General features: G+C 34.5%; 1 protein-coding gene across 1 annotated transcript; it reads right to left on the bottom strand.

The window, feature by feature from the left end:
* Positions 1–4,612: 4,612 nt before the first annotated feature.
* On the bottom strand, positions 4,613–58,917 carry LOC146999568 (uncharacterized). The gene is made up of 5 exons (XM_085807825.1): positions 58,820–58,917; positions 39,099–39,248; positions 29,914–29,967; positions 24,683–24,766; positions 4,613–12,848 (listed from the first exon to the last, which is right to left on the bottom strand). Exon 5 carries the CDS (start codon positions 12,813–12,815, stop codon positions 7,083–7,085), a length of 5,733 nt encoding a protein of 1,910 aa, XP_085663951.1. The 5' UTR covers positions 12,816–12,848; positions 24,683–24,766; positions 29,914–29,967; positions 39,099–39,248; positions 58,820–58,917; the 3' UTR covers positions 4,613–7,082.
* Positions 58,918–72,089: the final 13,172 nt, after the last annotated feature.

Consider the following 72,089-nt stretch of genomic DNA (forward strand, 5'->3'; position numbering starts at 1 on the left):
GTGCAAATTATTTAAATTTACGGACACGCCAATCTTGATTTAAAACGTGTTTTCTCAGACCTTCGTTTTTGTAAAGGATGATTAATATATCTCAGTGCCTAGTGAGATAGTGGTTAGTGACTCTGATTGCCGTTCCGTAGGACTCGGGTTCGAATCCTGGTGAAAGCAACGGACATTTGTACTGCGCGGGTTGGGAGCATTCTAAAAATGAGGCGAGGCGAAAATGCTCACGAGAGTTGGTGGGTGAGGAAGAGGGGTGGGAGACCTTCTGACTCGGCCCCCCGAGGTGTTCTTCAACATTGGGGCGGGACGGAGCACAAAGTCGTATTGTCACCTGTATGGTGCACAAGGCTCTTTCCAACGACATGCACAATCTTGCTCTCCTTGCGACGATGAATTTCGTGGGCATGTTCTGATGCTGTTAAACAAGTGTGATAAGTCACAAAAAAGCAACAACAATAGTAGTTACCTGAATAATTAACAAAAATGTATACTTCAACAAAGGCTACATCGGTTCATAATTCTGCGCTACAGTGTCTCAAAACATTCCTAGCCCTTCCACCGAACTTGCGTATAACGAAACACTCAAATACAAACACAGTGAACAATACAGTGTGACCCCTATCTTAAGACTACCTCCTTGGAAAATGAAACATAAACAAGGGAACTGAATATCACTTCTTTCGCATGATAACGTCAAGAGAAGATTGAAATCATTTAAAATTGTGGGCGGACATATCAAAGAGAGCTATTCAATGCAGCTGCTGCAGGGGAAGAGAAAAAGGGAGAATCTCAGAAAACAATCCAATAATGAAGTAACAAATAAATGGAGTTTTTAACTGATTAAAAATTATGTTTAATAAAGAAACTATTTTTTCTTGTCACTACATTTTACCAGACTTCTATTTGGATGATAATTCAGATAAATATGCAAAATATTGTTATTCAATCATAAGTGAAATCCTCTCATGATGACCACCATTGAAAGTAACTAGTATTTATGACACTATATATAAAATCGGTACTTAACATCAGTTCTTTACAGGTGATCTCGTCACGGAAGACAAAATCAACTCAAGTCACAGATTTTTCTTTCTTTCTTTTTTTTTTTTTTTAAAGCAAGAGGTGAAAAATGAGTAATACCCTTGCTGCCTTGCTTTCGGACCTCACGAATTCGCCAGTTGCACCACGAAGACATGCGGAAAGGAGGAAGAAAATACCTTATATACTCCCCGTTTTAAAGAGCGGCTATTTACTGACGAATTACTGTCCACCAACGTTTTGATTAGGCGTCCTTTCCTACTGTCTTTGGAATTTTTGATGATGGAGACGTGAAAAATGTGCAGTGCTCTCGCTGGGAATCGAACGCTAGATCTCTCGAATAAGCGCTGAGTATACTTTTAATTATACCACGAAGCAGCATGCCGAAATTAAGGAGAAAATACCTTATATTGTTTCCATTTTTTTTTTCGCTTGAAATCTACAGGATGGCATTGCTCTCGCTGGGAATCGAACGCTGGATCTCTCGAATAAGCGCTGAGTATACTTTTAATTATACCACGAAGCAGCATGCCGAAATTAAGGAGAAAATACCTTATATTGTTTCTATTTTCTTTCGCTTGAAATCTACAGGATGGCATTCTATAGTAGAGACTGTCCTACAGTCCGCCACTGTATAGTCATCCTTATTAGTGCTTTATTTACACAGTTTCAAAGAGCATGTGTCAATTAAGTTCACGTATCTGAAAACCAGTCTAAATATTTAGTTCTTCCGCTAATTTCATTTTGTAAAAAATCCAGAATACGGTCGAAAAGCTTTTACTTATACGAATAATTTTAAATATGGTGGCAATAAAATTAACAATTTGTGTACCTACTTTCGCGTAGATATACTTAATTATGTACCGTGTATTCCAATAAAATGATATTTAACACTATTAACTGATTAAGCATTGGTTGAAATTTCATAAAAAAATTCTTAAAAACAGCTACAGCGGATTAGCACAGCTTAGATCAACTAAAAAATACTGTTACGAATTTTGCATGTATGTAAATAATTTTATTGAAATAATGTGCAAAATTATTGCATCTCTTGTTTTAATGTTACACGAAATGGCTCGAAATAAACAAATTTCCGACGGAAAAATAACGTTTACTTTTTGGCCACCATTTGGCTACATTTGGGTCCGGTCCCTGTATAACTTTAATTTATCAATTCCTATGTACCTGTAACTATGTCCGGCTCTAAATGGCACTGTAACCGTAATATGCCTTCCAGTAATTTCGAGAAATGGAATGTACTGGAAATACTTTAAAGTTTTACAAAATATGAAAAGCCTATAACGTCATTCTATGAACATACTGAATAGTTTAATTAGCTAGATTACGATTTAAATTAGCTTTTATTATTTAAATCAATTCGGTTCAAATGTGGGAAATGAAAATTCTTAAGAACTGCATCTATTGTTTTCAAATAGTTTGTTAATCCACAACAGGTCGATTCCGTTTTCTTACATTTTACAGAGAATAGCAACAGACTCGAATGAAAAGTGAAACAACGCACGCAAAATCCAATTTCGAGATTAGCATCAAAATAAAAATGCGTTTACAGCGCATTTAAGTCTAGGGTTTTTACGGTTTTAGACATGGTTAGAGTTTCTGACAGCGAAGCTTGAGGTTTACGTTCTATTGCCCAGCTCTGGTAAAGGTTACTTAAGACCTACATAAGACTTTGTTATGACCAGGAAGCTTGAAGGAAATTTTAATTAATTTACACAATTAGAAACCTATAAATGTTAGCACATGCAAATAGCCTTCTCGCGCTTTGCTAAAACAATTCCATAAGTGTACCTTACTACTGTGTAGATAAACTTAGTCATGTACCTTGTATCGATGAAAAGCAAAAATAAACAAGTAAAAAATCTGAAAGCGTTCAGATTTTACATTACGCCCAAAGGGGCTTTTTTTTTAACGTTTTAATGTACCTTCTATAGATGAAAAGCTAAATAAAAAAAACTCTAAAAGCGTTCAGATTTTACATTACGCCCAAAGAAGCTCTTTTTTTTTAACGTTTTGTCTGTTACTTTTATTGATTAAATATGGTGTTCTTCGCACTTAAAAAACACATAAAATTCAACTCAACAGCAATATCACAAAATATTTAAAAACAGCATACCTTTAGAATTTCCGATAGGCAGTCTTGGGAGTCTCTCGGTAAAACCGAGATGGCTGGCAGCTATGCCAATGGATACTTTGAAACTGCATTATTCTAATAAGTTAATAATTATTCTAATTATGATACATTTAAATCATCCTACTAAAATATAATTTTTTAATAATAAAAATTTCGAGTTTTTAGTTACCGATATTTATTTGGTAAGCAGAATGTGGAACAATCTTTGCTATTGTGACTTAAGATACAATGAAATTTCTCGTAGGAATAATTTCTCTTAAGACAACCACCACTTAAAAGTGTTTAGCATTTCCTAACTGCGAAAAGGAACACTTATCAATATCTCGAATTCTTTGAAAACTGCTTTTACAGAAAACAAAATCATCTAGGACACTGTGTGTATAGCAAAAGGAAACACTGATATTCAATATCTGGCATTTCTAGGAGCAAAAAGAAACACTGATATTCAATATCTTGCATTTCTAGGAGTAAAAATAAACACCGATATTCAATATATGGAATTCTTTGAAAACTACTTTTACAGAAGAGAAAAATCATCTAAGACACTGAGTGGTCGTCTTCGAGAGGATTCAATGTTTATAAAACTATTCTCCATTTACATTCCAGAAATTTGCGACGTCATTTTAAAAGAATACAAAGAAACCTAATTTCTTTTTATAATGCATGATTCAAGTTATTGAACTACTCATAATACGATTTTGGTGTAAAATACATTAGTGTTTAAGCCTTTGTATAAATTTTTACGTTCTTTGGCTGAAGCAGGAATCTAAACGTTTACATTCTTTAGCTAAAAATTACTAATCTTAACGGCTGCATTGTTTGGCTAGACTAGGTATGTAAATTTTACGTTCTTTAGCTGAACTAGGAATCTGAACGTTTACGTTCTTTGGCTAAACTATGAATATAAAGGTTTACGAATCTAAACTTTTATGTTCTTTGGCTAGACTAGGTATATAAATTTTAGGTTCTTTGGATAATTTTATTTTGTAATTTTCCTCCAATTTTTTTATTGAAAACAAATTCAGAGTAGCAAAAGAAACGTTTTCATTTATCAAAGTAATTTTACATACGAAAAAAGCAAAAATTAGAATCAATGTTCATACTATTAGGTAAATAAACACAGCAATGTATCATTTAACGATATACAACAAATTATATAAAAATAAAATGAATCTTTCTTTATACATGGTTTCACAATTGTCTACAACAGATTAAACAAATTTAGATAAAAGTTTAATACCAAAAATTACGCCCAAACTGAGTACGAGTACAGGGAATAGAATTAAGCACTATTTAAGAAATTCAGTACATTTGATTAGTTGCTGAAAAAAAAGCAAAGGTTAATCAGGAAAGTTAACAGCTATGCTTATAGATGCACTTTAATAATAAATTCCAGGCATGAAGATTCATTAAGCTAAGTTCAGTTACGCAAATTTTTATTCGATAAAAATATACATGTTGGGTTCCAATTTAATTCATTAAATGTTGCCTTGAAGTTCAGCTTTTAAGAAGGTCAAACAGGGGTCACAAGAAATTTCATAATATTGAATAAATTGAAACAAAGATAAATATTCAAAACGAAGATCTTTTTTTACATTTCAAAAACAGGTGTGATAAAAATTTTCATAATATTGAATAAATTGTAACAAAAGATAAATATTCAAAGCGAAGATCTTTTCTTACATTTCAAATACAATTACAAATGATCACAAAATATATAAAAATACGTTTAAAAGCTCTCACAATATTATATGAACGTCTAGAAGATCTAAATTCAAAAATATAAAAAAATATAATCACTTTCACAAATACAATTACAGAATTATACGCCATTAAATAAATCATATCGGCGACAGACGAAAACATGGCAATCGCAAAACGTCGCTGAGAAAACATCACAAGGCGAAAATGCCCTCGTACAAAACAAAGTGAGTAGAAAAGGTCATCAATTCTCCCTAAAACATCGTCATCGAAAATAAAGCGGTTCAAAAATTTCGCAGTTCAAAAACAGCGTCTTCGAAAAAACGAAGATAAAAAATACAGCACCTTCAAATCATCGCATAACGATCGGTAACGTCACAGACGTACTGTTCTCAGTCTTTGATATTTCGCCTATTCGCGAAATGATTTGTCAGTGCAAGAAAAAACAAGGAATGTTTTTACTTTTATATTATCGATTTAAAAAATAAATTTTTGCTGAAAAATAAGAAAGTAATAAAGCAATCAAAAACTGAAAATGAGCAAAAAAAAATAATTCAATAAATGTCACGTCTTAATGGTAATATTTCCAAAAACATAGTCTTAAAAAAATGAAAAACATTAACTAAAAGGATCAGAAAAAGGAAGATGAGTAGCTCCATGTGGTTTTACCTTTATTAATTTTGTTTATTAATTATAATATTAACTGTTATAAGGTAGCACTAATTTTCTACTCACTTTCTGAATGCTTACGTTTTCTTCTGAATTTTTCACAAAAAATATTAAATAAATTATTAAAAATGTTCCCCAGTCCTTTTTGCGCTCACATATTACGCGAATAAGGATTTACAACTTTCAGAGCTGAAAATCACATGTCAGCAAGTTATCGTCATGCGATAACTTGTTAGGCGCTTTATTTTTTGTATCATATTTTCGACGACCTTTTAAACTGCGAAGTTTTTCAATTGCTTTTCTCTCGACTACCATGTTTTTTGGCTTAGAACTGCGACGATTTGTTTGCTTTTCTCCCGTGATGTTTTTTTCTTAGGACGTTTTCGTCTTCCGTTGTTATTATGGAAGTTTATGCCAGCGATTGTTTTCGCCTGTAAACAATCATATGGACTAACATCTTAGCATTTAACATTTTGAATTCCAGCCTATCTTTCAATACTATTGCAAAGTGATGATGAGCTCCATTCTACATATAAGAGGCATGTAAAGTAAAACTCTACATAAAACACGCTAATAATTATTTAGTTATTTGTCACAAACTAAATAAGTTTAATATTCAAATTAAATACATTCAATACAAATTTAAGCATAAATATTTGTTGCACAAAAATAAATGATGCTTAAGGTATTTAAAATGAGGTGTACCTATGTAAGCTTAGCATGTTCAGTACAAATACATAAAATAATGAAGTGACATTTGTTTCGAAATTACGTATATCTTGACTATCCCAAAATTTTTAAGTTATCAAACTAGGAAAAAACTGAATAATCTTGAATATTATGAATAATGTTAAATACCAAAAATTTTGTATAGCGATCACTGTCGTAACATGACTCATCCGATTTTGCTTTTCTGTGGAAGTGGTGGTCGCTTCAAAGAGGTTAAATTTAAAAACGATGTTTTATTCGTGTTCTCAGAAATGCTGATCATTTTTAGGAGTTACAAAATGATGATCGCCATGACAGGGTTCACTGTATGCTGAAATCCCCACTGAAGCCATTCGCAATGACCACCACTTCTATAAAAGCAGCCGATATTTCTGAGAATATAACATCGATATTAAACGTTACCTCTTCAAGGCAACTATCTTTAGTTTATTTGATATGCTTTAACAAACCATTCTGCAATACAAATAACAGAAAATATACCTACTGTTATAAAAAATGTAATCATTTTAATAAATTTCAGAAAGAGAAAAGAAAGTTTGAAATCATGAACTGACACGTCGTAAAGTTTTAATACTGCAAGTAAATGAAGAATAATACTTACTGAATTAAAGCATTTATAAGTAAAAATGGCTCGGCGTGTTTTCTTTCCAGTTTTCAGTACGACCATTAAATTCTAATTTTCTGAAAATTCGTTATAGAATGCAATTCATTATTTTCATGACATACGACAGAAGCTTTTCAAATTTTATGAAAATTAAATTAATAACAGAGCCTTGCCATTTTATTTTTCTTACGAATGTGTTTGTTTCGAAGACTTACCTTTTTTTGGCCAGTTATACCACAAACCAGATACTTTACTACAAGGAGGAGGCACTCTGAAATATGGTGCACGATGATTAAATGAAGGCGTTGAGTGTCTAAACATTTCACTGCTTTGTGTTAACATAGGAGGTCTCACATTATCACTGCTTTGGGTTAACATAGGAAGTCTCACATTATCACTGTTTTGGGTTAACATAGGAAGTCTCACATTATCATTGCTTTGGGTTAACATAGGAAGTCTCACATTATCACTTTGGGTTAACATAGGAAGTCTCTCATTATCACTGCATTGGGTTAACATAGGAGGTCTCACATTATCACTGCTTTGGGTTAACATAGGAAGTCTCACATTATCACTGTTTTGGGTTAACATAGGAAGTATCACATTATTATTGCTTTGGGTTAACATAGGAAGTCTCACATTATCACTTTGGGTTAACATAGGAAGTCTCTCATTATCACTGCTTTGGGTTAACATAGGATTATCACTGCTTTGGGTTAACATAGGATTATCACTGCTGTGGGTTAACATAGGAAGTCTCACATTATCACTGCTGTGGGTTAACATAGAAAGTCTCACATTATCACTGCTGTGGGTTAACATAGGAAGTCTCACATTATCAGTGCTTTGGGTTAACATAGGAAGTCTCACATTATCACTGCTTTGGGTTAACATAGGAAGTCTCACATTATCACTGCTTTGGGTTACCATAGGAAGTCTCCCATTGTAAGGAAGACAGTGACCTCTTTCTGGAGTTAATTCAAAATTTATATCACTGTGAACTTCTCCTGCCGTTAAATCGAAATTTATATTACTGCTCTGTGTTAACATAGGAAGTCTCACATTATAAGGATGACAATGGCTTGCTTCTGCAGTTAAGTTTCCATATGTATATGGCCTTGCAGATGTATAATAATTATAATGCTCTGCGTTGGGCATTAAAAACGCATCTGATGTTTGATTACTATTATAAGGAAAATTGCTATTGTAAATGGCAGGTACACCTGGCATATTAATGTTGTAAGGAGAATAAAATGATTGCAAAGAATCATGATAGTGAGGATTTAGTAAATGATGGTGATGTATTAAATTGTTAACAGGAACAGAATTAAAATACGATTTTGTTTTGAAACTACTATTAAAAGACGGCAAGGTAGAACCTGAAACACATGCAGTCCTAACAGGATTTGGTATCTGTCCTGGAATATTTCTGCACATGTTACCTGTATGCATTAAAGCTTCATCTGGAACATGTGTAGCTCTAATACTACTATTTGGTACCTGTCCTGGAATATTTATGGACATGTTACCTGTATGCATTAAAGCTTCATCTGGAACATGTGTAGTTCTAATACGATTTGGTATCTGTCCTGGATTATTTATGGACATGTTACCTGCATGCATTAAAGTTTCATTCATATTATTTGTCATTAAAAAATTCAGATTATTTGGTAACGTATTGCGATTAGATGACGTTCTTTTTGTGAACTGACTCGAATTCACTTCACTATCGATATTCCGAGAAATACCTTGCGAATACAAATCATTCGAAAATGCAGGAACTCTTGCAGCATATTTAAACTCTTGCAGCATATTTAAAGGGATGTCGTTTAAGCACGTGGATGGCGGTAAAGATGAAACCGAATTTGGATTAGAACTTAGAGCACTTAACTGATGTTCTGATATTGATTGCTGCGGCGGTAAAAAGAACTCTTCATTACTTTTTAAGTTATTATTCTTTTCGATCAGCGAAGTGTCTGGTCCTAAACCTTCAGTCGAGAAATTTACACTTTCAGCTGCAGAATTACAGTCTTTTCTCAAGCTCCGAGTTTCAGGCACAGATGCACTGTCGAGATTCGTTGAATTGTTGAGTGGCATAGACATACAAACTTCACCTTCTTGTACGTTGTAACTTAATGTATTAACGTCAGCGCGTTTGTTATTGCGACAGGCAAATGTCTCGCTACGTAATTTACGCGTACAAGTAACATTTTTTGTTTTTTCATGCTCCCTCTGGTCATTTTCATAAATTCGCATAGTGACGTATTCTCTTCTAAATACTTTTTTAGCCTTTGCTTTAATAAGCGTTCTGGATACGTCAAGTTCTGGAACATATGTCCAATGTCCCGCTCTAGTGTGCCGTGTAGAAGGCGGTATGCGTTTGAAGCATATATTTGCAGATAGCGCTCCCGCCACACTTCTTTTCCAACTAACTCTTGTTGTGCATTCTGGAAAATACGCACCAATACAACTAACTACTTCCCTGGCTAAAAGCTTTTTCTCATTGGACCTTAAAAATACCTCTCTAATCATATCTTTATACGTAGGTGACTTCCTCTTTACGGAAGACCTTGAATTAGGAGTATTGTCTACAGCAGCATTTGTTCCAGATTCCATGTCACTTTCGTTACTCGTCGATGTACAGTACTGTGCAAGCCAAGCTTTCTTCGGTAGAGATGCTCTTAACTCTTTCGATGCTGATACGTAATTGCTTAGATCGTTGTTACTGCATACATCTGTAGTATGTTCGTCCGTTGCATTCACATCTGTGCCACAGCACATATTTGCTGATGCGTCTTCATTATTCAAAACTTGACTAGGTGAATGGTATTCCCCTGCAGGCAATAAAAGATTAGATTTAATATGCTGAGAAGAAGGTTTTCCCCCTGACTTTAACTCGTGCAAAGCATTAACTTTCATTTCGAGCCGCTCACCAGATTTTATACGTTTCCTTTTCTTGCTTGTTGGTCGGATGGAAAATGTTTTCTTTCCATTTGTATGATTACAGTCCTCAGACAACTGATCACGAATACTGTCAGATGGGGAACCTGTAATTTCTTTTAACAAACTGTTTTCAGTACTTTGATTCTTTTTACTAGCAAGCGTTGCTACTGAAATTTCAGATATGGTTCTTTCACTTGCTGACTGGTTTTTAACTCCTTGAAAGGCTGGAATGCTTCGATTTTCTTCATCTTCAATATTCTTGCCATTTATATCATTCGTATTAATGCTGGATGTATTTATAATATTTTGACTTGCTATGAACTTAATTACGGATACTGTACCAGGACTGCATTCATGAGAAGCTGAAATTACGTTTTCAGAACCATCTACTTCAGGATTACTGGAAAGCGATTCCTCAGAACAAGCTGAAATCTCGACCATGGCTTCCTCCACACCATAAAGTTGGTTTAGTATCAGAAAATCATCACACTGAGTGTTAAAGTAATTTGTTTGGTCCTCCATGAAAGAAAGGTTATCAAGCTGGATCCCTTCTCCGTGATTCTCACTCAATGCAATGGACATGCAGTCTTCCCTTGCCAAAGGTGTTACAGAACTGGCTAGCTGAGTGTTAAAGACATTTGTTTGGTCCTCCATGAAAGGAAGCTTATCACGTTGCACCTCTTCTCCGTGAGTCTCAGCTAATGAAATGGACATGGTGTCTTTCCTTTCAAACGGCGATATTGTTACAGAACTGATTTGAGCCGGAGAAGTAAAATAAAGATTCTGATCCGGTGAAATAGGCACGTTGTCTACCCCTGCAGATGTTGATACTGCTCCACCATTAATACTTTCTTGAGCTGTGGGAAGTGCTGGAAATATGCGACTTGCTGCATTGTTTTGCTCTTTCGTAGTATCCTCGCTCGATGAAATGGACATGCAGTCTTTCCTTGAAACTGATACTGCTGCTAAAGTATCCATATTTTTACATGTCTTTGGAGGTGAAAGAGTTTGGTGTGATTGTGCAGATTCATCATCAATCGGTCCACCATTAATACCTTCATGAACTGTGGGAAGTTCAGGAAATATACGATTTGCTGCATTGTTTTGCTCTTTCGTACTATCCTCGCTCGATGAAATGGACATGTAGTCTTTCCCTGAAGAACATGATACTACTGCAGAAGTATCCATACTTTCACATGTCTTTGGAGGTGAAAGATTTTTGTGTGATTGGGCAGATTCATCATCAATCAGACCACCATTAATAGCTTCTTGAAATGTGGGAAGTGCACGAAATATACGATTTGCTGCATTGTTTTGCTCTTTCATACTATCCTCGCTCGATGAAATAGACATGTAGTCTTTCCCTGAAGAAACTGATACTACTGCAGAAGTATCCATATTTTTACATGTCGCTTGAGGTGACAGATTTCGATGTGACTGTGCAGATTCATCATCAATCGGTCCACCATTAATACCTTCTTGAACCGTGGGAAGTGAAGGAAATATACGATTTGCTGCATTGTTTTGCTCTTTCGTACTATCCTCGCTCGATGAAATGGACATGTAGTCTTTCCCTGAAGAACATGATACTACTGCAGAAGTATCCATATTTTTACATGTCTTTGGAGGTGAAAAATTTTGGTGTGATTGTGCAGATTCATCATCAATCGGTCCACCATTAATAGCTTCTTGCACTGTGGGAAGTGCAGGAAATACACGATTTGCTGCATTGTTTTGCTCTTTCGTACTATCCTCGCTCGATGAAATGGACATGTAGTCTTTCCCTGAAGAAACTGATACTACTGCAGAAGTATCCATATTTTTACATGTTGTTTGAGGTGAAAGACTTCGATGTGACTGTGCAGATTCATCATCAATTGGTCCACCAGTAATGCCTTCTTGAACTCTGGGAAGTGCTAGAAATATACGATTTTCTGCATTGTTTTGCTCTTTCGTATTATCCTCGCTCGATGAAATGGACATGTAGTCTTTCCCTGAAGAAACTGATACTACTGTAGAAGTATTTTTAAATGTCGTTTGTGGTAAAAGACTTCGATGTGACTGTGCAAATTTATAATCAATCGGTTCATCTTTAATTTTCAGGAACGGATTAAAAGTGGCTTTCTCTGGGGCTTCTTCTAGTATTTTAATTTTTCTATTTGGTAATTCAGATTCGTCTGCTGAAGAATCATCCTCATGATATTCTTCTACATATTTACCATACTCAATTGTGTATTTTTCGTATACAATTTTGATTTCATTTGAAGTACGATGTAATAAAAACGGTCTAATACGTCTTCTAGCAGTACGCGAAATTGAAGAACTACTTGCATACGAAGTATAATTTCCTGTAGCAGATTGCGAAGTGGAGGAATCATTTGACGAAATATTATTACCTGCGTTTCTTTGACCTGAGTTAGCATTCAAACATGAAGGGTTCGGTGAAAGCGGCTCTTCTTTAATTTCTATATCGGCAAACGCTGGACTTCCTGTTTCCACAGTATGATCCACATAATTTTCTATCAAAATAGGGTTATTAGCCTTCTTGCTTTCCATTCCTGTAGCAGATTGCGAAGTGGAGGTATCATTTGACGAAATATCATTACCTGCGTTTCTTTGACCTGAGTTAGCATTCAAACATGAAGGGCTCGGTGAAAGCGGCTCTTCTTTAATTTCTATATCGGCAAACGCTGGACTTCCTGTTTCCACAGTATGATACACATCATTTTCTATCAAAATAGGGTCATTAGCCTTCTTGCCTTCCATTCCTGTAGTAGATTGCGAAGTGGAGGAATCATTTGACGAAATATCATTACCTGCGTTTCTTTGACATGAGTTAGCATTCAAACATGAAGGGTTCGGTGAAAGCGGCTCTTCTTTAATTTCTATATCGGCAAACGCTGGACTTTCTCTTTCCACAGTATGATCCACATCATTTTCTATCAAAATAGGGTCATTAGCCTTCTTGCCTTCCATTCTCTAGTCTATGCTGTTGGTGGTCTGTATTTTCTATTAAAAAATAATAAAGATAAAATGAGATATATTCAGCTACGCCTGCATCTATTTATAGCACGACACTCATGAAATAAAAAGTTATGTTTCAAACACTCAGGGCATACCTTCGATATTACTCAAACGAAAATCAAAGAAATGACACCATAAATTAAAAATTTTCACTCAGAGCTAAATGAAGCTATTTCATAAAGGAAATTTTGTCATTCGAAAGGATCATCACTGATTCTTCGCCATATTTAAATATGGCGAAGAAAAATGAAGGACGAAGATAAAAAAGAATGTGGGGCGTGTAGTTACTAATTTCGTTTCCATCAGAGAGCATTTCATTCCAGAGGTAAGTGATAATCCGCTTCGTTCTTAATACACACACGTTTTGTTTACAATATAAAACAATGGTTACGCATTATTATTAGGCACACGCCTTTATCGTTATTAGGCTTAACACCTTCGTTCTTCCATCAAACTAAAACGTACAGAATATCAACAGAGACAAGACGTCCGGAGCGCCACTTAACGTCGCAAACTATCAATTTATAACATCCTGCCCACCCCTGAACTGCATGTTCATGAATTAAATCTAACTAATCAATATTATACAATACTTACTTATCATTACAATAATAATTAATTATCAATACTACAATTAATGTTAAAAACATAATGAAAAACTACATTAATACTACAATAATACATAACAAAACAATAAATAATAATAAGAACATATAGAATTTTACATGAAATTTTAAAGTTTAAATTGTCTTATTTTATTAGCATATAGTCTATTCTGAAAGTTCCAACCGATACAAAAGTTGTATTGGTCGTTTCACTAGACCAGATTAAAATTTTACACTACAGGATCGTATCTTACCGTCGCGTCCAGTATACGTTTCCACAATTTTGCCTATATTCCACATATTTCTAGGCAACCGGTTGTCTCTAATCAAAGACTATATCATTCACCTTAAAGTATCCTTTGACCTTTGTTGGTGTTATACAGTTTGCAGATTTTAAAGTTTAGCAAATATTCGTTTTCCATCGTTTCCAATAATGATCTAACAAATTTTGTCGATAGTTGTATAGCTTTATCATATTATTTCTATCTGCATTAACATTTCCATCATATTTTACCAGTGGTAAAGAAATCAAACGTTTCCATAGAAGAAAATGCGAAGGACTTAAAGAAGGTAACTCTTGTGAATTACTGTACACATAAGTAATCGGTCTTGCATTTATCACTGCCTCTATTTCTGTTAAGACAATTCTCAATTCCTCGGTTGAAAGAGACGACTTCTCAATTATTTTCTTGAGGCATGTTTTCACTGTTCTCACTATACGTTCATAAAAGCCGCCCCACCAGGCTCCCTTTTCAATGATAAATTTCCAGTGAATTCCAGTTTTCCCGAAAAATCCTCTAACTTCTTGGTGGTTAATTTTCTTCCATATTTCCTATATTAGCTCTTTTGAAATTTTTCGCATTATCGGAGTTGAAAGTAGAACATATTCAGCTCCGTGAAAAGAATCTTCGAAATGCAAGTAAGAAAGTTTCTGTACTTAAATTAGGAACTAGTTCTAAATGAATGGCTCATGTAACTGCACACGTACATAATAAAATATAGTGCTTTTCTTTGTTTTCCCTTGTAAACAACGGGCCAACAAAGACAATGCCAATCACATCGAATGGAGGAGATTCTAGAACACGATCTGCTGGAAACGGAGCTACAAAATTTGCTCCGTAGTTCAGCCAGTGTGTCAGATATTCCTAAATGTAGTACCTGAGCCTCCATAATTAAGAGTTCTGCATATTTGTTTCCTCCAGGAATTAACCATGGGTGTTTTTCTTTCATTTCACATTTTGAAAATTCTAGTCTTCCCTTTATGTATATCAGTTTGTTTTTCATCTAATTTTGGATCGAACTCAATAAGTTTCCATACCCCTGCTATTTAGCTGATCATTAAGCAGTTGATTTCTTTCTCCTTTAAAATACTTTGATTGGATAGTTTTCACCCAATACATTTCTGCTTCTGACAGTTCTAAAGCTGCTAAGGGACCTTCTTTCTTGTCACCAAATTTTCTCGTTATGTATAAAGCGTTTTATCCAAGCTGTAATTCTATACAATCTTGACAGTTTGCTATATTTTTCTATATTGAGAACTGGTTCTGATGTCGGTGTGACATTACATGCAAACTGCACTGTAGTTTTCATTTCATTTTTCTTCAGAATTAACTTCACTCAAATTTCTTCGGAGGCCATGAACAATCTGGTAACATTAACCATGGAGGATCTTGTCACCATTTACCGTCTTTCATTACATTTGAAACATTTTTTTCGTTTCGTGAGTATATTGGCTGGGTTGTTCGTACCCTTTACAATGATGCCAGTTTTGAGGATCGGTACAGTATAGTTCTTTATTTCAGCTACCCTATTGGATATAAATTGTTTCCAATCCTTCACCGTTCCTTTTATCCAATGCAATGTAATGGAAGAGTCTGACCAAAGTAAAATATTGCTCACTTCGAATAGATCTTTCAGGTAATCGGCAATTCTGGCTGCAACCACCGCAATCATTAATTCTAATCTCGGTAGTGTTAGTTTCTTTAAAGGAGAAACTCCAGTTTTAGCCATCACAAAACTAGTGCTGATGCTCTCTCCTTAAAATCTGAGATACGCTACAGTACCGTAAGATCTAGGGTTGGCATCGCAAAATATGAGTAACTGCAATGTATCTGCAATGATCTCCACATTGGTCGGAAAGCATTTCCTTGCCATTGAAAATTCCTTCAGGAGTTCTACTTCAGAGCACCAGTTTTTCCAGGTTTAATTATTGAGGTAATTCTTCATCCCAATTTATTCCTCGTTCCCACAATTCTTGGAAAATTATTTTTAGCCTGACAGTAAAGGGGAAAAGAAAGCCCACTGGGTCAATATTCTTTCCGCAGTTCTTATTATTGTACGTTTAGTATCATCAGAATTCAAAACAAAATTTAATAGGTTTTTGACGTCAAATTTAAAAACATACTTTTGAGTATCCCATAACATTCCCAATGCCCTTTGAGGAAATAACTGTATCGTCTGATGTACTAGTTTCAAATTCATAATCAGACCACAGGTTTCCAAGGTCTACAGAATTACCTTTCCTTTTTCGAAGTTTCATTCTCGATTCCTTTGATTATGTACTCTGCTTCTTTAGATCATTATATGGCAAATCATCTATCCACAGAAATCGTATGGCAAATTATCTATCCACACAAATCGTACAACATCAGGATCAGTCTCTGGAGCATGAGGAGGATGCGATGAAGCATCAAAAACCAATTCTTAATTTCGTTGTATTCTTATCCTTTCGAATTACAAGGTGATGTGGTAAATAACATATCGGATTCTGACCTGCATCATTTTGTTCAGTTACTGATTCTACGATTCCCAGCTTACAGTATTCTTCTATCACAGATTTATAGTCAGCATACAAGAATGGATCCTTATAAAATCTTCGAACCAACGAAATAAGTCTTTTCTTAGCATTACCGTAATTATTTTCAAAATTATCACAGTTATGTTTCCAATGAAGTTGTACTTCATAACGGCCTTCTTTAAAAGTGAAACTTGATTCGAAAAGAGCTTCTTCATCAGAAGCGGACACTTTTAAGTCATTATGGATACCTAGGGATTCTAATTCCCAAAACGCTTTTAACTCAGACGACGTTAACTCACCCTCATCCAAATCCTTTATAAGAACTGTGTTTAAAACTCCAACGGATGATGGTTTTATGCTTAGAGAGGAATGTGGAACTAGTCCTTGAGTTGACCATCCCATCAATGTATCATCACCGATGAACTTCAACGTTTTGTTTTACCAGAAACTATTTCCCCTAAATAGTCTGATCCAATTAGAAATCAATTTTATGATGATTACTTTGACCATCTTCATAATCAGATAATTTAATATTGAAAGATTGGATCTGTTCATTCAATTCTTGCCTAGGATTCTCTATTAAAGCATTACAAATTTCTGGGGATTCTAATTCTTCAAGCATTACAAATTTCTGGGGATTCTATTGCTTCAAAGCATTACAAATTTCTGGAGATTCTAATGCTTCAATAGTCAAACTTTTACTTTCGTTTTCGATATTACGTAACTGGAATTTAACCCTACATCTTGTAGTTTTCACTGCAGCATTATTACCAGAAGTGTGTAAATTTATTTTTTCTTACCGACGACTGGCAAATTTAATTTCTTCGATAAAATTTCATGATTAAATAAATGTTCGTTGACTTCCTGACTTCCTGAATCAAGTAAACAATGAACTTTTAATTCCTGTGCCACAAAAACAATGGCTCGAAATGTTTTGTTTGTTTACCATTTGTAATTTCTTTCTTTTCTGGCATTACTGACGTCAATACTGTTTCAGAGTTTTTAACAGAACATGAAGTTCACATGAAGAATCATTTACAACTGGATAGGCCTTTTCACATAAACCCTTTCTGTATTGTTGCCTTTTGTGACATACATTAAACATTCAACCTTAATTCTGCATAATTTTTTAGTATGGAACTTTTTATAACACAAGAAACATCTAAAATTTCTTTTCAGAATATCCTTCTTTTGTGCTATGTTAAGTTTATTACAATCGTCTGATAAATGATCTGTTACTTTATCACAAAAACACAAATTACCAACAAATGTGTTTAAAGCCGCAGCTGTTGACTGTTTTCTTGGATTTTTATTTTCGTATGATAACTAACTACTATTTCATATGATGATGATTCGTTCCACCCAACAGACTACGAAGATCAGCCTAAAAAGTACTTTCATCACCCAGCTTTTACTCTTCAAAACATGCACTGCATTTTCGACAATCCACCCAGACACAACAGAATACACGGCTTTCACTAACGGCTCAAAGATCGAACAAGAAGGTTGGCAGCGGTGCAACCATTCAATGCAACCTTAGCTCACACACAGAATGGCAAGTGCACCTTTAGAGATCTAAACAGCGTGCACCAAGCTGAACTGACAGCAATCATCTACAGTATGCAAGCGCTCCACAAACTACCAACGGACACAGTCCATATCGTCAGTGTCAGCCAATCATCTATCTATGCTATTAAAAAACCCTGCACAAATTCACCAATAGCCCGACAGATACACACAATTATCAATTCCAGTCAAAAGAACTTAGTTCTTACATGGACGAAAAGTCACAGCAGTTGCGCTGGGAATGAAAGACCGGACTTCCTGGCAAAGCAGGTAGCCCTCGAACAGTCAGGCACTACCATACACATGCCATGGCCACGCTCCACACTGAAGTTTACTCTAAAAGTGATGGCCAAAGAAGACTGGCAGAGACAATGGGACCAACGACCGCAAGGCAGAAGGACGCATTCACTTCTCCCATGTGTCGATACTGAGCGCACCATTTATAATTATTCTCTCTCTCAACATACATGGACCGTACCGAAAGTAATTCTATGAACGAAACATTTCAGAGACTGAAATATGCGTTTGTGCTAATCCGGGTGATCCAGACCATTATTTATTCCAATACCCAATAACAGCAGACTATCATCCCACAGCACCAGGAACACACTTCAAACGCTTAATGATAAAACACCGAATCCACATTAGTATCAACAACATAATTGACACACTCCTTCGTAACGGATTGGAACTGTGTGCCGCATATCTCTTATAAGTGCTTCTTCCTCTCTGGCACAAACTCCAGTTTTCCAATGGATGTGCCTTCATAGTCATTGCAATAGATTATCTTAGTCTATGAAGGTTAGTAATGACCAAGACAATACGCCCACAGCTATGCACATCAAAAATGGCATAACTGGAACTGGTGAACTCTATATGCATGAACTATGACTCAATCCATAAACTTTTCATGAACTGACAATGAAATGTGAACCGTCTATGAACTGCTACACTGTCCCAAAACATCGCATTAGTAGCACAATAACTTAACCAATATAAATAATATTTAATGTCTTTCCCTTCAATTCTATTTATTTGTGTAACTATGCTTATATTTATATTTCCCCATCAACTGTAATGTATTGTATTGTAATGTCATTGTCATCAGCAACTGTATCTCCCGGCCATACTCTGTACCCCAAGTTCTCTATGCCCTAATGATAACGTTTCAATTAACACCGATGCGTGGCGTGAGTACAAACTGTAGAGGTGTTGTTCTCAAGAAGGTTAGTGTGAAGGAGTAACACCAGTTCTGCCAATGGCGATGATGTGTTGGTTCTTCTCACACTTAGTCCTGTCCTGGCGATTAAAGGGACCCAATCGCCAAATCCTAGTGGTAGGAATATCGTCACCCTGCAACGTTTTTAGTTCGAGCGCCACTGTAGGGACATTAGGTACTTTTTGAAAGCACGATAGATGAAAACGGAGCAATGCTCTCGCCGGGAATCGACCCACGGACCTCTCAAATACGCGCCGAGCGTGCACGCTACTACCTCACGCTAAGAAGAAGGGGGGAAGAAATACCTTATGTATGTTTTATAGCAACAACACTCAACAGAACATTTTAAAAACAAGCATAAATGTCATTAAAATACGCTTATTTTGGCTAATCTATATAGAGTTTCTTTTTCTTTAAGCATCTTTTCTAACAATTAGAAATTTGTTTCAATACGCAAATCGATGTTCTTGCTTTCTTCTGCGTGCTTTGTCTCCTAAATCGTCAACCTCTCCACAATGTACCTACCTATAAGGGTTTACCTGATCTGCTAAAAGTTCAGTAGTCCTAAACATCCCATAGACGAGGAGCAAATTATTGCTTTGTCTAAAAGTAACTAACTACAAAGCCAGACAAAGGTTTAAATATGCTTTTTATTTTATTATTTTTTCTTAATCCTCTTGTTTGGAACATAAAAGCATATTCTTACGCTAAGAAAATCAATTACAGCTTGTGGTGATGTAATTAAATAAGAAGCGTCAAATTCAAACTAAAAATGTGGACTAGTGGTCAAAGACTATACAATTTTAATTTAAGCTGGCTCAGGAACACTGTCGTCATAACAAACTCAAATGCGAACAGCGATAATGCAAAGACGAATAATTACAAATTATCAGAGCTGGGAGGAACTAATGAAGCGAGCAAGCGGAGGTCAGAAACACACAACTGTCTTACACTCCAAAAGCTTTAGCTTAAAAACTGTCTAAGTGATTTACATTCTGGTGAGGAAATAGAAATGGGAAATTATAGTAATGGCTGAAATTATGAAATTATAAACAACTGGGTAATTTACACAATAATAATTGTACATATCTTTGAAGTATAGTTTTCTCTCTCTTTATGTATTTAGTTCCTTTATACGTTTCATTTTAATTTTAGAATTTTCGGATTTAAATAAAGATTTCTGTTATCCTATAATAATAATAAAAACACTAGACGCATTTAGAAAATACAAAAGAAATTTACAGAAAAGCCTGCTAATTTTATTTCTTTAGTAACATGAATATTCAGAAGAAATATGAAATATATATGGTAAAGGTCGGTTACGGAGCCGGCGTGGCAGAATTTTTAGAATTTAATAACACACAGAGCAACAAAATCTAGAAATGGCAAAACTATTAGAATTTAGAGCAGGCATTGGAAGCAGAATTTAGAAAGGCACTAGGCAGCAGGATTTAGGATTCACAGAGGTTGCAGCAGCTGGGAATATGCCTACCGTCAGGCCTGTGTATGATCCATTAAGACCCATTTATCAGGACTGGTTGATCGTCTCATCTGTTTAGGGAACATATGTCCTGAATGGGAACAGGGAGCGTACTCAAGCTTATATTCGAGTATGTGTGGAATGGACAACACAAGCAGGAACGGTTAACTTTACCCTTTATTCTCCACGATATTACAGGCGCTCCCATACTTCGAGATACAAAGACCAAACACTTGTGGTCTGAACGTAAAAATATAAGTACTACTAACTAACTATATTTAAATAAGAGCTAAACTTTGAATATTTTAAACAGATGACTAACACTGAGGTTGGCCTTTCAGATTATTACGTATGTAGAACGCAAACTGCTGAAAACTACAGTGGATGGACAAAAATATGGAAACACCTTGTGAAATGCACGTTTGAAAAGAAAGATTGATTTTAATGAAATATGTAGGTGGCGCTGACGTTTTTGACTACTGACGCCACCTATACAACTTCGTAAATGTGTTAAACAGTTCAGTTGTTGTCGGAGTACTGTTATGTGAAGTTGTCATTGCATTATGTCAGAGTTAACAGACTTCGAACGTGGGCAAATTGTTGGAGCACGTATGGTAGGTGCTTCCGTAAGCAAGATAGCCGAGGTGTTTAGTGTTTCAAGAGGTACTGTATCGAAGATTTATTCCGCGTATTTGAAAAGCGTAAAAACATCATCTGCTAAATCACAGCGCGGACGAAAGTGTGTCCTGAGTAATCGTGACAGACGATAATTAAGGGCAATTGTGACGAAAAATAAGAAGACCACAGCTGTAAAAGTTACTGCTGAAATGAATGTTGTGTTACCGAACCCTGTGAGTACCAAAACAATTAGAAGGGAGCTTCATAAATAGGGAATTGCTGGCCGTGCTGTGCAATTGAGAAGCCACTCATCAGTGATGCTAATGCCCGTAACAGGAAAAGGTGGTGTTTAAGTCATAAAGCCTGGACTATAAAACAGTCGAAGCGAGTAATATGGTCTGACGAGTCTTCTTTCACATTGTTTCCCACTTCTGGCCGAGTTTACGTCTGGAGAACGCCATCTCAAGCCTATAATACAGACTGCTTGTTGCCAAGAGTGAAATATGGCCGGGGGTTCTGTTATGGTTTGGGCAGATATCGTGGTTTTCTGCTAGCCCCATGATAACTGTGTCAGGGCACATGACTGCCAAGACTTATGTGAACATTTTGGCCGATCAAGTTCATCCCATGGTACAAACTTTGTTCCCCGATGGTGATGGTGTCTTCCAAGACGACAAAGTCCCTGTTCACACAGCTCACATTGTCCAGGACTGGTTTTCTGAGCACGAGGATGAGTTGCCCCATCTCCCCCGGCCACCACAGTCACCAGACCTGAATATTATCGAACCTTTGTGATCTACATTGGAACGGAAAGTGCGTTCTCGTTATCCACCGCCAACATCGTTATCTGAACTTTCCACTGTTTTGCAGGAAGAATGGTATAATATTCCCTTGGCAAACATACAGGAACTGTATTTATCAATTTCGAGAAGACTGCAAGCTGTTTTGGATGCCAACGGGTTTCCAACACCATATTAAGCACAGAAACATGTTTTTTTAAAGGTGTTTCCATATTTTTGTCCAACCCCTGTACAATACGTCTTAGATATCAAGAGGACTAAATCTCTGGCCTTAAAGACGGACAGTAACTGATTGAAAGCTCGCGTGAAGTACAGTGGCAAGAAAGCTCTCTCTATCTCCATATAACTCTGTTCTTGGCGAAAAGCCACTCTTTAAATACTTAAGCGTTAGCAGATACTATTTGCATAAACAATTTAACGAGTTTATTCTGGACGGAAGTGGAAAATAAGAGAGGACAGTGAAGTTTTAAAGCAAAATAAAGGGTGGTCAAACTTATGATTCTTACAACATTAGATGAATCTTTGAACTTGTCAGTTTTCAACTTCTTTAATAATCAAAAAATTACTTTCTATATTGCCTGTCCATGTGATAAGATTAGAAGCATTTCTGGTATTTTCCATGTTAGTGTTTAGTGAAAAGTAGCAGAAATAAAGGGAAGATGTTCAGAAGGGATGTTAAGAAAATGATTCGAGTATCACAAGTAAAACATTCAAATATTATGGTTTCATTGTTCTTCCAGATGTTCTCCAAAAAGTAAGAAATTCATCGCAAACGATTTGTAAAATAAATCCATTACATGTTAATACCATGAAAAAATTTTTCATTTTGCCACATTTTTTCGGAATCTTCTAGAATCGTGGGTCTATAAAATCTTGCCTTCAAATTCTTTTAAACTTTGCAAGCTGCAATGTGTAAAATCCTAAAAAAAAAAAATCACCCCAGCTAATTCTGTAACAGGAAAAAGGAAAAAATCTTTTGGGAGAAAACAAAAATCAGAGTGTGTAAAATTAATTTTATAGAGAAAATTGATGTATATTCTGACAATTCTGAATAGGCTGAGACAATTACATGGGTAAAAAACTCTTACCATGAAGAAAGTAAAAAGAAGACATTTTTAATTAATTAAACAGCTTTTTTGCTTTTGCTATTTCGTAAATTGCGCTTTATTATACCTTGTTTATTTTTCAGCGCCCGTGACTTATGGACTGACCCGATTATTCATGTTGTTTTCTAAGTAGTTAAGCATATTTATTTGGTTTTTAATTTTTTTAAATAGCTTCTTCATAGTTCGTGTTTCCATCCGCGGGAATGTTAAATCCCTTTGCAACGGATGGTGCTGCCATCGCTACTATAAGAGAAAAAATGCTTACTTTGCAAACGAAGCTGTGTATGTGTGGACCACAGAATGCCTTTCACAAATATGTGAATGAAGTCTAATTACTTAGTTAATCAGTTACAGTCGACTAACTAATAATTAGACTGACCATTGGTCATTTGGATGTAAATAAGGATGTTGAATGTGCTTTTAGAATTTTATTGCCTTGTAAATTTCAATTTTGAAAAGCATATTTTAATTTTTTTCCTAGTCAATTTGTTATTTGTGCTTTTGCTTTGGTATATATACCTCCAAACCGTTAAAGTAAATTAATACTACTCAATAAAGCAAAGGTACATACCCTACTTAGTCTACGTTCAAAGAAGTTACAATGACTACTTCATAGGTAATGCCAGTCAGAAGTGACTGAGCAGCTTCCTCGAGAAGAGGACTGAACTACTCCAACTATAAATTTTACGAGAGGTTTCTCCCACTTCCCTAGCGTGGCTTCGTGGTGTAACGGTAGCACGCTGGGCCGGTATTCCAGAGGTCTGTGGTTCGATTCCCGGCGAAGGCGGTTGCATATTTTTCATCTCTCCTGCATCCAAAAATATACCTAATGACTCTACAAGTGGCGCTCGAACTAAAAGGGTTGTGGATGATGATTCTCCGCACCCAGGATTTGGCGACTAGGTCCCCTAAACCCATAGTCGCCCTTTAAAAAGGGGAGTATATAAGGTATTTCTCCCAATTCCCTAGCGTGCCTTCGTGGTGAAACGGTAAGCACGCTGGGCCGGTATTCCAAGATTTTGGTAACCACTTCCAATTTATCATTTCTTAATAATATAATCTGAAACGCGTTCTAAATATATTTCGTATTGGGTAATTATTGAGGTCCACAATAGATTAATTTTACTTTACATTGTCTCTTATGCCAATAAATTTAAATCAAAAGCAGAAGCGTTTTTTAAAAGCATTTAACTCTTTCGGATGCAGCATCACGTATATCCCCTAGCCACTGTTTTTATTATTTTAGCGAGTCAAACAATACCGATTTTGCGTTGCGACTTCATATAGTAGTGTTTCAAGAAAACTGCTCATATACGTATACACATAAAATTACAATGAACATTTTCTATGACCGAATTATTTTCATCGTAAAACTTCCAAAATGGCTGGAAATCCTAGAAAGTTGTGACTTTACATAGTAGTTTTTCAAGAACATTGCTCATATACCCATATACATAAAATTACAATGAAAATTTTCTACGGCCAAATTATTTTCATCGTAAAACTTACAAAATGGCTAAAAATTATTCATCATACATCAAATATTCTTAAAGGAAAAAATAAAATTGAATGTATTATAAGGGAAACAACAACAACAAAAAAAAGTGAAAACAAAATCTAGTACTCACTAATCAAAGAAAGCTTTAAAGATGGCAGTCAATATCGGAATGAAATCTGGAAATCGATTGTACAGGATACTTTTATTGAAGACCCTAAAATTGAGAAATAATACTCGATCAATAATAGTATTTTTAAAAATAAAAGTAAAATTCAAGCACTAATACAGCCACTGAAAATTCTAAGCCTTACTGCCAGAATTTCTTCAGCATAGGTATGTATGCATGTATGTATGTATGTATGTATCAGATAACTGGTTAGGTACTTAAACAACTTATCACCTACTCACTTTACTGAAGAAATTAATAAAAATGAATTAATAATTGAAAAGAAAAACTGATAAGAATAAATTCATATGAAATAATTGATTCATGAGAAAAACTTATAAGGATAACTGATAAAGGTCAATAAAATTGATTCATGAGGAAAACTTATAGGATAACTGATAAAGGTCAATAAAAAGATATTTCCAATTGCTACAGAATGCATTAAATACTGCCTTGTATGTGTAGGCTTATTTAATTATGGCAAAGCACACTAGGGCTACCTAAGGGGAGGGATGCCTTCATGAAGGACTTTCTAAGAGAAACTGGCTCGTATACACGTTACACATGGAGAAAACCACGAACACACCCATGCAGCCAGCCCGTTCGCGGGATTGGAACCTCGGACCGAACTACCAGTGTTCAGCGACTTTATCGCTCGGCCGCTGGTGGGCTCCTAGAAACTTCAGACTCCCATTGTTCAGTTTTTAATCCTTCAACGTTTTATTTCGAAGCGAATGGAACCAGCTGAGCTCGTTTCCAGATCGGCAGTTTGGTTTCTCCAAATGGTTATCCATCATCATGCACCTAGTGAGGATTGTAGAAATTGTGAGCTCCGTTATATATAAGCAACAAACCACTGCTTTTCCTATGCTACACTTGGCAAAGATATCTGCATCTGTCATGAAGATTTAATTTAGAAGCTCACCAAGCTCAAACGTAGCAGAGAGCTGGTGCTTATTATTTATTACAAATAGAATCTTCAGCGTCATGCATAGCAAACATTATTCTGTAGCTACTAAGATCGAGACCGATGTCCTACAAAATGAATTCTCGACCGAATCCTCTATTTTAGGGATGGGTAAACTTTGGGATCAGGCTGCAGAGTATTCAGATTGCATGAAATAAAAAAATTCTCGAAACTGATTAAAGTTCACGAGATGGAATAGTATTTATAACCTTCACGATTACTTTATTCACAGGTTTCATATTCAATGCAGATTTAAAAACAGCATCTTGTAGAATAAGACAACCTTGTTCCCTACATAATTTTTATCAAAGAATCCTATAAATCCAGATATTTCCTGTCATATTGGGTGCTCTATCGGTCGTAACGCTACGGATGTTTGCTATTGGTTTTTTCAAAGTTCAAAGGACTTCCAGAAATTAACGAAAAGTTCGACGTTCCTTTATAGTTCCCTTTTACGACCGCATGCATACCACTTCTTCGGTAATTTCAAAGTTCTCATCAATACTTCTCATAGTAACTAGTTTACGCAGCATCATTTATATGAGTGCTTTCATCCATAGCTACAAAGAAGAATTTAAACTGGAAAATGTGTGACTAACGTGACGTTTATTGATCGCGTCGACATTAGAAGTCATCGTTTTTCGAGAAAAGCTTAAAGTTTCAAAATCCTTTTTTCTTGTCTGGACAGCATAACGAACTGCCCTACCACTGAGAGCTTTATTAATTTTATTAATAGCATATAGCTACAGTTTAGCTCTAAGGTAACCTGCTTCCTGGATAACGTATACTTTCCTTAAACATCTGTCTATCCGTTAATTCTTTTGATCACAGATTCTTAAACTGGGAGTCGGGGGATCTGCAGCAGGGGGCCGCCAAAACTTTTTGCAATTTTAATATTCCTTTTAACTTATTATAATAATTTTCCAATTACCAAACATTTTTACACAATGTATCAGAAAATAGATAAAGGTAAGACAATACCGAGAAAGCAAAAAACGATAACGTTTCGACGCATTTTTTTTATAATATAAACGTTCATTTTACTTGCTTTGCACGTAATTGTCTGTTACTTACTTAAAATTTTCACAGTTTTATGTCTTAAAATTATAAATTTTTGAAGTTAATGACCTAAAACTGCAATAGTGTATTACAGTATAAGTGAAAAAAAATTGCCAGTTTAACTCACGGATTCACACTGTGTCGGATTTGTGCAATGCTAAAATTTCGTAAATATTATGGCGTCGCGAAAAAATCTGTGATAAAAGGGGTCACGACTGAAAAGTTTAAGAAGCCCTGCCTTAGATAGTTCCCCCCCCCGTTTTCTTTCATATTCGGACTTTGCTTCGTAATTGGAATTCTTATGCCTCGATGTGAAGTAACGAGAAAGTTTATATACTTTGAAGACTGTTACAGCTTGCTCGCAGATGACACACACACAAACTGTGTCTTTAAGATGAAGGACAAATATTAATGGTTCGATATCCAAATTGTTTCCCATCAGCCGACATGGGAAGAAGAAAAATGGCCAAGAAAGCACACGATACATGTGAAAAACCACCAGAGCGATGTACCTAGCTTTTAATACCGTTTTCATCTGGAAACCATGTTTCGCGGTTGCTATTAGCAAAGCCACTGGAACTGGCAAATAATTAAATTGTACCGTCGAAACATCTCCTCTTTTTGACGACCTTGTGATAAAAAAAACGCGTTTACACTTTTAACGAGCCAGTGCCCGAAATACCAAGAACTGAGGTTCAATACCACACACTCAGTGGAAACGACACGTCCCGACTGATATTGGCAAAGCCACTAGATTCCCAGAACATTAAATTGCTTCCTCGAAATATCATCTCTCCCTGACGCTGCGTGGAAAAAAGCGCATTTATACTGCTATAATAAGGTCCATTCTGACATACTCCTTCGTCTGCCTCAAACGTTGATTCTAACATAGATTTTAATACTTTGCAAACATATAAGAATAATTTTCCCTGCAAAATTATAGGGGCATCCTAGTTTGCTCGTAACAAACAAGTACGATATTACTTCAAAACGGATGATTTCAAGACATTTATCAACTAACGTTACGCATACTTCTTTCTCCAAGTTTGCTTTCCATCTACCTCCTCCATAAAATTTTGCTTTATCTTCCATTCGTTTTAACTACATCTGGCATTCACAAATCCTGCTAATATTGCATTCACAAATCCTGCTAATATTAAGTTCCTGCATCGCTACCCGCATATTCGGAGCACCGCAGAAGCGTTACACATTCATAAGCGTTATCAAGTAGCACTCGCCGGGGTAATTATATTTCTGTACATGACCACCCACGTGACGGGCAACCGCGAATAGCGCTCGCAAGGATTTATTCTTCGTCAAATTCTTTCAATGCTTAGATGTAGATCCATGTTCTTCTCTAACATACTAAAACACATCCTTTTACAGTACACAGCTCGTAACCATACCCACGGATAATTTACAATCGCATGCGTTTCCAGATAAGCCATTATCATTATATTACTGAATGACACTTCAGTGCACACGAAGTAATCCATAGGGTAAGGACAGTTCTGCCCATAAGGTTTTGTATGTGAGATCTCTCCTCATGAAGATATATTTAAGGTCCTAGTAATAGCGACTAATTATAGTTCAGTGAAACTAGCATACAAAAAAAGTATCAACGTATAAGCAAAATGGGTGGTGCTACATCTTGGCGAAACAAGACCTGCAACCATGGCGTCTCGCTCAAGCTCGATTAAAAAGGAACAAGCTCCGTAGCATAACCAAATGTACTCTGAAGCCAATATTTGTTTCAGGAAAGTATGATTTAAATCTTTTTATTCTTTAAAACCGTATTAGAATGTACCTAAGAAGAATTTTGAATGTGTTCTTATGTCGCAAGCAGCTGCCCTTCCCCGCTGCTTTATAAAACATGCATTCTTTTTGAACGATAGATATCAAACGACATTATATACTTTAGTAAACTTTCATAAAATCTCATCGTACATTTCCAAGGCCTGAATTTGAGAGTATCACACAATACTGTTGGAATTTTTTAGTTGATATCTTCCTCTCAGTGGAAGTGGTTTTTGATCCTCTTCTGTCTAACTAAGCACAAGTCCGCCAACACTGTCTCCAGAAGTAAACTTCAGTTCACTTTGGCGGACAATTAATGGAAGCCGATCCCTCGATGTTGCAAAAATTTAGATAGCCCTGTTGCCGTAATAAAAATTTGTGAGAAAAGTACCTTTAAAAATTTTTATTCAGAATAAAATTCTAAAATTCAGTGTCCCAGAAATGTTATTTTATTAAAATTCTGAAAACATTTGCGACTTAAATATAAGATTTAAATTAGATAAAACGTAAGATGCTAATGTCAAGAGCAACTACGTTATAAAAATCGTTACAAGGATATTAGACTTCATTAGCAAGATCAACTGTTTCGCGAAAATCTCACTATACACATATTTTACGCAAGAAAATCGCACATACTACAGTTAGTAACACGGAAATAAAAGATATTTATGATCTAAAAATGTTAACGAGATGAAAATGCGAATTGAAATTACTCGTTTTAGAATGAGTGGAAAAGTTTTAAGATGTGACAATGGTTTCATATGCTGGATCAGGAGGATAGCTGAATTTTAATCTCACTTCAGTATTACTTTGGAGAGTTTAAAAACACCAAGTGTATATAAAGTTTTGATGCATCCAACAGTAATATTATCATTCTAGCCGAGTAAATTGCATGTAGAAATCCTACTACAGAGCCGGAGCAGATTACCAGCACAATGCCAGCCACGTTCTCTGATTTCTTGCACATTTTGACATTTCTAAAAGCACCCTTTAAAATTCAGAGCATTTACCCACCCATATGAAGACAGCCCTGGACTATACTTTTGAGTCTTCAGTTGAAGGTCTCTGGTAAAGGTGCTAACGCACTCTGGTAAAGCTAAATTTCTAACGTACCAGTGGAACCAGCAGTGAAGATGGAAAGGAATTCAAAACCACATAAATGGAACCTGATTCCCTTTTGCAACTCTCTCAACTTGAAAGTAAGGTCCTGCATCTTTCAATATCTTTGAAAGTCTCTTCTCCTGATTTTAGCCTACGAAAAGGGGGCATGACTAACAAATGATGAAAAACATGAAAATGTTTACTTCTGCCTATGGACGCATGATAGCTTTTAATAATCAAGCCATAAATAAGTGAAACTTATGACACTTACCCATCAAGCACGGGAAATTGCAAAATAAAAATCTTCTTATTTTCACAGTAGAACCTGCAAAATAGGAGAAAAGTATTCATCCTCTATCACATGTTCTTTTAAAGAAGCAGTTAAATATAACTAAAACGCATTACACAAGGGGGGGTGAAAAACAGATTTTCAAATCTAGTACTTACTTAACAAAGAAACTTAAAAGATGGCAGCGACCGTCAGAACGAAATCGAAAAATTGATCACAGAGATTCTCTAACTGCAGAAAGCCTTAAAAAAATTGGGGGGGGGGGTAACAGGGAAGCGCAAAATATTATTAAAAACCCCTCAGTGACGTCTTTCTCACGCTTTAGTGACAGACAGCATTTCATCAGCATGCATATGCATCAAATAATGAACCTTTCACCTTCTCGTCGTCCTGAATGTAGGCAATGGTCCTGTAACTAAATTATATAAATACGTAAAAGACGAGCACTCGACTCGAGTAAGCGACGATGAGGAATGAAGATGGAGTGATGATGTGATAATTACTCTCCTTTTTTTATAGTATGTAAATAAATTGTAGGTTAATAGTAACACGATGAGCACTTTATGCCACTAGTGCTGTTTTTCCCATAAGAATAAATTAATAAAGTGATCAGGAAAATTAATAAGGATAAACTAATATGGGTAACTGATTAATAAAGATAGTTCTTGATAAAAAAGGATGTGTTCGTGAAGAAATTTCTAACACATGGAAAACGTCTTGCATTTAACCACCTGATCTCCTGAAATATTCGATGAGATCCTGCCAAGCATTTCACACTTTCCTTAATTTGGCGATATATCTAGTCGTTCCAGAGGCTCTCGATAGGGTTCACGTGTGGGATTTGGGCAGAACAGCCCTTCAGGTAACCCCACTGTCACCAATCCATTATGGACCTCGCAACATGGCAGATGACGTTGTAATCCTTAAAGTAACATAGGTCCAACCCGTAAAACTGCCACAGCATAAGAAGCGCTGTCATCCAAAATAATGCAGTACGCATCGTTGGACTAAGGGTCCCAGTCCATACTAGAACATCCCCAGACCATGAATTCCACCTCAACTAAACTCTTCCGTGGGCACAATGCTTTTTGGCAAAACGGACGTTTAGTCATACTGCTGCCTTGTAAACTTGCTTAGAGAGTCCTTATTAGTTTAAATTTAGTATAGAAACATATATGTCTCATGAAAGAAAGATATTCAAAACGGCATTGCGTATTTTTTAGGTAATTCACTCAAAACATCCCTAATACATAAAATTAAAAAACATCTATAATACATAAAATTTTAATTTTATAGCCATTATTATTATTAATGAGAGGTGGTTTACACCTTACATTATACACTTTGATACTCGTTTGTGCGCTGCCTAAAGTTTCTTGTCGCAAAGTCGAAATGCGCCTCTCAGTAAAGATTTAGTCTATTTCAGGCTGTTGGAAAAAGTAAGAAAAGGAACGGTAAAGAATTACTTCGGCCATTTTTATCATCAGAAAGTGTTGAAAATATTAGAAAACAAACTTTTCTCTGGTTCTGCACATGGGTTTCAAAAAAGTTGGGACTTTTATTGCAAAAATTTCAGTTTTTGTATATTGATCTCGAGAATGAATGGCGGGATTTCATGGGGTGACTGTGAAATACATTGAAAAAGTGTTACTCAATTCACTTATAAGGTATTTCTCCCACCTTCCTGGCGTGGCTTCGACAGCACACTGAGCCGGTATTTCAGAGGTCCGTGGTTCGATTCTCGGCGAAGGCGATTGCTCATTTTTCATCCTGACCGCTTCCCCCCCCCCAAAATCCTAATATCTCCACACACTTATACGATGTCTAAAACGTAATATGTTTGAGTTCAATTTCCATCTTTATGAGCTGCTAAGGACGAAAATGAAGGGATACCGATATCCACTTACGGTCTACACATTTGACAACAACGTGTAATTAACGTTCGTTATTGGTTTGCATCATTTTTTCCTTCAGCCGGTCAAGATTTTTATATTACAGTTAGTCACAAAAGTCTGCGTACAGACTAAATTTTAAATTAAAAAAACACTTAAAGCAGAGAAAAATGCATTGCATTTTTTTTCTTCTATTAGCTAAAATTGTAAGCTTAATTAAAAAGTAAATAATATCAGTGTAATACTCTTTACATATTTTCAAAAATATATTTTGTCAAAAAAAACTCAGAAATTCCCTCCAATAAGTCTGCGTACACTTTCAAAAAAAAAAAAAAATATAAGTTTTTTACATTACTTCAATACTTTGTAGGATATCCTTTATTCTTCAAAACAGCTTGCAGACGTTTGGGAATTGACTGAACTAGTTTTTCAGTGTCATCCGACGTCAATTTCGCCCATTCTTTCCAATTTTGCCCACAAATGTTCGATTGGATTGAGGTCTGGTGACTGTGGAGGAGTACGCAACTGTCTTGGGAGTGTGATAAAGGAGATATTCCTTCACAATTTTAGCTTCACAATTTTCGGGTCGTTGTCTTGTTGGAAAATAAAGGTATTAGAAAGGTTTAAATTTCAGGCACTGTCTCGTAGATTTTTCTTCAGAATATCCAGATAAACATCCTTATCTATAATGTGAAAATTTCCAACTCCTTTCGACGCGACATACACCCCCATACCATCACACCGCCAACTCCATGTTTCTCAGTTGGATTTAAATTTCTCAGATTCAGTTCTGTTCCTGGTTTTCTCCATACAATAGGGTGGCCATTAACTTTAATATTGTTAATTTACTTTCATCTGACCAAATTGCATTGTTCCAGAATTTCTGCGAAGAGTTTAAATATGTTTTGGCAAAAGCAATTATTTTTTTTCTATTTGTCTCGGAAATGTATGGCTTAGACCTAGGTTTGCGTCCATGATAATCGGACTTTCGCAGCACTTTTCGTACAGTTTCAGGAGAAATTTCGTTGTTGCTAGTTAAAAAAATGTCTTTTGCAATGCTTGCAGCAGAAAGTTTAGGATTTTGTTTAATTCATAAAGGAATTTTTCTTTCTTCTCTCTGCGTTAGCTTCTTCGGTCTCCCACATCTTGGTTTTACAGCAAGACTACCAGTGTCAAGATAGTTTTGAATAACTCTTTGCACATTAGAAAATGGTTTTCCGATGGTTTTATCAATATAACGAAGAGTTTTACCTTCATCTCTCAATTTGATAATTAGTTGTCTCGTAACTTATTTCTTTATTGGTTGTCATTTTCGTCAAAGAAAATAGAAATAGCAACTTCCAATCAACGTGAAATTTGCTTCGGAAGTCAATGACCTTGAAAGTGTAACCTTCTTTGCATTCTCAAGTTTGAAGTTTAAAAGTTAGATAAGAAATCCCCCGCCTTCTTCGCTTTGTACGCAAACTTTATTGGCTTTGATTTCTGGCCACTTATCTTTCAAAAATTAGTGTGCATAAATTATTAGATATGAAAATATTACAGTTAAAAAATTTTAAAGTCCCTTATTGAAACTAAATATTTAAAAAATAAAACTTTAAGAAACTACCCTTTTCCCACCTTAAAATTTGGATTTGATATTACTTTTCTTGATGTACGCACATTTTATTCACTAACTGTACGTCCCTGTAACCTCATTTCTTAAGCTCAGAGTGTAACAGTAATTGTAAGATTATGTAAAGATAAGTAGTTATGTAATGTAAGATAGTGTGTAAGATTGTTATGTTATGTAATCTCTAGTGTATTATTTCTTAAAAAAAAAAAAAAAAAAAGTTCATTTTGCTGCCAATCCACTGCTCCGGAATCAGTAACACAATTACAGCCGCAAATGATGCGCAAAGTAGAAGAGGCTCAAACATGAAAAAAAAAAAGCATGCAACACGTTTTTAAGACACATTCGCTCAACTGCATAGGAGGAAACAAGAAGCTCTTTCATAACGAAGTCGAGATTAATAATATCTAATTTCAGAAAAATAAGACTAAAAATCCTGTACTCTTTAAAGCCATACAATAACAAAAAGACATTATAAGAATTTAGAATGTGTTCATCCGTCGTAATATGTCACTTGCCACCAAAAAGAAAATCGCATATAATTTTTCTTCAGCGGTCGACGTGCTTCAAAGAACCTTCGTAAAATCTCATACATCCTCAGCTAAGCTGCATTTGACAGTGTCATAAACGTATTAAGTTTTGTGACTTTTGTTCCTCGAAATTTTCTTTCCTTTTTAAAATTTATCTCTTCTCGAAAAAAATTAGTTTTTAGCTTGAATAAAAATGGTTTTTATCATTATTATTCTACGTACTGTCGAACTTCTCTACTTTTGCAGACAGTTAATGAACTCGATATTGCAAACCCTTGATATTGCAAAATTCAGATAACTTCTTATACCATTAATAAACTTATCAAGAATATCTATAACAATTATTAAGTTTATTCAAAATAAAATTATAAATTTCAGGGTCCGAAGGATATATTATTTTATTTAAATCCTGAAAACATAACTAAAATTCGATAGAAACTAAAGTTATAAAGTTCACTACCTGAATATTTAGACTTAATACAGTAAATTCAATTGTTCATGAAAATCTCATTGTCCACATATTTTACGCGATAAAATACCGCAGACTACAATCAGAATGTAGGGAAAACAGGGAAGCATTTTAGACGTGAGAATAACGGTTTTATTTGGCGCATCTGGAGCTAGCCCAAGTTTTGAGACTCACTTGAGTATTATTTTGGAGAGAGAAAAAACACTATATGCTCAGTTTTGAAGCAAGTTGCACTTCATTAGTGATCCTTTTATTCGAGCCCAATAACAGGATGTAGAAATTCTAGCGCAGACACTGAACAGATGACTAAGCACAATATGCCATTCTCTAGATTTCCAGAATGTTTTGACAATTCTGAAAATAGTCCTTCAACAATCTGATCATTTATCCACCCACACAAGGATAGAACGAGCCAAATTTACCAGCTGTCCCTCTGAAGATGATTAAATTTACCAGCTGTTCCTCTGAAGATGATTAAATTTACCAGCTGTTCCTCTGAAGATGATTTATTTTATAAATGGCGATTTATTTTACAAATGGCAAACATTAGCGCATAAGCCATTAGTTGACGGGCTCTCCAGTACTTTTTAATATAGTCCTCATACCGAGAAAGTGCAACACAATTATTTAAATGTTCAAAAATCATAGGCTGATTGGAGTCATATAAAATACAGTTTGGGAATTCCCACTCCAAGTCTACAGAGGTGGTCTCGCAAAAAGTCATGTCCTGTCAGAAGTCTAAATAGAGCTACCGCTGTCTTTCTTGGAAAATTGGGAATGAAAGTTGTCTCTTCGTACAGTGTCCTCCAACTCCATAGCACATTGAATCATAATCCTGCTTAAGAATTTTCTTAAGAGTCAGGTTAACAAACAATTTAGTAGTATGAAAAGAAAATGGTCGATTATTGGGTTGCATTATCAAGTTCCTTTCTTAGCCAAACTATCAGCTTTTCCCACTTTCCATAATTCTACAGTGTGCTAGAATCCACAGGAAAGAAATTCTATTTGCCATGTCTTAAGCAAAGGGCCTACAGTCTAAAATTCTTTGGGAACTATTTTGGTTATTCAGAAGAGCTTGAAATGCACTTTTTGAATCTGATAATATGACTGCCTTTACAAAAGAGTGGCTACGAATCGACAGTTGTTGAACAGCCACAGTAATAGCTTCGACTCAATTCCAAAGCATCAGATTTTCTCTGAGTAGCCTGGATAAAAGAAACTTGAGGTTTTTGATTTCTAGAAGTTTCATTCTTCTTTTAAAAGTCGGGCAAACGCACCAGCTCCTGGTTTAATAAGATAGCTTTTCTCTTAACACAGTCATGAACAGGTTTCAAACCGGTTTATTGCTGTATTGCAAGAATAGGAGTAGATCCCACTATCCCGGTAATTATACGTAACACTTGGTTCTGGAAGACTTCGAGGATCTGGACTACATTCTCCGGAGCCGTGATAAGGATCTCGCTACAATGACCAATAATTGGTGAAATGTACAATTCTTGAGTAGTCGTTCAGTGTCTCTGTCACAGCCCCACCTTGAACTGGTCAGACGTTTTAAGAGAGTCTTCTCACAGCTCTCTCCCCCCAAATGTTCCGCATGTTTCCTCCAATTTGTGCGCGGCTCGAGGATGCAACCCAAATATTCTATCGAATCATTATTGTGTTGAACATCTACACACTATATGTCAACTTCGCGGTAAAAGGCTGTCTGTTCAGAGTGAAGAACTGGCACGTGCTCTTATCCTGATTTATTCTCATACCATTTTTTTGACACCAATATTCCAGTTCTTTCACGGCACTTCTAAGGGTCACATTTAAATCATTCTGCTTCTTTATATGCACTACTCCACATAACCAAATCGTCCGCAAAACCGGCAGAATCCATCCACGGTGCCAGAGTGTTCGGTATATGGTTATTAAAAACATTAAAAAGATTTGGGCTGATATTCAGTCTGTTTAAATCTAGAAATGTCACAGCCTATCTACCAGCAGATAAATGCTGTGATAAGAAATTCGTAATCCATAAAAACATCCTGCCACTTATTCGCATCCATAAAACACTCTGCCAGTTGTTCCGCATCCATAAAAACAGCCTTCCACTTACTCTCTAGTTCCGTAATTTCCGAATAGTACGTAGTCTCCATATTTCATCCTAAGCTGATTTAAAGCCTATAAATGTTGCCAGGACAGACAGGCGATTGTCTAAACAATCTTTAATGGCTCAACTAACATAAGATACCTGTTGGACAGTGGATTGCCTGAATTCAGCTTATTTAGGAGACAAAAGGCTGTTACTCACCAGAAAACTAGTCAGTCTAAAGACTATTATCTTTTCCATAATCTTCGACAAACCAATAGTCAGTGCAATAGGTCGATATATAATTTCAAGCTGTGTGTTATTAATTCATTAACGCATTTTCGCTCGTGTTTTGATTCTGTGTTTACGTTGCTGATAAGCCTTTTTTTATTTATTAGTGAGTAATATTCATTAATTTTCATAGGTATGGATAGATATTGGTACACATTAGGTATAGATATGGTAAATTAGGTATAAATATTGGTTACTATACTGTAAACGAATATGAAATTTTGATGTTAACCGTATCGACAATGCAAAAAGACATTCCCTGATTTTTCTTTAAAAAGGGTAGAAAAATTTTAAAAACTGCGAGAAAGCTAAAAAATGTAAATTCGAAAACATAAGAACGCATAGTTATAAACCAGGGTAATTTCAAGTTCACAAACTGATTTAAAGTAGGCATTCGAGTGTTCGAATTCTTTAAACGCGTTTGTCTCGTTTTTCATTTTTCGTGTTTTAATGCTAACAATAACACGATATCTTTAAAAATTATGATTGAAATCTTATACAATTTGGTACACAGGTTTAGAACACTTCTTGCAAGGAGGCAGACTATTTACTAATTGATGTCTAATTATGTCTTAAAGACGAATTTTAATGAGAAAATATGCTTTTTCTTTGTTATATTACACGTTCTGGCTCAAAAATATTTTAAATAACTTTCTAGCTTTAAAATAATAATCTACCTCCTCGAGAATATGTTTATGATGGGTTTGCATTTTACAAAATATGAAAATATACATTTTTAACACAGTGTTTCTATTTTATTGTAAATATTGCTTTTTTTTTTGCTTGTTTTCTTACTTTTACTCCAAAAATACACAATTAAGGGTGATTTAATAACTCAGATTCTTCATTATTTTCATCATTAATTGCTTTAAAGCCAAAATTAAATGCAAAAACTTAAAAATGAAAAAAAAGCGTTCGAAAGTATATGGCACCCTTAATATTATTTGCAGGTTTATCCTTTTTCAGAATAGGGATAATAACGGCGTTTTCCAGTGTGGGTACATTAAAGTTCCAACCATGATTAAGGAACAGGAAAGCAAAGTTACCATAATATGAATCAATCTTTTTCTAAACTGTCTGAACTTCATAGCACGCTAAGTATCTTTCAATAACTTGTTTATAAATTATTTTCATTTTTGGAAGTGTCGACAATGAATATTAGACAATAAGGAGGAAACGGGGGAGAGGGAGACATATCAATTACAAAAAATATGCAGATTGGTTACCTCTGCAACTACCGACGCATGATAGCTTTTAATATCATCTATAAATGAGTTAAAAATTATGACCCTTACCTATCAAAAACGAGAAAATTAAAATGATAAATTTTCTGTGAATTAATTATTTACACGATAAAATTTCCAAAACGACAGAAAATTATTCATTTTTTTATCATACGTGAACAGTTAAAAGCTGAAATGCATCACACGGGAAATGAAAGACAAGTGAAAAAAATCTAGTACTTAGTTATCAAATAACTTAAAAAATGACAATGAACATCAAAACAAAATTTGGGAATCAATTACAAAGCTATTCTAATAGGAATATCCTTAAAATAAAGAAATATTAACCGATCAAGAAGCATTTTTAAAGTTACAGTACAAACCACTTAATACTGTCATTGATAATAATAAAACTTAGTGAAAGGTAGCACTTCATCAGCATTCGGTTATGCATCATATAATGGTTAAGTTATATTGAAGAACTCAACAGGTGTTAAGTTTTCGTGAAGAAATTACTAAGTATAAATATTACTGAGGAACTTTCGGTTCTATATTACGCTTAACATTTCAGCGAAATACTTTGTGATAGACGTGTTATTATTTCCAAAAGGTCAAAAACAAATTGCGCCATAAATAACGTGCGCGCAGTTAAATAAACGTACCGTAAAGAATCCAAATTCTGGAAACATATTTAACACAGTTATTTTACTCCCAGATTGATATTAAACTGGATGGTGATTTTATAGATTGCAAGTAAAAGTCTCCTTCACCACGTAGCACTATTTAATAATAATAATTATAAAACTTTTTGTTATCGAAATTCTTTGTCAGTACCGAAAGGCAATACAATACAGAACGTTTTAATTTAAGTATTTAGACAAAATGATATTCTTTCGCAATCCAGAAGACCACTAAGAGTAAATAATTTAGAGAATTAATTTTCAGTGTACTTTGAGTAAATTTTATCGGATAGTAGTACAATAAAAATTACTAAACATAAAAAACAACAGTTATAACACATACTAAAAAATTCAAAATTTACACATTTATTTGACTTTAGTGGTAAATCTGATACTCACGAGGTTTTAAACAATCCCTTAAAATTTCTGAAACTTTCCGTCGCAATAATAGTGTTGGTAGAGGTAGGCGTTACTTAGGTCCTGAGAAATCCTTATAATGCTCCAAATGCATGGTATAAATAGCCCATTTTTTATTACAGGCCAAAAAATCTAAAACAAATAAAAGATTATTTTAATTACAATTCATTGATGTATAATAAACTGATGAACAGAACCTATAGAATGAATCAAGTATAAAAATAATGCATTGATGTAGAATCTCGATACATTGATAAAGCATGTCATGAAGTACAAAAACATTTTTTCTTATTCTTAAATATTAAAAGATTAAAACCGCTGTTTTAACCTATAAAATCCTCACGATTTACGAGGTTTTCTTTCAAAATTCATCATAGAAGTCTATTTTATAGCTGCCAACCCAGCCAAAAAAAAATTCAGGAGGTTCCAGCGCAAAATAACGCGAGATTTTTCATGCTGCATAATTCCGCGATTTCAAAGGAAATCCAGATTAACTTTAATTCACTTTGCACGATTCAGGGTATCCCCTTGATTTAGGCCCCTAAACCAATTCCAAAGGATCATTACGCATAAGTTGCTGCATAGAGACACCGATATATTCGATGATATGAGAGGAAGACGCGATGGGATGAGCAATGACAATAGGCATATGTCTTCTCATTAATCACTGAAGACTACTTCTCATTAATCACTGAAGACTACTTCTCATTAATCACTGAAGACTAAACTCTTAATTTGTCCAGCCTTAAGCCTCAATAAAGCCGTTTGAGGAGATCTGAGTCAGGACACTGCAGGGACAATCCAGGGCACTTTGTGGCGTTTCATACATCAAATGGCGGGATCTTGCAAGTGTTATTAAACATTGGACAAAAACAAGGAATGGACCTCGGAAGCTCGTAATTTGAGGAAGGCGGAGTGAGGAATTCACTACCCTCTCTAGCTAGGATTATCCGCAATTTTCTTCCATAAATTCTCACATGGATAGAATCCACTGTAAGCATACAAGGGCGGTCTGGTTCATAATGGTCAATTTGGAAAGGATATCCTGCCCAGCTTATCCTAAATTCCATGCCAATCTTTCAAGCATTTGATTGCACTTTTGATATCTGTCAATATCCATATGTCGGGTACGGCAGAGTAAGCAAGAATCGGAGTTCAATCAATGTTCAATTAAGAGTTAAATAAAAAAAAAGTATTCAAACTTCTTACCATTTAATCATTTTTTCAGACTAAAGCGCTAATTTGCTTTCATTTTAGTAGAGTCTGCAGAAGCTAAAGACATAGCAGAGTCCTATAAATAAAGGGTTACCAGGAAAATGTAGTATTGTTATTATATAGTGCACATTCTCATCTAAACGAGACCATTTTAAAAACCATGGACGCTGGCTAAATCTTTACCGCCAAATATTACTTTAATTCGGCTGATAAACAAGATGTCATATCATCAGTGCAACAAATTTACCTCTCATTACTCTTGCTGAAGAAAATGATATGAAGTTCTGTCGGACCTATAGTGGATGCCATACAGGAACACTGATTCGATCATGGCGAGAGATTCTTCCTAATACAGAAATCGGAGATATACTTTTTCAGTGCTTGAAGTGATGCGGAAATCGTTTCAAATGTCACAGCAACAGAAAAGGAACACAGTGATATAGAAAATACAAAAGAAGAAGATGTCGAGATAGTAGTAGTGATTTCTGTTGAAACGTTTTTTCTATCATCGACCACAGGGGACTTAGAATACAATGATGAAACAGCACTTACAAACACGCAGTGATATTCGACAAATATTTAAATGCTGTCCTAAACCTTAATCACATACAATATGCATGAAAATGCACAGTTTGGATTATCCGTGTTTTTAAAATTATTCGCGACTTTCTTCTTCCTGAATTAGCGCGGATAATTGAAAGTACACTGTACAGTAACCTGAAATGAAGTAAATTGAAGGGCAAAAATTGAGCGAATCCAGCTTTTCTCCGCAGCTGTTTTTCACATGGCTACCAGTCAAATTGCGCGGCAGAAAATAACCTTGGAGTTCCTATTTTAAAGTAACATAATATAGTAGACTCCTAATAATCAATTCCTGGCTTTGCGCTCCTCAACTACTATAAACCCGAGAGTCCCAGGACAGCTGCTATTTTTTCAGAATTTTTCGCAGACCGGCAATAAGACCTTCCAACTAGTTTCATTTTACCCTCATATGTCTAGAAAAATCCAGTAGTAATGAATCTGATATCCAATGACTCCATAAAATCAAAATTCACCTTTAGAAACTTCTACAGCAACTGAGGTTTGGATATCGGAAGTTGCCTCTAGAGCTTTTATGCGCAGTAAAGTAATTTGAATTTATCAGTTTTCAGAGGCAAAGATATCAATAAAAGTTAAACCACTAAATTAGTGGCATGCAATCGGTCTTGCCTTCACATGAGGAGTTTCTATTAAAAGCAAGCAGTTGAAATATCGTATGTAATAGAACTCCACATGTTCGTAGCATGAACTACTATACTCTATTAAAAAAAAGTGAAAGGTTTCACATTTTAAATTACGTCCAAAGGGCCGGTTTTCGTGCTACTTTTATTTATTAAATATCACGTTCTTTGTACTCAAACCATAAAATTCAGTTCAACAGCTACATCACAAAATAACTTTAAAATGAGCCTATCTAGAATTTCCGATACAGAGTCTCGCGCGCTGGAGATTTTTTTTCCACCGTACAGTGCTGCCATAGCTCGCTTTGAAATCCTTCAGTTTTAAATAAAAAAATTCGTTGAAGTGAAATCGATAGTAAAACAAATTTCAAATTCAAATTAGGGCTTAACAGATGCCATATTTGGTGAATTACGTTACTCAAATTTTGATGGCTCTGATGGCTGTTTTATCACAATGCGAGAAATATACATACATTCATGCAGATTCTTCATTATTTAATTCTTTAAATATAATAAAGGGCAACAATATTTGGTGGCAACAACTTTACAAGTGAAAATATTTTATTACATACCTTCAAAATTATGTGTCCTTTAGCTAAAACTTCATTTCGTGATTTCCTTATACTGAGAAAATCCTGATTAGAAAAGCAAAGCTTTAATTCATCAAAACATGATTGGTTGGTGTATTTAATTATGGCAAAGCACACGAGGGCTATCTGCCTGAGAGAAGGGATGCCTTCGTGGAGGACTTTCTATGGGGAACTGGCTCGTATACACGTTAGACACGGGGAAAATCACGAAAACTCCCATGCAGCCAGCCCGTTCGCGGATTCGAACCTCGGACCGACCTACCAGTGTTCAGCGACTTTACCGCTCGGCCGCTAGTCGGCTCAAAACATGATGAAAATAAACTTAAATAATTAATGAACTCATTACCCTGCGGATCGACATATAAATTTCTGCAAATGTATATTACGACTATTCAGATTAAATAAAATTTAATGAGAAAAATTATGCTAAAAAATACTACACGGCGGAGAATGAAATTTGCACAACTTCATTTTCATTATATCAATTACATTTCATTTATTTCTAAAAGCACTTTCCTTAGTAAAGGTTTAAAATTAAAAACGCGGAGATGTGATAAACACCACGAGATTTGGCGGCTATGTATACCGATTCAATATGGAGATACCGAGTGGCCAATGCTGACTAGGCAAGTGCCCGCCCGCTGGGGAAATAGTTAAATCTCTCTAAAATATAAATCTCTCTAAAACAAACTCCTTCGTGATTTCTTTCAATGAAGTGTTAATGTTGTTATGAGATACAAATGTCTTATTTTTATTCAACACTATAAATATTTCTGTTTTCACTTGAGGTGAATATTCGTGTTTTCACGATGTTCCTCCGTGAATATGCTTTCTGATACTTAGCAGATGACAAAACTTTTAATAAAAACTAGTTAATTATTGAAAATTATTTCAGCAGCCAGGATTGTAGGATAAAATTCACTCTGAATTATAAACTTTAATTGCCAGGAAATCAATCACGATAGATCTGGATTATCGATTTTAATATTTAAATATGACAACGCTATGAAATAAATTACAAAAACCGAATTACAGTGAACCCTCTCTAAGCAACCACATTCTAAGTGATCTTAGTCTTACGTGAAGTTGATTTAAGTGAGCTAATTACAATTCAATTACGATAATCGTTTACGTCTTCTAGAGGTGACTTTCAAAGGTGATCGCCAACAGAAGATGGTTGCAATGAGAGGATTTATAATATTTCCACTAAGTTAACAATTTCTTCTTATAAATGGTCTCTAAGATGACAGCCACCATTCCAGACGCATGCAGTCGTTTTTAAGGAAAGTGATTTCTGGTATATTTATTTGTGATTTCAAAAATACTGATGGTTTTCGGTGGCGACCATCACAGGAAGATGGTCACAAACTAAGGACCAGTAATAAATATGAATTTATCTCTGTCGATTTTACTTTCACATCTTGAATAGTTAACAAATGATAACTATTAGTTTGTCTTAATCAAAAGTTCAGGTTATGCTTGTAGAGGTAAAAGTTACAGCATAATCACGAACAATATAAAAATCAAGATGAATCAGACAGTACGTAAAAAACTTATAAGATAAATAATCGATATTATTAATCAACAAAAATATTACTAGCAATTTGCCAGTACTTTTTAATAGTATAATTTTTGATAAGTTCGCTTGACTATGTAAATTAAAACTATATTCTTGCGGTTTAACGGTTCGCGGATTTGGAGTAATTTAGGGCAACAACTGATAAAGAATCAAAACACAATTTATTTGCCAGCAAACATTATTACACAGGATAGTTTGAAAGACAAGTTTACAGTTCGTCGAAAAACTACGATAAACAGGCTGAAGTAATAAGCAACAACCTTCAGGCTATAATTGTGAAGACACTTCTTCACGGCTAAGCACTAAAATACAGCTCCCAACTCGATCGATAGCTCTCAGGCTAATCTCTGAACTCAAGACACTACTACTACACTACAACTCCGCGTACAGGTGGGGTATATATAGTTTTAACCTACCTTAGAGAATATTCCCGTGAGAACAGCGAGGAATGTGTTCTTGAATGTTTTTGCTCCGTTTATCGTATTTAAACATAACTTTTAAAGAAAGGATGAATAATGATTCGTGCGCATTACTTTTGTATTTCAACATGAGTTATAGGAAAACAAAAGATGATTGGCTGAAACAATTTATTTTGTAATTTAGCAGTTTATTTTCAATGGATGATTTAATTATGTTTATATATATCGCAATGAGTCTGCATGTGGATAAAAATAATTTCTAAATACCGTTGCATAAACTGCTACTTGTGCTGTTTTTCTCGCATTTTCTTCACCTTTTGGTACTTCCCGTAGAAATTTTGATTTATTCTGCTGATTTGTGGTAGTAACTTGTACACTGTTCTGCAACGTATTTTATACAAGGCTTGGTTAATGAACGTGTAATTTTAATCAAATGTTGACTGTATAATTATTTTAATTGAGTTAGCTTTAGAAAAAATAAATCACAAAAGAAGGTTTTTGTTCAGATCCAAATGCTACATAAAAAACAATATGCCGAATCAAACATAGATGAGTATTATTAAGAAAGAAACAGGAATTGTAATTACGAAAAGTAGGAGAGCTAAAATAAATAAATAATCAAGTTATATGCGGAAAGGAATTGGAATGTTCCGATGAATTATTACGTGAAAATCACTTGAGGATCATTTTTGCTGGCTTCCGCCCATAAATCTTCAGCAACTGTCCGAACAAGTTCTAATATGTTCGGAATATTGGACGTTTTGGATAGGCGAGTCTTTAGCAAAGACTTTTTAAATACAAAATCGGAGATTTACGTTATATTCTTAACTTTTTAAAAAAAGGTTTTCAATCAGCATTTCATTCAGACGGAACTGTCCGTGATTTGTTGAAATTATTCTCATTGAAAGAAGCCATATTCTTAAATGTCGCTTGCTTGGAAAGATGTAGAGAACACATTATGTTGCTGTTGGCGAAAATTGTACTAAATGATCACGTTCGTAGATTGAAGAGTCCAGTGACAAAGATTCTCTTGATTTTTGAAACACGGAGTTCTTGGCGACATCTCAGATTTAGTTATAAGTTCGTAGAATTTTATTATAAGTGAACCTTGGAGAGTGTAAATCTCTTCTTAAAAGAGCATGAATTGTGAATGTTCACGCTCTCTTAAGATAACCACGAAACAATCAGGCATGTACTGGGAGAGGAGATACAACGAGAAAGAGGAGGGAATGAAGATAAAGACGAAAGACACGCAGAGCAAGAAAATTTCATAGAACGAGGCTGAAAAAGGATTGTTCATTTTCTCATAAAGTCCATTTACGTCCATGTATGTCAAGAAATGTCCATTTACGTCCATGTATGTCAAGAAATGTCCATTTACGTCATTAGATGCTGATATAAACTTAATTATTTAACAAAGCAAACTACAGTATCGTTCTTCAAAGCAGGCAGACATTCGAAGTTAAACGCCCCCTTATTAAAAAATTCTTACCCTCAAGAGATAATATGCACGGTAATTTAAAAACACTGTTGATTGTTATTTTGAAATATAAAACTATAGATATGCGTTTTAAATTTAAATAATCTGTATGATTTTCGACACTTTTTGTTTGTTTGTTTGTTGTTGTTGTGGTCGAAAGATAAGAAAACAAGAACGGACTTCGTACGCTACAATTTGAACAGATGGTATGTCAAAATATGAATAGGTTGGTTACGTTCTAGCAATATTTATTGAATTAGCCAAGTAACGATTTTACTGTATATGCTTTCAAGGTCTTATAAAACGTGCAGAGTGCACATTTACTTTAAGCTGGCTTGTGAATTCTCTCGTGCTAAATCTAGGGAGATAGTTACAGTTAACTTCGAGCTCCCCGCATACACTTGTAAATCTTATGGTCCTAGGTAACAATGTGACAACTGTAAATGTGACTTATGTAAACAACGTAATCGAACAACAATATGGTGAGACATTACATTCTGTCTGAAACTGGCTGAAATAGTTAGAGCGAGCGTTCCCATCTAAAGCAAAACACAGTATTAAAGAAACACACATTTATAGATTACCCTTTTGATTAGCATGCACTTTTCTGAATTGTATTACTCCACATCTTGATTGAATAAATCATATATATGAATAAATTTGAATTAAACGCATTCCCGCTTAAGAGGATACGCTTTGCTACGCCACTCAGCATGGACTTGAACTGCAGCATGTCACTTCATACTAAAATTCCTCAAGGCAATTTATGTACGTTACTGGCAGTAAGAAATTTTTCGAATTCACTTCTGTGATTAGCATCCAAGTTTTCAGTTGTTTTGATTCTGGTTGAATGAGGCAGGCTAGGTATATTAGCACATATTTTGTTTGTTTCTTTAAGAACATTGAGTAAAAAGAGTGTCTCCTTAATACTATTAAGAATGTGCAAATTATTGAAGTTTACAGACACGCCAATCTTGATTTTAAACGTTTTTTCTCAGACCATCGTTTTTGTAAAGGATGATTAATATATCTCAGTGCCGCCCTAGTGAGATAGTGGTTAGCGACTCTGATTGCCGTTCCGTAGGACTCGGGTTCGAATCCTGGAGAAAGCAAAGGACGTTTCTACTGCGCGGGTTGGGAGCATTCTAAAAATGAGGTGAGTCGAAAATGCTCACGAGAGTTGGTGGGTGAGGAAGAGGGGTGGGAGACCTTCTGACTCGCCCCCCGGGGTGTTCTTCAACATTGGGGCGGGACGGAGCACAAAGTCGTATTGTCACCTGTATGGTACACAAGGCTCTTTCTAACGACATGCACAATCTTGCTCTCCTTGCGACGATGAATTTCGTGGGCATGTTCTGATGATGTTAAACAAGTGTGATAAGTCACAAAAAAGCAACAACAATAGTAGTTATCTGAATAATTAACAAAAATGTATACTTCAACAAAGGCTACATCGGTTCGTAATTCTGCGCTACAGTGTCTCAAAACATTCCTAGCCCTTCCACCGACCTTGCGTATAACGAAACACTCAAATACAAACACAGTGAACAATACAGTGTGACCCCTATCTTAAGACTACCTCCTTGGAAAATGGAACATAAACACGGGAACTGAATATCACTTCTTTCGCATGATAACGTCAAGAGAAGATTGAAATAATTTAAAATTGTGGGCGGACATATCAAAGAGAGCTATTCAATGCAGCTGCTGCAGGGGAAGAGAAAAAGGGAGAATCTCAGAAAACAATTCAATAATGAAGTAACAAATAAATGGAGGTTTTAACTGATTAAAAATTATGTTTAATAAAGAAACTATTTTTTCTTGTCACTACATTTTACCAGACTTTTATTTGGATGATAATTCAGATAAATATGCAAAATATTGTTATTCAATCATAAGTGAAATCCTCTCATGATGACCACCATTGATAGTAACTAGTATTTATGACACTATATATAAAATCGGTACTTAACATCAGTTCTTTACAGGTGATCTCGTCCACGGAAGACAAAATCAACTCAAGTCACAGATTTTTTAAAGCAAGAGATGTGAAAAATGAGTAATACCCTTGCTGCCTTGCCTTCGGACCTCACGAATACGCCAGTTTCACCACGAAGACATGCGGAAAGGAGGAAGAAAATACCTTATATACTCCCCGTTTTAAAGGGCGGCTAATTATTGACGAATTACTGTCCACCAACGTTTTGATTAGGCGTCCTTTCCTACTGTCTTTGGAATTTTTGATGATGGAGACGTGAAAAATGTGCAGTGCTCTCGCTGGGAATCGAACGCTAGATCTCTCGAATAAGCGCTGAGTATACTTTTAATTATACCACGAAGCAGCATGCGGAAATTAAGGAGAAAATACCTTATATTGTTTCTATGTTTTTTCGCTTGAAATCCACAGGATGGCATTCTATAGTGAAGACTGTCCTACAGTCCGCCACTGTATAGTCCTCCTTATTAGTGCTTTATTTACACAGTTTCAGATCTCTGAACTATTTATAATGTGATTCCACTGCAAAATATATTAATTAAATTTGAATTTAACGAATATTCTACATTCATATACAGCTAATATGAATTAAAAATTTAATTAAGAAATTTTAATTTCAAAAATAAAAAATAAGAAAAAAATTAATTATTGCTGTGAACTTTTTTACAATATCATTTAAATTCTAAGAGAGCATATGTCAATTAAGTTCACGTGTCTGAAAACCAGTCTAAATATTTAGTTCTTCCGTTAATTTCATTTTGTAAAAAATCCAGAATACGTTACTGGAAAAGCTTTTACTTATACGAATAATTTTAAATATGGTGGCAATAAAATTAACAATTTGTGTACCTACTTTCGCGAAATATACTTAATTATGTACCGTGTATTCCAATAAAATGAACTGATTAAGCATTGGTTGAAATTTCATAAAAAAATTCTAAAAACAGCTACAGCGGATTAGCACAGCTTAGATCAACTAAAAAATACTGTTACGAATTTTGTATGTATGTAAATAATTTTATTGAAATAATGCGCAAAATTATTGCATCTCTTATTTTAATGTTACACGAAATGGCTCGAAATAAACAAATTTCCGACGGAAAAATAACGTTTACTTGGCCACCATTTGGCTACATTTGGGTCCGGTCCCTGTATAACTTTAATTTATCTAATTCCTATGTACCTGTAACCATGTCCGGCTCTAAATGGCACTGTAACCGTAATATGCCTTCCAGTAATTTCGAGAAATGGAATGTACTGGAAATACTTTCCATTTCAGTCGGGGGAAAACCCACTTAGGGTCGGAGAAAGCAACATTTCTTCAGTTTTCAGTTCAAAGTTGGATTTCCGCGCTAGCTTCAGTTTTCATACGTGTTTCGCAATGCGTTGTGTTTAAGGTTCTTAGCAGTTCGAAGTGGTAAATACTGACTGTACTCTGTCATGCTGAGAAGAGCTGTACGAGTACTTTTGTGGAAGGTTCTAGAACTGTAAAGTATTTCTTTTGGTAAAATAATTTTATTAAGCTATCATCGGTTCTGTGTGCATTCAATCCATTACGAGCTAGTGCGCACGCAACAATACATACATACACTAAAATAAGCAGGTATGTCATTTTCCGCTGTTTTGCATTTATATTGGGCCCACCAGCGGCCGGGGAGTGTACAGTCCCTGAACACTGGTAGTTCGCTCCGAGGTTCGATTCCTGCAAACGAGCTGGCTGCATGGGCATTTTTGTGATTTTTTCCCAGTGCAGCCTGCTAATACAAGAAGTCCTCCACGAAAGCATCCCTCCCTTTCGTGTCGTGCCTTAGAGCGGAACACGTAAATAACAACATTTTCATTAATTGAATATACTACTAAGGAGACATTTTCCTTTGGCTTCTTTATTAAAAGCTACGAATTAAAATCCGGGAGGGGACGAAAAACCAAGCGCGGCGGCAGACTGAATTTAGGGCACAACGACAGCAAAACATCCGGTGCTTCCTAAACACTCAATTTACTCCAACCTCTTCACAACAAAAATGAGTTGACACATCGGACACCAAACTGGCACCTCGCTCCTACATGAGTGTTGAGAACGCAGTAAAACATTTAAGGCCTCTTTTCCTCACGAAATTCTTTATTACTCTAAGAATACCAATTAATCATTCCGTAAAAGATACGGCACTCACTTCGCACGTCATCAACCGCGGCGGTCCCTCAACACTGCGTATGTGTAACTAAATCACTACTGCGCACTCAGTCATCGCCTACTGCGATGCTACTTCAGTCAACGCGTCATTATCTTCTTGCCTATCTAGAAAATAAATTTCCAACTCTTCGCTCTTACCTAGGGTAAGAAACGATTTACATACGACAAACCGAAAGCCGTATAACCTAAGTTTATGTATGTTAGAAGGCCATCTTAAGCATATTTAATGGCTCTTGGAAGAGACAGACGTAAGATAGATAACATTTCACGAAATGGCGCCTGCCGCTCGCTAATAGGTAGAGGTTCTAAAATGTTTATATGCGAATATGCAGACAGAAAAATTATTTACAAATGTATTCAGAAGGGAGGAAATTCCCTTCAAGATGGAATTTATATTCAGTCGAATCCACCGAATTAAGGATAACGTATTTCAAATGAAGCCCAAAACAAAGTAATCTTTGGCATTTTCATTCACTCATTTATATTTATCTATTCTTAATTATTTAATTTTGTTCATCTTTCCTGATAACCTTCTTAAAACTCCATTTCTAATTTTAGACTGCTCTAAGATGGTAGCCATGTTTTCAAGATGTTTCTGGTCATTTGTGCAGGTTGTTTCATTACAGACAGGCTTAGTATTTCCTTTAACTACTTATCATTAATTTAATTAATTTTTTATTTACGTGTTTGTATTTAATTTTTTTATTAATTTTTTATTTACGTGTTTATATTTAATTTTTTTAAGTATTAATAATTTATTTATTTTTGGTTGTTTTCCTGGTGGCCTTCTCCTAATCTCTCCTCTCCTGATTTTTGGTTGTTTTCTTGATTTTGAAGATGTTTCTGGTCATCTGTGAAGGTTGTTTCATTACAGATAGGCTAGTATTTCCTTTAACTACTTATCATTAATTTAATTAATTTTTTATTTACGTGTTTATATTTAATTTTTTTAAGTATTAATTACTTATTTATTTTTGGTTGTTTTCCTGATGGCCTTCTCCTAATTTTTGGTTGTTTTTTTGATGGCCTTCTCCTAATACAATTTTTAAAAATTAAAGCCTTCCCCTCTATGATGGCTATTAGAAAGGTAGCATTCAGTACGATCTTTACATTCTTAGAAAGACTAATGTCACCACAAGAGACTTTATTTAAAATCAATGATTTTCCACCATTTTCAATATCATTCCTAATATTTCATCGTTTTAGTACCAATATTTACATAAACGTTTTCATGCAAATAAAATCTAATCACAAAAAATTACAATAATTCACGGCTGAAAATTTTTATTTTAACATGGTAAAAATTCTTGCTTAACATATTTACGTAAACCTAAAACCTAAAACTTGGTTTCTTGCTTAACACATTTATATAAAAATAAAACATAATAAAAGGCATTAACGCTCAATTTTCTGATGGTTTCTTGCTTAACACATTTATATAAAAATAAAACATAATAAAAGGCATTAACGCTCAATTTTCTGATGCTCAGTTTTGACAAACTAAGAAATTTCATCTTAGCTACTGGTATTTAACGGCTGTATAAAAACGCTGCAATAGCTTTTCTAAGGATATAATAATACAGTTTGGAAGACAAAGAACAGACACTCTCTCATTTTAAATAACTGCTTAATTACAGGGTATGAAAATTTTATACATTACAGTAGATTTGAGTTCAACAAGCATTCCGATTATGAGCAAACTTATTAACTAATGCGTGGATTATCCCGCTGAACAACTGCTAATATCCTCCCGTTTTAGGCCCTTCCAGCGCCAAAACATTTGGCAGGATTAAGAATGGAATCTTCCAAAAGCGGTGTAAATTTTCCAAAAAATGGGGAGAGCGACGGGTATAGAGAATCGTATCTAAGACGATCCCCACAGTTCCAGATGATTTGTCTTTTGCAGGAGGTCTTTCAAAATGCGATGAAATTCAATACTCATGTACATGATCGTATAAAGACGTCTCATACGTGAGGTATAATCACACGAGGTTTCTCTTACGCAAGAGTATTTAATTCACAATTGATTGACAGAGTAAGATCAAAGAAATTTCTCCTGCTAACACGCAAAACGATCCCAAGTTTACGGAATTTTTTAAGCAGGGTTTTAGGAGTACCACTAAAGCCATTCAAAATAATACAGCGCACCAGTTTCCGTCAGAATCTCCAACTCACAAAATATTTTTGAATTATTATTACAACTAAACAAACCTATCTACACAAGGGTGAAAAGGTATTTTTATAAAAATGGAACAAGCATGTGCTTTGTGTATTAAAAATTTGGACATCTTTGTTACTACAGTAAAAGAACCTCTTCACTACCGACGTCCAGCGATCAATGATTCTCCCTCCAACCCCGTTACTTTGGAACGCAGCGCTGAAGGTCACCGTTTGGCCAAGCGTATTTCCCAAATAAGGCTTAACATGCAAAAATAATCCCTATAAAACTTGCTACATTTGCATTCTTGCATATGTTAAATATTATGACATAAATCCAAAATTCTAATACTTAAAAAATAAAAATTCTGAACAAGATACAAAATTAGGGTACTATTCGGTTTCGAGGGCCGTAAAAAATCGCCAAACTATTGTCGATGCCAATGCTGCCAAAAATAATTGCGGCAACCCTAATAATTGCGGCAAGAAAGGAAGTATAATAGTAAATAACTATCTAAGATTGATATTTTAATTTAGATGAAAGGTTAATTTCATATAATACTTTTTTATTATTATAATTTATACGAAAAAGGCTAAATAACTATTTCAGATCATTAGTATAATTTATATAAAAATTGCTAAACATAACTGAATGGATGCCTGCATCGCTATTTCGCTACCGACTTATCGCTAAAGCATAGTTTCAGAATAATTTCATCTCGTTGGTTATTCAAACGTAATTTTCTATAATGAATGATGCCTTTTCTTTGAAAATAGTCTCGGTAAAATGCAGAATCGCTCACTTATTTGTTTGCCGCTTTTTACGAGGATAAAAACAATTGGATTTTTGTCAATTTTCTTTTTTTAAGTGAAAATAGGTCGATGTGTGCATAGATAAAGCCAAGGGTGTGCGCAGTGCCATTTTTTTGCAATTCTGGGATTTTTTTTAAGTGAAAATAGGTCGATGTGCACATGGATACAGAGTATGTGCAATTCTTAAAAACGCGTCAAACAGTGGGTGATTCTGCACTTCACCCAAAATTCTATTGTCGACTTTTCGTTATGGGGAAAATCCATAGGATATTAAAAAAGGAATTAAAATCAAAGAAAGGATTTAAAAATTAAACTAGTATTTCAATGGCGTCTTAAAAAATATAGAACTATATAAACTTACGCAATATGAAATCAGCGCGTATGCTAGATTTGGCGGCTATTAAATGGGCGCGTTTGCTACATTTGGCGCTTTTGCGCATACATTTTCGCTGCAATTTTTTACGGTCCTCAAAACGGAATAGTGCCCATAACTTGCTACATTTGCATTCTTGCATATGTTAAATATTTCTTATGACATAAATGAAAAATTCTAATACTTAAAAAATAAAATTTCTGAACAAGATACAAAATTAGTAATAATGATTATATTACCATTAATATTTCCATACAATAATGAAGTAAAAACTTTAAAATTTACATATAAGTGCTTATTATATCTTACTACCCTATTTACCTACAAAAGTTTAAAGCTGCTGGCACTGCGAAGAATTTTTCTATATTCTAAATGCGCACAGTTAGGCGTTGTGCATTTTTACTTCCATAGAATAAAATAGTACATAACGTCACAACAAAGTTAACATATTCCACAGCAAAGATCCTCAACTTCTTTGTCTCTAAGAGCACATTCTAGATTACCTGTTGGTCAGGGAGCACCATTTACTTTTCCAAGGTGATTTTTTAGTTGGACAGAGTTCATAATGCACATAATAAAAAAAAAAAAAAAAAAAAAGAAAGAAAGAAAGAAAGAAAGATCATCGGTCGCATTTCGCCTTGTGCTGGTCTGGTATCTGTGTGGACGCAATTTCCATGTCATTAGAAACAAGAAAACATTCACATAGAATTTTATTGAACTAAAACATTTTATTGTGATCGCACAGCGGTGGGCACACGTTAAACGATCGGAGGGCGCCATGATGTCCGCAGGCACAGTGTTGGAACCTCTAGAGCTTCTATAGTGAGTTTTCGCAGCAATCTTGACATAATTTATACGCATTTAAAACGAAACTTTCTGTTTAGTATGCTACGGTGAGTGGCCATCAGTGAGACTTCGCTCCAGCATCACATTTGGACGTGAGCCCAAGGAGGGAAACTGGACAAAGTGAGGAAGTTTTAACGCATAAAAAAATACAGACCTTCGAAGTCCGACCTTTATTGCGAGGTGTTCTTTTCCCTCTCACACGATACACTCTGAGGTATGACAGCACTGCAACAATTACCACTACAAATGCTTTTCACTGTATGGAAATAACCTCTCCATCTCTTGAGAAAAGATACAACCTGATCTACAACAGTTGCTGAATTCGTGGTTAATAAATATCATGTATCACAAAGTCAGGTATGTATAAGTTAGATAGCGCTATTCTACAAGAACTCTGTTAACCGATTTCAAAACGAACTAAACTACAATTGAGCAAAAAAAATTCTAAAAACCTGACACATACTATTCCTTTTTAATATATATAAACGATTCGTTTTTCCCTTTATCTAATCAAATCTCTTTTATTGTAAGGGGTATTTTTAGCGATTTTAAGTTATGAGATGCGCATTTCTATATTACAATACGGCGCTTTAATACGAGAGTGTGGGTTACAACAGCTTCATTTAAAGTCTTATTGATTTATTTTTGCCCATAAACAAATCGCCACTTCACAGAAAAATTAAATTTTAAGAATTATTATTCTTCAATAAAAACCCCTGGACCAAGTTCTTCCTCTAACAAATATGATATGAACTTTTTCCTATCAAATATGACGTCGTTCCTCCAACCAATAAGCGTTCATTTGCGCTCAAAGTTTTCCCATGCTATAAAAGGATAAAATGCGCATATTTTTACGTACATTTCATTATGTACTACAAACAAAAAATACAATTGTTTTTGAAATTCTCAAAGCACATTTCATTTGGTACTCTTCCGTTAACGGGGCCAGATTCATGTCATATAGATGGATTGATGGATGTTTATGTGTGTGAATGGATGGGTGTACGGATATGTACGTCTGTCTGTCTGTATGTATACACGCACATACATACATACATTGAGTTCCAATTTTGTACAAACTTTGTACAAACCAAAAGAAACTAATTGTGAACCTATGTTTAGTTTACGTACGATGACGTTTGGAACAAGTACATCATCCGAAACGTTACTGAAAATATAGGCACATCTCGGCATGAATTAATGCAAGTAATATAAAGGCAGAATGAAAACATATCACATCATATTGTTCAAATGATGTCACCGAGTTTAGAAACTTCTTTTGCTGAAGCCATCAGTAACAGTGGAAATTGCACAGAGTTAAGATTCAGTCAACCTGACTTGCTGCAAACCTGACACTGGACAAGAATTGACTGCTGAGCAACGAGCACTTGTTGGAACGGTCGTTATTGTATGGAAGTTGACGCCAATATTGAACGCAACCTTACAATTAGTAAACCGATAATCAGTGCCAGTGAAATTTACGATTTGGCAAGATTAAAAAAAGTGCAGTACTGCAGATTTTAGAAAACAAAACAAGAATTAAGATATCCATTTGCTCTTTAATTATATTTCTATGCGAGGTATTGCATTGTCTGTCGTTCCTTCAACAGCAATCAAATATTCCAGATTGGAAATCATTCCTTGTACAACAGTTTACTTATTCTCGATTGATGCGCAAATTTGGTGCACATAATATGTATGCATTTAAAATGCATAATAAATACTTTAAGAAGTGAAATGTTTCCTCTTCAGGAGCTTTAAATTTCTTTATCTTCTTTTTAATGAGACCTCTTACGCATAGTGTAAACGCTTTTCATAAAAAGGTCTACTTGACGCTGTCTGGAACGAGATTCAAATAAAAAAAAAGGCTCCTTCAACCTTTTTCTAATACTTTATATAGAATTAAATGGATATGAATAAAAAAAGGCTCCTGCAACCTTTTTCTAATACTTTATATAGAATTAAATGGATATGAAATTTTAAGGATAAACAATATGAAATTTTAAGGATAAACAAACTGACAGATTTTCGTACTTAAGATATGAAACTGGACAACGATGATAGGAATATTATATGTTACACATTCGAACTTCAAAGCCAGAAAAATATTTTTAACGTGCTTCACATTTATGTGACATATATGCAACTAGGAAAGTTACATATTCTACAATTATATAAAAAATAGTTACAATACTTAATAGATCGTTATAAAAAATTTTGTCTTTACAAATCACTCAGCTTACTAACGTTCCGCATAAGATAACATTTTTAATTCTTATCAGTCATTTATATTGCTGTAAGATAAAAAAAAGTATAAAAATTTCCGTAATTTTATTATGAAAAAGCAATGAGATGCATCAAGGAATCTTGAATATAATTCTCTAATAAACAGAATAACATTTAAAAATCTAAACATTTAAAAATCTTAACTCGAGGCGCTTTACTCCAATGGAGTTGTTGGTTCTGGAACTCCTAGCTGCGCTGTTTCTTGCATTTTAACGAGGCTAGCCATTGTTTTGTTCCGATGTCGTTCAGTAATTTATTTACATCCTGAAAATGATGAAAAACGGGTAAGTAACAATTTTAAAATATTTTTTCCTAAATCTGGACACTGAAATCGGAACGACTAGCCTAAAACACACTCTCTCTCTCTCTCTCTCTCTACCGTAATCTTGATTTTACACATCCTGAAAAATTTTCGGAAAACTAGTTATAGTTTTGAAATATTTTTTTCTAAATAGTTTAGAAATAATTTTTTCTAACTTTAAGCATTTAAATTTGCACGACTGGATTATGTTAAGATTATTTCAATACGGCTAAACTATAAGGGGGCAGTGAAATGCATTAAAGAACCTTGCATATTATTTATTCCCCAATACACATTAAGAATAATTTCACTTAATATCTATTGTGAGGCACTTTACTTCCATGGAGTTGGATGATTAACATCAAAAAATTTTTCCATTACAGAGATGAACGTGAAATATAGCATCTTTATGTATCTAGTTCTTAAGAAATGTACTTAAAACGTAGTTATGTACTTAAAGAGAGTATTCATTTGTGCGAAAGAAATAGAAATTCAAGCACATTTGGAGATTAATACAAATGATTTTAATATATTTTGTATACCACAACAAAGTACATTTATTTTTTTTTCAGAATATTATAATACTGTTCATTACAGGAATTTCAATAGATTCCACAATTATAAACATATCCTTACCTTTATACATGAATAAACGAACTACAATATTCCAGTAACGAATAATTCAAATTCAGAAATACAGAGACTAGATGTGGGGAAAAAACTATGCTTACCTTAACTTTAAAAACATAATCAAAACTTCGTTGTTACAATAATTCAATTATTCATACTGAATGGGAAAAACATCAAGAGAAAATACTAAATCTGCAAAATCTTTAATGCGATCAAAAACGTTTCGTTCTCCCTAACACCTGGATTTAACTAGTTCTTTCCCAAGCATCGTCTTTCTTTTCACTAACATAATTGTTAAAAAGTCCTGAAAATCCATGGAAAGAACACCCACCAAAACGCTGATGCTGCAAAATCTTAAAGGCGTTCACAAGCACTTTGTTTTCAAAACATCAGAGTTTGAACAGAGCGAAATAATTCATTAGCATGGCATTTTAACTCTAAAAACGTTTATGCGTATAAAAAAAACATGAAGACGCGTGCAAGGAAAATCAAGCCAAAAATGGAGATATCTGAGGTCCAGCCAGCTGCTGACATATCTTACCTTGCTCTTAGAACTGATTTGAACACCGAAAGGGTTCATAGACAAGACATTCTTCTAGTAAAACTGATTTCTGTCTTTAAAATGGTTAAAAATGTCAGCTGGTTATTCGATTCGTAGAAGAATGCAGAAGTGCCTTACCTAAATAAACGGATAGAACGACCTATCATACTTTATTCAAATTCCGAAATACACATAATAGCCAAGAAAATGACTACTTGCTCACTCTACCCATTTTAATGACAAAAACTCCTTTTTAATGGGAAGCATATATTTTTGTTACTGAATGAATTTTATTATAGCGTCTGCATCAGAGAAAAAACACGAATCAGCTGGATTATTGCTTTTAGCAGTTGGCATTCTGTACCTGCTCTCAGATTTCTTATCCAAGGGAACGAAACGGATCGATTTACCTTCTCTTGCATCCACAACACACTCAATTCGTTAAGCGTTACAGGCTTCATTGGGATTTATTTTATAATACAGAAACATAAATACTTAGGAACAGCATTCTGTGCACTGCCTTACGTTTCGATTTCACATTATGCACATCGCTATCGACGCCAATGAAAGTTGAAACGAAAGAAATTGAAATACTTACGTAAAAAACTTTTAAGCACATAATAGATAAAATTTATGCTAGAGATTTACTTTCAATATTCCAACTTTAAGATTCCAACAAGATTTCAAAATTCCAACTTTAACGATTTTTTAACGTATTCGCAAAACAGATAATACGCTTAAAATTCTTACCTTTTATCCACGGACAAAATAAAATGCATAACTTACTTCAAAATTATTCATATTTAGAAGCACACATGAAAATAAATTCAGGCTTACCGTATTCTGCTAACAACCAAGAAGCTCGAGACAAGCATCGAAACAAAACTTGGAAATGCATGACAGTCAAGCAAAATTGGCAATTCGCATTTCTAGCTTGATAACGGCATCCTCTTACTTTATACTGAATAGACAATAGCCGAACTCAGGAGGAAAAATGTTTGTTAATCTAGGCAGATTTACAGGACGGTTTCTTAAAATTCCTGCTTTGAAATAAGACTACACTTACCTCTTACTTCCGTTTTTGAAGACGATACAGCAAGAGTAAAAACCATTGCTGGAAGATCGGATGGTCTGTTTCCAGATGTGGACCTTAGGCCATATACCCTATCTTTTGATTTGAAACGAGCGAATCTACGTGAGCAGTTCAAATGCATCTCATTGGCTAACCTTCTGAAATCTACTTCATATTTTTATTCTGATGGGAACCAATCACAGATAACTAACTAGCTTAAGCTTTAAACAGCTAACGAGATGTTTATGAAAACGAAATCGTATCGTAAATCTGCCATCAATTTCTGTAGAGAGGCGAAAAAAAATATTTGGGCGCTGATGAATATGCGGAAACTTGAAGTTTCTCCTCCTCCCCTCCTCACTGCAGTCGGTTCTTGTGATTGAAATGTTTAGCTGCTTTCGCAAAATGAATCCATTATATGTCGGTCTGCAAGCAAGCTTCGTTTCGCAGCTGTTTCAGATGATAGTACAAAGCAAAAGTAACATAAAAATTGCGTATACATAATTTCTGTGTGGTTTTATAAAACAGTAAATATGGAATTATAAATATGTACATAATATTACTTTAATCTGCCCTTTCTTACTCTACCCTTATTATACTTTTTTTTTATAAAGGTTTTAATTTCAGCTAATCCATTGAGTAATCAATGCATTTAGCAAAATTATATTTTAAAAACTCTAAAAAAGATTCAGCAATTGAACACTTGTTTCTATTTGTACTAGTCTATCAGAAATAATTTTTAATAAATATTAACTTAAATTAATCTTAACAAAACACATAACTACAGTCCGTAACACTAATGTTATCATGTTCAGAATAATCACCTTATTGCGGGGGGAAAAATAGGCAATATTCGCAACGCACCTTTCGGTTAAATTATAAAATTTCCCAAGCTTCACCATTTTCCGGAAAAAAAATTCTTCTACTAAGAAGGATTGATAAATACATATGTAATATTTTTCTAATTAATACGTAACATAATTAACATTATGTAAAATTTTTGCTTTAGCGACTGAAATTTCAATAATGCAATCTACGCTATTGTTTAAACTGAAGGTTTCCTTTTAAGTGGACAGCAATTGAAGCAACCTCCTCTATTAGCAGATCATTTCAGATCCGAATCTCTGAAAACATAGTCTTCCACGAAGGCATCTTTCAACTTAGATAGATAGCTTTTGCGTTCTTTGCCATACTCAAATAACATAACCCAAGGTAACCGAAAGAAAAATTAGCCGTCTGAATGACTAGATTAGGAACAATTGGAGTTCGGTTGGGTAACACACATACACAAATTGTGATTGTCGGGTAAATCAGATGCGCTAGTTTGTAAAAAATTTTGTAACAATGAAAATTCTGATAACGCCCACTTGCCTATGACAAGTATCCATGAAAGTAATTAGTATTTCTGAGAAAACAAATAGATGTCGACAATGAAGTTCACCTATGTAAAGCGACCACCTGTATAAAAAATCAAGGTCATCTCGAATAGTAGGTGTTCGCCTTAGAGAGCGTTCGCTGCAATCTCAAATAGCTGTCGCTCTATGATGTGCTTTTTCCGCAGCCAATAGTATATATTTTAAAATTATATTATACGCGTATATCACACAATTAAGGATGACTGACATTTTCGCATCTATGGAAAAACAGCTGTAGATGAACGCAAACAAATATGGTCACGTGTTTATTTCCCGATAGCTAACGCAAGACGGTAACTTAATTATAATATTACGTTTATCGACTAGCCTACTGGAGGGAAAAAACAGAGTCGTTGTACTTTAATCGAAAACAAAGCATAGCAATTCTTTCGCTGCGTTTTGTTTGGATTCAGTTGTTGATGGATGGATAAAAAAATTAGGAGTTGATGGATGGATGAAAACTGATCGGTAAATAATGGATAAAAAATGCTTGCCAATCAATGCCCAGGTAATTTTACTTTATAGTAAGATGTAAATACTTGTATGTCCATCCTCAAAATGTGTTGGAACATTCATAATCCCAGGACACACTCATTATCAAACCATTTAGGAATTCCTGGAGCATTATTGCATTCATTTTATAGAATATGGGTTATGCTTTGTTTTTAAGCGAAGAACTGTGAATTGCAATATATCTCCATATAATGTCTTCTATATCTCTGCGAGATTGAGGTCTGAGGAGAATGCAGCATTCAATGTATATCTGCATTTTTCTGGAGCTTCTTCGCTATTCTATTCTGCCGACAAGTGGGCGATTTAAGCTTTAATGATGGGAGGTAGAGGCTTCTGTCCATCCGAACTTTAAAGGTTTTCATATCTTTATTAGTTTCCATATCTTTATAAGGCTTTGCCACTTCTCTTAGGTATTGTTCCGTGACTATAGCGCGCATAATGGGGTTATCACATCTTAACGAAGCGCGAGGCTAGGAGAAGTTTTTTCGAGAAATGAACTTCTTTTCCTACCATTGAACGTTTCCTAGCCGAAACAGTTTTTCTGTAAGATATGTCCTGGATAGCTACGCGGAACATAATTTTTCTGTCTCTTATAAATATAAGCAAAGTTTAATGAATGGATATATTTAACTATATTTATTTTTACTAGGCTTCCACTCAAAAGAATTCTTTGCATTTACGCTAAACGAAGTTAATGCGAAATCGGTGGGCGGTAAGGAGATTTTAATACCTGAAAGTGGGCTATTATTATAAAACGGTTGACTTCCCCTGATATAGTGGATAGGGAAGCCTACTGCGATACCGAAGGGTCGGGATCGAATCCCGGAGAAGGCATGGATTTTACAAATGAACAGTGTCTTTGCGGCATAGGACACTCTAAATATATGGCGAGCCGAAAGTCCTCTCGTGTGCTTTCATGTTATGGAAGAGAGGTGGAAGATCCTCGCATCAGCCCCCCGGGTGCTGTCCCTCAAAAGTGGAGTTAAAGTAGAAGTCCAACCTACTTGAGACTCTGGCAACCATTCTTCTATGAAATATATTCACAAGGAAACAATAACAAACAATAAATGCTGCCAGTCTAGTGCTGTTTTCCATCCAATACATGCATTGATCCTAGTGTTCCAATACATGCATCGATCATTATGCTGCCTCGCATTTCACCACTTTGGTGATTTGCTTCACTTTTTGGTGTGAACGTTCCGGATTATACACCTTACCCTTTTCACATAGCTCTCGGGGTCCTTTACTGCGCCAGCTGAAATCTAGATGTTCACAATTTGGAATGTAAAATAAACGAAACGGGTTTATACTTATGATCGGAGCGGGCAGATCAATAGCAGCAAGTATTTATATACCCGCAGGTTTTTTGTAATTATTTCTTTTATGCTTAGGGAGTTAAGAAGGCCAGAAACTCCAGGACTGGGATGAGGACAGCAAGGTTTCTTCAGCGAATTTATAAGTTATTTTCTGAATTGTTAACGAGTTTCTTAATAACTTGTTAATGAGTTACTTTCTTTGCCAGCCTGCTGATTGTACCTAGTAAGGAGTTGAGAAAAACGACTGGCAGTATTTTTAAGCATTGTGAGCTCAGGAGCTCGTATACAACTACCTTAGTTTACCCCTTTCACGTCAAATGAATTGAAGGTCTGAAATCCTATTGTGGACTGAATCGACTCTCAGAGAACAAGACATTAGCTTTGTATTGCTGATTTCGGTTGCTTTTACATCACTGCAAAAAACCTCCACAGTACTTTCTGAACAGTTCCACATCAAAAACATTTTAACATACCTCTACGTAATTCAAACGTCAGGCTACAGTTGGCGGGTCAATGTGCTGTGACGTTGCTTTGTTCCTCTGCTATGATAGAGAGACATGGACGTTGCCTGGGCTCGAAACATCGTGCCATTTATTTGTTAGCGCTAAATTATAGTCTTTGAAGCACTGACTAAATGACACTATGCACGATTTCAATCTCATTTGCAACTTTGGGGATCGTAAAGCACGTTTTAATCTCTCCCATAACATTTTCTACTACATTGCCATAATATTTCCATATTTGCTAAGAATTTTTCATTAGTATGAACTTATGATGAAACATTTGTACAGCATATATTAACTGAGCATGTGAGCTGGATACAGTTCTGAATGGAAAGAGAAGTTCCAGAGAGACAATGAGGTTCAATTGGTAGTCCATGAGTGCTAGCGTGGCCGTCGTGGCCGTCAGGAAGTATTAGTAATTCGCAACCTGTCACGTGCCGTCGCAAGTGTATTAAAACAGATAAGAGCTTTCTAACTGGAAGAAAAACGAAGCGAATTTAGAACTTAAAACTAGGCAAAAAGACAGATTTTGAATTAAATTTTATGGGTTTCGAAGGCAATCAGACACATAGTTATTCTTTTCAATTCCAGCTTCAGTACTTTTGGAGGTGGTGAGGTGTCTCATACGTGAAGTACAATTTAAAGCCAACTATGAATTCAATGGCGCATATTCCGGCGTATAAACGCGTCCTTTCAGTACAAAATATAAGATCGAAATTTACGGGTGAACGTTATATGCCGGGTATAAAATTTATAGATTTAAAAATAACAAATGAGCATAAAAAATAGTAGATTTCTATGTGTACACTGCAAAAAATAAATAAATAAAATAAAAATGGGACAGTTCTATATCTCCCGTTCTGCAGGGCCGATTGACGAAATTCAAATTGCGGTTTTCATGCCTCGAAAGCGTGACTTAGGCTGTATATTAGATTTATATATAGCATTGTTCTAACATAGGTATTTTGACACAAAATCGGACTTTTTCTGAAATAACATACCAAATGTTTTCCATATTTCGACTCTACGACTGAAATTATGCCTAGATATTAAATTTTGTAGTTTTTGGTGAGAACGTTACGGAGAAATTTAAAAACTTATATTGGCGCATTTTTTCCAGTTTGCGCCAAGAATAATAATTCACTTGGCAAACTCCTTAATTTATAGCAAACTATTTTCCTTTCCTTTTTTTCATTGTCCACAAGCGGGGAAAAAGTAATCGTTCATACTTTCAAATAATTTTAACAAATTGCGTAAACCACATTTTCGTTATTATCGCTTATAATAAATACACCAAATTTCAAAACGCTCGAAAATGTAAGTTTATTAATACCTTACGACATTTGGAATAAAAAACTCTAGTTTTTTGCAGTTATGCTTAGAAATACATCTTCCTTAAGATGATGGCAAAACTTTTATAGGTTATAATTCACAATTTTTTTCGAAAAATTTATAAAAATTATTTAAATATACAAATGTTTAAAAAAATCATAAAAAATTGCCGAATTTTATTTCGAATGAACCTGAATTTCGAAATATGAAAGAAAGTATCTAATCAGTTTAATAAAAAATAAATCGTATATCAAATTCAATTAACATCGAGGAACTAAAATTTTGAGAGCTAATTTTTTAAAAACTACTCATGCAATTTTTACAAAACTTGGCAGTTTGGCATAATTTAAGTCGTAGAATCGAGATATGGAAAAAAATTCGTATGTTATTATTTCAGAAAAAGTCCGATTTTGTGTCAAAATACCTATATTAGAACAATACTATATATAAATCTAATACATATTCTAAATCGCGCTTTCGAGACATGAAAAATGCGAGTTGAATTTCGTAAATGAGCCTAGTAGAACGAGAAATATAGAACTGTCCCTTTTTTTTGAGCAGTGTACCTAAATGCTGTTTATTTAAAAGAAATGACTACAGTATGAACTTCAAAATTTTCAATATCGGATGACATGAGAAGTTCGCCATATCCGTCGTTCGTCGTATCTTCAATCACATCATCAAATTCTGTTTCATCTTCACGATCATAATTACTCTGATCCATAAATAAATTAACATCCTCATCCGTTCCAACTTTCAGCAGCACCAAACACCCTTGCTGCAACAGGATTTCCATTTTCTTTCGCAAAACGAATAGCTTTGCATTTGAAACCAGCATTATGTTTGTTTCGTTACGTGGGACCATATTTACTACGAAAAGAAATACTAGATCAACGGCATTTCAGCTCAAGCAAATACTCAAGCCTTCGATTTTTCACTTCAAAATCACGGCTTCAAATAACTACAGGAACAAATTCCACGAATTCATCCAGGTTGGAAGTGCATTCTCACTTATACCTCCCTTTTCCCGAAACCCTACAAGAGCATTCTTTTGGACATCTGCATTGAATACAAAGTACTCTCTTTGCAGGAATATTTACATTCTCAAACATTTAACCCACACATATATTGTTCCCCTTATCCCATGTTAATTCGGTATACTACTGTTTCAAAAGGCTATATACCTTATTCTGAACATTTAATATAAAATACTCTAAAAATTTAATTTCTTAGGAACAAAAATTAAATTCAATCGACACATAAAAAGTACTTACTCTTGGCAATTACGCTGCTTATATGCTACACGTCTGCTGTGATGACACTCAGAAGTCAGTATAAAGGAAATCAATAGCCGTTAATTTGCACATATAACTCGGATTGCGCAAGTTGGCAACCTGTACTCATTTCCGTAAGATAACATGATTTAGCTGTTGAAAGTTAGAATTCACAAAAATCAGCTATAAATTTCCCGAAACATAAACTAGCCTATCAAAATAAATAATACATGTGCCAAATGTTGTTAGGTAATATGCGTTCCCAGAGATGAGATTTAGATTATAAATAAATATGCAATGACTAAGCGATTATAAAGGATTACATATCCTTATGTTACGTCCTTATGTTATGCCGGAAGTGCATTCTAGTCTAGGAAGGCTTTATTGCATTAAATATTCTGGGAATAATAGCAAACGTGCTTCAATGCAAATTTTAAAACAGTCGTAGGCGGAATTTCTCGGTAATTTTTGGCAGATGAAAAATATTGCGAAACTTCGTTAATGCAGGCATTTATTTAAAATATTTAACATTTTATAAAACCGTATGTTACCTAGAATAAATAAATTGGAGTAAAGTTCCATTTATCGGGATTGGAGATATTCGGTACGGGTCGCTTAAATTCGACTTGCGTTTTTCATGTCTCGGAAGCGCGACATAGGATATATATTAGATTTATATACAAAACATTCCTCTAATATAGGTATTTTGACCCAGAATAGGACTTTTTCTGAAAAGACATGCCAATGTTTTCTCATATTTCGATTCTACGGCTCAAATTATGCCAAACTGCCAAGTTTTGTAAAAATCGCACGAGTAGTTTTTAAAAAATTTAGCTCCTCAATGTTAATTCGATTTGGTATATATCGCTTTTTTATTACACTTACTTGATTTCGTTTTTCACAGTTCGTAATTTAGGTTCACTCCAAATAAAATTCGCCCTTTTTTATAATTTGTTCTTAAAATTTATATTTTTAAAATATTTGAATTTTCGGAAAACATTTTCATTTATAACCTATAAAATTTTTACCACAATCTTAAAGTTGATATATTTCTAAGTATACCTGCAAACGATTAGAGCTTTTTATTCAAAACTTCCGAAGATATGCGTGAATTTATATATTGGCAAGTTTTGAAATTTGGCATATTTGTTGAAAGCGATTATAACATTAAATGTGGTTTACGCACTTTGTTAAATTTATTTGAAAGTAGGAACGATGTGACTTTTTTTCCGCTCACGCACAATGGAAGGGAAAGGAAAACAGAATGCTATATATTAAGAAGTTCGCCAAGTAAATTATTCTAAACTAAAAAAACTATAAAAAAAAAAAAAAAAAAAAAAAAAAAACTAAAAAAAAAAAACTAAAAAATAACGTCAAGGTAAATTTTTGAATTCCTCCGTAAGAGTTCGTCCGTTGGAGGCATGAAACAATAAATTGGTCAGGCTAAATCCATATCTGTGTTAAAACGTATCCTCTATTTATATGGAAGAATGTTTAAATGAACTGAAGCACGGAGAACCAACCCTGTCTAAGATCATCCACAGTTCCAGAACTGGCGTTTATTCTCCGACATACTGGTCACTTTCAGAGGTGCTTGTGTCAGGTGTGGTCTCGATGGGAATCAGATGGTGGTTCGCTATATTTATTCTAACGAGATTTTTCTCACTGAAATTAATAACAGAAATATTGTAATGCGATTAATTGTTTTAGTGAATGTAACTTTTATTTAATGTAATAAAGTTCTGTAAAACACTGTAATTCTGTAAGCGAATATCAAATTGAAAATAAAAGTGATAATTTCAAAATAAATAATTAAGGAGGATAGTAGAAATAACTATTAAACTAACTGCCTTAAAGGAAAGAATATAGCAGTATTTATTATTGTACAAATTTACAATGTATTTGGATAGTTGTGGGTACATGATTTTTCTTTGCATAGTGTATCTCATTTGAAAGTGTAGCAAATACTCCCATAATTCAAATCCGCTGTTTTGAACATCGAAAAGTAGATTTATGTTTAAAAATAACCGTTTTGATCATTACATTTTAGATCTCAAAAGATACGCTTTTATTGATGATTTGTTGAATTCATTTTGCGAAGTAATCGTTTCACAAGTTCATTAAGACAATGAAACATCACGCTATTGTGCAATTAGGGAACTCTTTGTTTTCTTAATCGTAGAATAAGCTTATACTTAATATATCCATCCGAACTTTAATAGCCTATAATTTAGAGAACATAAATTTCTACTTAAACAGCAGTTAATGAAACGTTTTTTGCGAAATGTTTTGCTTAACAATCGTTGCTTATCATTGCTTATTATATTTCATGTATTATCTTTAACTATCTTTCCGAAAAGTGCACGATCTTTTTGCAAAACTAAATGTGATGTATACACCACATGTCTTCCTTGTACGAAATATTAAATTATACGCATTTTTTCTTGCATTTAATTTACACTTATTGGATTGAATTAAATCTACTTCGCCGACAGCGCATAAACCACAATAGAATAAATGCATTCTTTAAAATTCACTCTATTTGCGACACTCTGGCGCGAGGTTCACTTAACAGTATTATTTTTCTTTCATATTATAATTCAGAATGCACGAAATTTATATCATTTAAAGAATTATCTAATCGCCACATGTTCTATTCAAATACCATAAAAAAGCTAGAACGATGTATAAAAGAAATGAAGCAAACAAAATAAAAAAAGAAACAGTTTTTCACAGACGATTGAGTATTTCTCATTCAATTAATTCAGTTCAAACTTCGCGACAAGGCAAAAATACATAAAAACTCAAAATATATGTTTTAAAAATTACGAAGTAAATCTTAAACACTTATTTCTTCGAAAAAATTCCAGAAAGGATTAAGAATGATTTCATTCGCAATAATAAATGAAGGCGTTATCTTTGTTGTTGCGAAGCTAAGTTTCTCTAGATTGGAAACAAATCCATTAGTCAGCTGTTTCAAATGTAAAAAAGCAATGTCCGCCATCAAAAAATTATTAGGCTTAGCGGCACTTAAACAGCTTTAAAATTGTTGATAATTCTAAAAATACTGCATACAGATTTACAGATTATAAGGCATAAAAACCTTAACCGGAAAATAAGAACAATATAATTCAATCATTTTTAAAGCAAAAAATGTATAATTTACAAACATATAAGAGTAAAGAAACTGAGATCACTGAGCCGAGTAACAGACTAGATATATATATAAATATATTTATATACGTTTGGTGCGGCCGATTGCAACCAAAATACGAGGTGCACATCTACATGTTATAGCAGTCCTATATACAAAATTTCAAAGTTCTGAGGCTACTCGTTTTTGAGTTATGCGAGATACGTACGTACGTACGCACGTACGTACATATGTTCGTACAGACGCCACGAAAAATTCTCTTCAGAATTCATTTTAAAGCAGTTTTATAATTTCTTTGGAGGAAAAGAGTCTTTTATTGTGTCCTTACGTACAGATATCACGCAAAAACATCGTTAAATTGCATTCGATAGCGGTCAAAATGGATATTTTCGTTGAAATATGCTGCCTGAAATTTTTCGCGATTACAATACTTCCTTTTTACTTCGTACAAGGAAGTGAAAAAGAATAATGTTTAGGTATTTGTATGAAATATGCTATTGTCTAAAAATTAATCTTCAGAAAATCATACTCATACGCTTCGTTGTATTCGCTTTTTTTTACTTCCTTGTACGAAGTAAAAAGGAAGTATTGTAATCGCGAAAAGCTTCAGGCAGCATATTTCAACGAAAATATCCATTTTGACCGCTATCGAATGCAATTTAACGATGGTTTTGCGTGACATCTGTATGCAAGGACAGAATAAAAGACGCTTTTCCTCCAAAAAAATTATATAACTGCTTTAAAATGAATTCTGAAGAGAATTTATCGTGGCGTCTGTACGAACGTATGTACGTACGTATCTCGCATAAAAACGAGTAGCCTCAGGACTTTGAAATTTTATATAGAGGACTGCTAATAGATGTAGATGTGCACCTCGTATTTTGGTTGCAATCGGCGGCACCAAACGTACGTAAATATATTTATATATATATATCCACTCTGTAACCCGGCTCAGTGATCTCAGTTTCTTTACTCGTATATGTTTGTAAATTGTACATTTTTTGCTTTAAAAATGATTGAATTATGTTTTTCTTATCTTCTGGTTAAGGGTTTTATGCCTTTCGTAAATCTGGAAGCAATATTTCTACAATTATGAACAATTTAAAAGCTGTTAAAGTGCGGTTAGATTTTGAATAAAATGGCGGACATATTTATTTACATTTGAAACAGCAGAATAGTAGATTTGTTGCCAATCTAGAGAGACTAAGCTTCGGAACAAGAAAGATAACACCTTCATTTATTATTGCGAATTATATCATGCTTAATCCTTTCTGGAAGTTTTTCGAGGAAATAAGTGTTTAAGATTTACTTCGTAATTTTTAATACAGATATTTTGAGTTTTTATGTATTTTTGCTTTGTCGCGAAGTGAGAACTGAATTAATTGAATGAGAAATACTAAATCGTCTGAGAAAAACTGTTTCTTTTTTGTTTCGTTTGCTTAATTTCTTTTATACATCGTTCTAGCTTTATTATAATATTTGAATAGAACATGTGGCAACGATAAGATAATTCTTCAAATTATATAAAGTTTGTGCATTCTGAGTTATAATATGAACGAAATATTAAGTGACCCTAGAGTCAGAGTGTCGTTATGGTAAACAAATATAGTGAATTTTAAAGAGTGCATTTATTCTATTGTGTTTTATGCGCTGTCGACGAAATAGATTGAATTCAATCCAATAAGGTTAAATAAAATGCAAGAAAAAATGCGTATAATTTAATATTCCGTACAAGGAAGTCATGTGGTGTACACATCAGAATTTTTTTTTAGTCCAAAGGGATTTCAGTCCCGAAGGACTATTGCTTTCGTTTTGGCATTTTGCGTCGGACTCATAAACGTCGGTTCACTTTTCAAACTGTTGCCACAAAATGTTAGAGTCCTGCATTATATTTGAAGAAATTAAATAATGAAAAATCTGCATAAATGATTGTCTATTTCTCGCATTGTGATAAAACAATGGTACATAGAGCCATCGAATTTTGAATGACGAAATCCTACTGCGAATATGGGCATTTGAAATCCCAAATTTGGAATTTGTTTTATTATAGATTTTATATTTTGTAAAACGTTAACGAATTTTTGATTTACAAACTCAGTGCTTTAAAAGCGAGAAATGGCAACGTTATATAGAAAAAAACTACTTTTATCTCCAGCTCGCGAGACTGTGTATATCGGAAATTCTAAAGATATGCTTAATTTAACATTATTTTGCGATATTGCTCTTGAATTGAATTTTATAGTTTAAGTGCAAAGAACATGATATTTATTAAATAAAGGTAACACTCAAAACGTTAAAAAAACGCCCCTTTGGACTTAATTTAAAATCTGAAAAATTTCAGACTTTTTTTTTTTTTTTTTTTTTTTGTAATCAGTTGCCAAGAATAGTTTAAAAATGTTAATTCACGAAAAGGAGTTGCTACATAACTATACTATTAAATTCTGTGTGATGTCTGTTTGTTTATTTAGTTTCGCGAGATGTACTCTTGGATTCCAAAATTCGTAGGAAGCCGCTTCGACTATGGCCATCTTCGTATGACTTTAATCAGCCGAGATATTAATTAAAAACTCTGAAAACGTTAATTTTCGCATTTCTCCGAGCGGAGAACAGTCTCGAACGCTGGAGATAAAAATCTGCATTATTTTGAAAAATGTTGTCATGTCGTAGAGTTTGTTGATTAAAAATCTGTAAGTTTTATAAAATATGAAATAAAAAAGAATCTGAAAGTTTCAGATTTTAAATTACGTCCAAAGGGGCGTTTTTGAACGTTTTGTGTGTCACCTTTATTTATTAAATATCATGTTCTTTGCTCTTAAACTATAAAATCCAGTTCAATAAGAATGTCGCAAAATAATTTTAAAATGAGCATATCTTTAGAATTTCCGATACACAGTTCCACGCGCTTGAGATAAAAATGTTTTTTCCCCTGTAGAGTGCTGCCATTGCTCGCTTTGAAGTCCTTGAGTTTGTTAATCAAAAATTCGTTAAAGTTTTACAAAATATGAAATCGAAAATAAAATAAATTCCAAATTTGGTCTTCCACATGCCATATTTGTAGGAGGATTACGTCATTCAAAATTCGATGGCTCTACGTACCGTTGTTTTATCACAATGCGAAAACTATACAAAAATTGATGCAGATTTTTCATTATTTAATTTTTTTCGAATATAACGCAGGACTCTAACATTGGGTGGCAACAGTTTGAAAAGTGAAACGGACATTTATGGTGATTCAACGTAAAATCGCAAAACGGAAACAATAGTCCTTCAGAGACAAAGCCCCTTTGGACTAAAAAAAACACACCCCATTGGACGTAATTTAATATCTGAAACTTTTCAGATTTTTTTTATTTATTATTTTGCCTCTTCATTATAGATGGCCTCATGGTTAGCTACTTGTACTTTCTCGAATTTTCTTGAATTTCACTCTTTGTGATATTTGTCTTTCATGCAGTCGATGATTTCAGTTGCCTTTTTATGGGAATCTTCACTTTATTTTGCTTATAATATCATGAGCTTTATACAGGCAAAGTACGTGTTATTATAATGGCAAAGTACGCGTAATAACTGAAGCATTTCTCCGAACGGTTGCTTACGTGAAATAATCACTGATATGCGAACATTTTTTGTTCAATCATTGATATATGAGTACGTGTACCATGCTTTCTTTTCTCTCTCTCTCTTTCTCTTTTTCATTATTGTAAGTTTTAGAAGGTCGTCAACCTGAGAAGGCGATGAAAGTGACCAACACTTCTCA

The sequence above is a fragment of the Stegodyphus dumicola genome, chromosome 1 (genome assembly GCF_044657685.1).
Source record: "Stegodyphus dumicola isolate Sdum_Otavi_A_Nest chromosome 1, ASM4465768v1".
In the NCBI taxonomy this organism is placed as follows: domain Eukaryota; kingdom Metazoa; phylum Arthropoda; class Arachnida; order Araneae; family Eresidae; genus Stegodyphus; species Stegodyphus dumicola.

What these genes read in the sequence shown, in the direction of transcription:
- LOC146999568 (XM_085807825.1), bottom strand. Translation starts at nt 12,815, where the DNA reads ATGGAAGGCAAGAAGGCTAATGACCCTATTTTGATAGAAAATGATGTG.